Source organism: Hibiscus syriacus, unplaced genomic scaffold, assembly GCF_006381635.1.
Source record: "Hibiscus syriacus cultivar Baekdansim isolate YM2019G1 unplaced genomic scaffold, ASM638163v2 tig00111332_pilon, whole genome shotgun sequence".
Taxonomy (NCBI): Eukaryota; Viridiplantae; Streptophyta; class Magnoliopsida; order Malvales; family Malvaceae; genus Hibiscus; species Hibiscus syriacus.
In genome coordinates, this window is record NW_024063061.1 from 434,734 (window position 1) to 490,557 (window position 55,824).

General features: G+C 36.6%; 1 protein-coding gene and 3 pseudogenes across 1 annotated transcript; 1 reads left to right on the plus strand and 3 right to left on the minus strand.

The window, feature by feature from the left end:
* Nucleotides 1-8,986: 8,986 nt before the first annotated feature.
* LOC120158926 lies at nucleotides 8,987-9,837 on the minus strand (annotated as a pseudogene).
* Nucleotides 9,838-23,051: 13,214 nt separating this feature from the next.
* Nucleotides 23,052-24,706, minus strand: LOC120158921 (annotated as a pseudogene).
* Nucleotides 24,707-26,637: 1,931 nt separating this feature from the next.
* Nucleotides 26,638-34,431, minus strand: LOC120158922 (annotated as a pseudogene).
* Nucleotides 34,432-53,265: 18,834 nt separating this feature from the next.
* LOC120158900 (glucuronoxylan 4-O-methyltransferase 3-like) lies at nucleotides 53,266-54,192 on the plus strand. The gene has a single exon (XM_039169631.1). It carries the CDS (start codon nucleotides 53,296-53,298, stop codon nucleotides 54,190-54,192), a length of 897 nt encoding a protein of 298 aa, XP_039025562.1. The 5' UTR covers nucleotides 53,266-53,295.
* The last annotated feature ends 1,632 nt before the right edge of the window (nucleotides 54,193-55,824 follow it).

A 55,824-nucleotide genomic window follows, 5' to 3' on the forward strand; every position in this document is an offset into this window, starting at 1 on the left:
CTTACCTTTGCTCTTGGCTTCCACGTGAAGAAGAAGAAGAAAGGAGAAGAGAACTCTGGAGAATTCTCTCCCTTTCCACGTGTATATAATTCCATTTTTTTCCTTAAATGATCAAATGACCATTTTACCCTTTATTTCCTTTAATAATTACTAAATAACCTTCATCATATATATCCAATAATCATTGAACTACTTTATTCTTCTACTTTAGTCATCAAATTCTGAAACTTTACAATTTGGTCACTAACCCATAATTTGGGATGTTACATTTACGGTGGCCGGTGTCGAGGCTTAGGCGTTGAATGGTTTTCGACCGAGCCAATGAGAGAAGAGCTTTGGGTTTCTTAGTTGGAAAGAGGAAGAAGAGATAGAGGCTAGAGTTATTCTTTTAGCCAAATAAGCAGAAAAACATACATATATAGATTAAATTTTTGGATAAATTATCCTTAGGTACTCCCATTTTACCCGTATTTTATATTTCAGTCATTAGTTTTAAGGTTAAATTACATTTAAGGCCCCGTATATTTGATGTGTTTAGCGTTTTGGTCGCTTAAGGGTTTAGTTTATTTTTGGGGTAAATCACTCTAAAGTCCCTAGACTTTTAGCATATTTTTATATTTAAATCAGTAATTAGTGGGTTAATCACCTATAAACCATTCTATTTTAGGCGTGCTTTATGTTTTGGTCACCAGTGTTCTTTCTTTATTTTATTTCGATTTTTGCATGTTAATTTCTATTTTATTTCATGTTAGTCATTAATTAATTATGTTTTTAATTTATTTTTGAATATGATGCTATAGTTTTAATTTCTTTTATTTTGGTCATGGTTTAATTATAATTATAATTTTATTTTTATTATTATCCTTTATTTTTTTATATGTTTAATTTAATACTTTAATTATTATTTTATTTTTATTTTAGTCATATAAATATAAATATATATATATATTTAATTAAATAATAATATTTATTTATTTTTTTAATATTAAGAAATGGGCTGCCTTAAAGTAACTAGATGTCCTTTTCTGATCTTTTTAAATAAATAAATACCCTACTTATAAAAATATGTATATATTTACTTTAGTTTTATTCAAATTATTTTAATATGATTTTCTTATGAATAATTATCATATTTTATTAATATTTATTTATTTTTTAATATTAAGAAAGGGGTTGTCTTAAAGTAACTAGATGTTCTTTTCTGATATTTTTAAATAAATAAATACTTTACTTACAAAACAATATATATATATACTTTAATTATATTTTTCCTTAGAATTATACGATTGAATTTGAAATAACAGGATCATAAATTAAATTCATTTTCGAATTCTTAAATTTCTTTTATTAGACAATTTATAATCGAAGGGTACTAATTTTGGGCGTTATAGGGGTGCTAATTCTTCCCTAAACGTAACCAACCACGAATCCCTTTTTATTACTAAAAAGAATGAATTTTTGGTTAAATGCAGATCGGTTTATCTTTTAACTGATTTTTTTATAAAAGAACTCTCTTAAAAGGTGATTTTGAGGTATTCGACTTACCTAATACAAAAAGGTTGATGGCGACTCCAAAACATTTTATTAAAAACCATTTATTCATTCACATTACTCTTCCACCAATGAAATTTGTACCCGGGCGAAAATCGGTTACGACAGTTTGGCGACTCCGCTGGGGAAAGTTTCACTTGAAATAGCAATTTATCTCACTTGAGATTATTTTTCTTGAAACAAACTGTTTCTCGCTTGAGAAAGTTTCACTTGAAATAGCAATTTATCTCACTTGAGATTGTTTTTTTTAAAAAAAATTGTTTTTCGCTTGAGAAAATTTCACTCGAAATAGCAATTTATCTCACTTTAGATTGTTTTTCTTATTACGAACTCTTTCAGGAAATGTTTTAAGAAAAACAATTTCAAGTGAGATAAATTTCTATTTCGAGTGAAATTTTCTCAAGCGAGAAACAATTTGTTTTAAGAAAAACAATCTCAAGTGAGATAAATTGTTATTTCAAGTGAAACTTTCTCAAGCGATAAACAGTTTGTTTTAAGAAAAACAATCTCAATTGAGATAAATTGCTATTTCAAGTGAAACTTTCTCCAGCGAGAAAATCTTTGCTTTGAGAAAAATTACTTCGAGTGAGATAATTTGTTTTGTTTCGAGTGAAACTTGTATCAAGCGAGACAAATCTTTGCTTCGAAAATGTTTATTCTGAAGATGACTGCTCCTTCTTGCTGAGGAAGTCTTTTTTGACTTTTAATCTCATTCTTTTCTGAAAGATCTAAAAATATATTTGAATGCAACAATCCTGATGTCCTCATGAGAAGAAAAAATGTCTTTGAGAAAGACAAAATTTCGAGAGAAATTTTAAAGGTACCCTTACAAGAGGAAAAATTCAAATTTTTATAGCATAAGATGATGGACATTCGAGGAATTATGAGGCATTCTAGATAAACAAGTGGAAGTTGTTATCTATCACTGTAGTACTTTCTATTTTCAGCATCTTGTTTGAACATGTTTTTAGTTCCTTTCTCCGCCCTTTGTGTAATAAATAAATTTGTGTTGCTTTTAAGGTTATGAGCATTGAATCAATTTTGCAATCTTGCAGTTCTTTGAATATCAACTGGAATAAAAACTCTTTAAATGATTAGAGTTATAACCTTTGACAAAATATCAAGATTGAAAACTGGAAAAACAAGGACCCTGGACCTTACCTCAGAAGAAATATACCCAAACACTATCCTATTAAAAATGTGAGATAGCCTTCTACCATTACAAAATGGCTTGATATTTTTATATAGGAGCGTACAACATGGGCATTTGTGTATTATATTACAAAACCGACTAGAGTATTTTTCTATTGATGACGTTCGATGATGAACGTAACCTTCACAAATAAGTAAATCTAGTTTAAGTCGGTTGCTTGAGAATTGAACTCTAACGAAGAGATTTTTTGATTTCCACAAAAACTTGAACTCATCTAAAGAGGAAGAAGAAGTTCATAATCTGAAGAACTTATTCAACCTTTTGCTTGACTCTATCGCAGAAGAAGATATAGTAGCATCAACATTTCCAAAAGGAGTTCATAATAAGAAGAACTCATCTGAAGAGGAAGAAGAAGTTCATAATCTGAAGAACTTATTCAACCTTTTGCTTGACTCTATCATAAAATGAGATAAAACAACATCAACATTTCCAGAAGGAGTTCGTAATAGAATAACTCATCTGAAGAGGAAGAAGAAGTTCATAATATGAAGAACTTGTTCAACATTTTCCTTGACTCTATCGCAGAAGGAGACATATAAACATCAACATTGTCATTCTTAATCAAATCCATCGCATAATGAGGTGGATCGTTATCCCAGTGGAAGAGTTCATAATGAAAAGAATTCATCCAAAGTGAACGAAAAGTTCAAAATGAGAAGAACTTTTAGCTCAGAAGTTTGAACAATTTAAGCTAAAAATGGTTCTTTATATATTTGCTACATTCTTGTTCCACAATAACGATCAAAGAGGGGCAGTTGTAATCACCATTTTTACCTTAGCCTCCAACAGCTGCCAGCACTTCAACAACACTTGTCCCTCCACCATAGCAGCATTCCAGCAGCTTCCACCAACAACAGCTGGTCCTCCACATTTCAGCAGCTCTCCAGCAGCTTCCACTAAACCATATGTCCCTCCATGCGCACCAATAGCAGCCATACATGCAAAGAGAAAGAAAAAATCATATTTGATTCTTATTTTGTAAACTGGGCTATAAAAACCCCAGAACAATATGTAAATTTTTACAGAGGAATCAAGAGCAATACAAAGAAAATTAGAAAGAAAAAAATAGCAAAGGTTATTTTTACATTTGGTCTTTATTTTTCAGTTTGGTATTTTATATTTTATTTTATTTATTTCGAAATAAAAAAATCAGTAAGAAAAAAAAAACAGAAATATAAAGGAACAATTTTACTTTGTTCATAGTTCTTCATCGGAGTCTAGGTCGCCCGAGAAACATCAGTTGAAAAATCAGAGGAAAGCTTGAGATTTCCAGTCTCGTTTTTTGTAGTTTAATCCCAAATCAGGATTTAATTTTTTTAGGATAAATTTTAGGTTCGGGTTTTGTGTGGGGATGATCGGAAAAGTGTTTGGCCATCGATTTACAGTGGCCGGTGTCAAGGCTTAGGCGTTGAATGGCTTTCGGTCGAGCCAATGAGAGGAGAGCTTTGGGTTTCTTGGTTGAAAAGAGGAAGAAGAGATAGAGGCTAGAGTTATTCTTTTATCCAAATAGGCAGAAAAACATACATATATAGATTAGGTTTTTGGATAAATTATCCTTAGGTACTCTCATTTTACCCGTATTTTATATTTCAGTCATTAGTTTTAAGGTTAAATTACATTTAAGTCCCCGTATATTGGATGTGTTTTGCGTTTTGGTTGCTGAAGGGTTTAGTTTATTTTTTGGGGTAAATCACACTAAAGTCCCTAGACGTTTAGCGTGATTTTATATTTAAATCACTAATTAGTGGGTTAATAACCCATAAACCATTCTAGTTTAGGCGTGCTTTATGTTTTGGTCACCAGTGTTCTTTCTTTATTTTATTTTTTGCATGTTAATTTCTATTTTATTTCACGGTTTTGGTCATGGTTTAGATATATATATATATATATTTAATTAAATAATAATATTTATTTATTTTTTTAAATATTAAGAAAAGGGTTTTCTTAAAGTAACTAGATGTCCTTTTTTGATATTTTTAAATAAATAAATACCCTACTTATAAAAAATATGTATATATTTACTTTAGTTTTATTCAAATTATTTTAATATGATTTTCTTAGGAATAATTATCATATTTTATTATTATTTATTTATTTTTTAATATTAAGAAAGGGGTTGTCTTAAAGTAACTAAATATCATTTTCTGATATTTTTATATAAATAAATATTTTACTTACAAAACAATATATATATATATATTTACTTTAATTATATTTTTCCTTAGAATTATACAATTGAATTTGAAATAACAGGATCATAAATTAAATTTATATTCGAATTCTTAAATTTCTATTATTAGAGACAATTTATAATCGAAGGGTACCAGTTTTGGGCGTTATAGGGTGCTAATCATTCCCTAAATGTAACCGACCACGAATCCCTTTTTATTATTAAAAAGAATAAATTTTTTGTTAAACGCAGACCGGTTTATTTTTTAACTGATTTTTTATATAAAAAAAACTCTCTTAAAAGGTGATTTGAGGTATTCGACCTACCTAATCCAAAAAGGTCGATGGCGACTCCAAAATATTTTATTAAAAACCATTTATTCATTCATATTACTTTTCCGCCAATGAAATTCGTACCCGGACGAAAACCGATTATGAGATTAAGCTTGTTACTAATATCTCGAGCATCACATTAATTACTCGCTGTAGTGTACTGTTAAACATGCATCAGCCACTACAGCCAATGTTAATCCCTATTGCAACAAGTCTTTTCTTTTTACTATTATAACAACAAGGTTAACATGGACACTTAATACACTGGAAAATACAGGCACTTACATGTATCATTGCTCCTGGAAGATCACTTGTCCAATGGAGCCCAAGGCAACTGACTATCAAATCTACTGAACTTTAAATCAAGGAATCCAAGCAAATGTATGAAAGAAATTTTCAAAAATAACATATGAAGTAAAGTTTTCATGCTTACCTTTCTTTGATGGGCAGAAACTCCTCATCACCAACCACATACGATGTTTCTATATTTTCATCACTGGAATCGGGTTGAGAACTTCTGCACGCCTTTAACATATCATATGAGGTATCCATCATAATTACATTTTCAATTGCACCTGCAAATATCAGATTCATTATGATTTATAATGGTAACTAACCACAAAGGCTATCTTTGACTTGACCATTCAAATAAATCATACACCACCACCATCAGTAACATATATCTGCAAAAGTGCAGAAACAAAGGAAGACGATTCTTAAAATGAGTTACTAATAAATCACTGCAACCTGCAAGCATGTAGAGGAAATTTGATCAACAACTGAAATAAAGGATTAATCGTTGATAGGTCACTAATTTTTTTAATATTTATTTAATAAAAACAATTTAATTAGTAGTGTATATTGATGTGTTACAATTTTTTAATTAATACTTGATATCGGGACGAACACATGATTTTATGTTAGAGGGAAAGAATTTGAACTTACAGAATTTTAAGGGGTGAATAAAATTTGGGAGGCCGAAAACAGATTATCAATAAAATATAACTAGAAAAAATCTAAAATATATAATAATTAATTTTATATTTTTATAGAGGATAACCGCCACTAACCGCCCCGCCTAGGTCCATCCCAGCTTGATATTACACCGATAAACAGATTCATTAGACACAGAGCAGCGCGCGATATGAACAAGAACCACGAAGAGGTTGAACCGTTGAAGAAAGTAGCCAGTGATGATGTAACCCCTTAGACCCGGCCTATGCGTTTCGACTAAGTCTAGTGGATCACATTATGATTCTTTAAGACATTTTTCCGAAACCGTTATTCAAACAATGTAAAATCACATTATAAATGACATGAAATTATAATAAATCATACTATCAAAACCTAACTTGTAAATATAATACCAATAAGTAATAAATTAATTTAAAACATATCTTAAAAATCAAATCACGATAAACCGAATAGTAATAGTAAAAGTGTCATCATATTAAAATACCATACTTTAAAATAAGGTCCATGTTAACAAAATAAAGACAAACTTGCAAGGTAAAAACATTACAATCAAATATACTTCAAGAGATATGTTGATCCTCCAAGTGCTCAATCCAGGGTAACTAACCAACAGTATCTGAAAGGGGGAAAATATTTTCGAAAAGTGAGCTAGGCTCAGTGTGTCCCAATATTACCATAAAATCACTATAGGTACACTAAACAAATCATAGTCCAATAAGTCTCATAAAATTATACTGCAGTAAATCTCTTTAAAAGCGTTACCCTAAGGGAACATCTTAGGGCCTGAGAGCCTACCCAAGATAGATTTCGGGGCCGTGGGGCCTACCTAAGAACACATCTTAGGGCCGCAGGGCCTACCCGAGAATAATCTCAGGGCCGCAGAGCCTACCTAAGAGTCACATTAGGTCTGTAAAATTTTCCAGCTTGATCAGAGCTGTAATTTATAAATTCGTATTCCAAAAATTCAATTGCACCGTGTTATAAATTCCATAAATCCATAAACATGGTAATCATATACCATTTCAAAACAAATATCAGATAACAGTAATCCATAAATCATCACATTAAATCGGTGCATCAACAATACGGTAACCAAAGAATTCAGTGTACCACATATTAAAACAAATAAAACAGTTCAGTAATAAATAGGGAACACACCTCGATAATATGTTCAAATCGTGGATCTACTGATTGCTGGTTTCACCACGCTCTGCTACAGTTTTCGAACCTAATTTATAATATCACTATATTACTAATGGGTAACATAAATAAATCTCTAAAATCATAAAATTTACGAGTCTTACGAGTGAATACTGGTATACGTGGTTTAACTGATCTAGAAGAGTTGGGTCGAGCTATCGAACGATCCGGAGAGTCTCTTGTACCTTCAAACAATAATAATTAATCAGCCCCAAATCTTACTTAATTGTTCAAAGCTAGAATTCTTAAGTATATAAGCATTTTTCAGGTTTGACTATCATTTTGGGGTATTTCGAGTCTGAATTTGGCCAAACGGACTGCGGAATCGGAATCAGGACGTCGAAAAACATAAAGTATGACTTTTTGAAAATTCAGATTCTTGGTCAAAGTCAAAGTCAACCACTTTGACCGTAGATTTAGAGACCTTCGGATTCGAATTTGACAAAACAGACCACGTAAACGGATTCGGCACGTCGAAAACTATCAGGATAGGTATACTCGGAAAAGATTAACGGTCGTTTAATGCTCGGTCAAAGCCATTTTAAGTTTTGGTCAAAGAAAGTCAACGGTCAACGGTCAACGGTCAACGGTCGGGTCGGGTCAACGGTCGGGTCGGGTCGGGTCAACGGTCGGGTCGGGTCAGACCGGTCAAACCGATTCAGACCGGTCAAACCGGTTGAAACCGGTCAAACCGGTCAGAACCGGTTGAAAACCGGTCAAACCGGTTTCCAGCAGCCACTCGCCCTGCGGCGGCGCGTGAGGCGTCCTCCGGGGCCCTAAAAATCCCGGAAAAATTTCTAAAAATTATTTTGAGCGATTTCAAGATACTTACAACGATCGGTTCAAATTTTTGAACGGCGGAGAGCTCGATTTCAAATCGGCCGAATCTTTGACTGCACCACCTCCTCACGCGCCACCGTCTACGGCGGACAAGATTGACACCGGTGAACTCGGAACGGCACAAGGAACACGATGGTGCGGGAGGTGTCGTAAACAGAGCAACGATCAGCGGTGAATTTAAGATTTTCTCGGCGATAGAGCTAACAAAACCGCCGCTACTTTGACTGGAAATTCCCGACGTTTGGCCGCGTTTCGCTTCAATTAATTTGAAGGTTTTGCTCCTCGCTCGATGATGAACACAACGGTGGTTTCAAAACAACGATCGGAATTCGGACGGCGTCGGAATCGAGTTTGGAAGTTGTGTGCGTGAGGAAGGATTTGTGAAATTGATTTCTGTTTTTCAAAACAGAAATCACGCATATATCAATTGTCTGCCGACACTCCATGGTTAAATTCAGGGCTTGGTCCCTGAATTTTCTTTAACTTTAAAACAAGCTCCAAGTTTTAAAATCTTTCAATTCAGTCCCAAATTTTCACAATTAAACCCTCAAATTTTAATTAAATATTATTTTGAAAATCGGGTTGTTACAGATGAAGTGAAGAGAAAAGATCTGAAAACCAAGAAACTTCATAGAAATAGGGCTACTTATTTTATTGATTAAAAGCTGTAATATCTGGAAGCAGACCAGCTTATTTATACACAAGACTTGTTGCCACAATCAGTTGGAGTACCAGACTCTTATAGCTAAGATAACATAACAGTGCAGCATTACAACAGTTTATAACTGATTCTTAAAGACCCTAACTGTAATAACTACTACTAAACTGTAGCCCCAATGCTATGGAGAGAAAGAGAGCGCTCTACGATGAGAAAAAGGGTCCACCACCTAGCATGCTGACGAGCAAATTTAGACCCAATCTATCAAGATAATCCATTTTCTCTCTATCACTTCCCTGAACTAGAGGAGAGCTACCACCACCAGTACGAGGAGGAGAGCTAGAGGAGACTCCACAGCCATGATAACAGTGAAGATGAAGATCGAAATCGCACCGCTCGCACCTGTAGAAAAGTCCCACGATATGGTCACGGCACAAGTTGCAGTAATGGCGCGGCATGAAAGGAGTAAGCCTGAGAGGATGCGGGTGCAAAAAGAAAGACACTTCTTCAGGGCTGTCGGCACAGTCTCGATGGAGATCGAAATCGCACTGTTCACATCGATACCACGTGCCGGTAACTGGAGTGCCACAACCATCGCAGTGGAACCCTCTTCTGCCCGAAGAATACTCCGTCAACGGATGGCGATGCAAGAAATGTTTTATGGTTTCCTTTGGTTCGGGTGAGTTGGCACAGTGAAGATGGAGATCGAAGTCACACGGTTCGCATCGGTACCTTGTGCCTGAACCCCGGAGTCCGGCAACCGTCGCAGAGGAACCGTGTGCTGGCCCAAACTTCTTTTAATGGATGGCGGTGGATGAAATTTTGTATGGTTTTCTTTGGTAATGGAGCCATCTATCTCTCTGTGTATCTACGCAAGGGATTGTCTTTGTCTTGTTTTTTTGTTATTTGGTTCAATACATTGCCATTGCTTGATGCATAATATATAGTGAAACTGAACAGCAAAAATTTGCTTTGTGTGTTCAAGTTGTGACAACAGCTACCTGACGATTGATTAAACAGTAACGTATCTTTTAGGATTATATTCTTGATTAATTTAGGGCGAATATTTAATGTAATGTGATCATAAATTAGTGAATTAAATATTAAAATTATTAATATATCAATATTGTATTAAATTTACACATCACTAATAAATAATTATATATATAAATTTAATATTCGGAATTTTTAATAGGATATTATAAAGCATTACATATTCGGATTTTTTCAAATAGGATAACTACTTTGAATTGATTCACCTGTTTTCTATATTTTTAGAATTTTCCAAGAGATAAGAATACATGTTTTATTCCCCCTTCATGGGATTCCATTAGCAAAAGAATTTTCTTCAAAACATGCCATGTAGCGTGCGTTAATTGTTATTGTACTGTTGTGTCGAACCCAAAATGTTGTGGACCTAAATTACTATACCCAACCATTTATTTGCGAGAGGTTCATGAGATACAATGTAGTACACTCAAATATATTCGACAAAATATATAGGTGAAGAAAAATGGGATCATATCATATATGGTCAACAAGGTAGCCAAGTCGATTCAATGACGACAATGATAGAATCAAATACTATAAGTATTCCATCATTGTATTTCGAAGGTGGATCTCAAAGTGTGTTCAGTAAACATCCTCTTCAACAAACAAACAAAGATGTAGAATAAGATGACCAAGGCACGACCCCGACATACTCGACGAGCCCCGCGTCAGTATTGTAGACACTAATTTTCGTCCACATTATATATATATATATATATATATATATATAGTTTGCAAATGGTTTTTGAAAATACGTATATAATATGAAGTTTTCAAAACATTTTTGAAAAAATATATTATATAGTTTTTAAAACATTTTTAAAAATTATATAATATATAATTTTTTAAAACATTTTTGAAAATATATATAATATATAATTTTTGAAAAAATATTTTTAAAAACATATAATATAGTTTTAAAACATTTTTGAAAACTATATAACATATAGTTTAAAAACATTTTTTAAAATTTTATAATATATGATTTTAAAAAATATTTTTGAAATGTATATTATATATAGTTTTAAAACAATTTTTTAGTATATGTTATATAGTTTTTATTTATTATTTATTATTTATTCACCCGTTGTCATTTATTTATTTTATTATTATTTTTTGTTTTTGTTTTTTAGGTCCATCGTTTGGTCCAGCAAAGTCTAACAGTTGAGCCTGAACCAGCCCATACAGTTAGGGTTACACAGCAAGCATCGAGCGACATGGGGGGAAGAACGAGTCATGCGTAGCCAGGCGAAACAGTTGGCCGATAATCCCGGGACTGACCCCATCCCGGGACAACCGGCCTCACAACGGCCACAATCCCACTCATCTCGGAACGAACAGGCCACCGGTGGGGGTATAAATACCCCCACCAAGCCACTGCCAAAGAGGAACCCACGGCCAACAGTACACTACCAGAGAAACACAGTACATCGAACATCAATCACACCAAACAAAAACCACGGTACCAATGGGGGATAGGAATAAAAAACGTAGATCATTGAGAGATATCAACAGTACCAAAACACCCTCAACGGGGAACCATCGAGCCACACAACAGTATACCGAGAGAACAATACCAACCCCAACAACAAAACCAAACACAGAGAACACAAAAACATAAAAAAAGCAACCACAAACCAAACTAGAAAAAACAGAGGCATCTATATCAAACGACCGGAGTCGAACCAAAGCAAGAACAACGAGGCCAAACAACCTCGGACCCATAGTAACCAAAAAGCATAACGAAAAAACATTTTTTCAGATCGTCGGGAGTACGTCGCAAAGGAGGCGGCCGCCGGAAAAGTGAAAGGCCACCAAAGGTAACGTTTTTTGGGTGAGGATTTGTAAGGTTTTTGTGTTTGATTTTATTTTGTGTTTGAATCTGAGAGGAGAGAAAAGAAGGAGGAGATAACGGCTGAGGTTAGAAATGGGAGAGGGTTTTTACCGAGTTTGCAATAAGAGGGGTATTTAAAGCCCCCAAAACAATATCGTTTAAGGGATTTAGGGCATCTTTCGGTTCGACGTATGGGCTAATCGCAGCATGGGTCCCTTATTCCTTGTAATGTTAATTTTTAGCCATGGATTAAACTTTTCATTTCTTATATTTTGAGCTTCAATGTTTTAATTATTTTATTTTAGTCTGACTCTTATATGCTTTGTTATTTTCATTAGAGTTTGATTTTGGATATTACATTTTCTAGTATTCCATTTTAATAACCATCTCGTTTAGGTTTAATTATTATTCAGTCCTCAAACCTTTTTTTTACCATTCTATTTCATTTCTATTTTTTTAAAATTATTTTTTATTTTTATGTCTTTATTTCTTATTTTCTTCCTTACTTTTAATATTTTTATTCATTTTTCTCCTTAATTTATTTTTTTAATTCTATTTTTATGTTTTTAATCTAACATTTTCCCTTTCTCTTTAATATTTATTTTTATTTTATTTTATTTTATTTTATTTCATCTAACATATATTTTTTTGTAGTAATTTCAATCGATCAAAAGTAATTATTCAAATCGATGTTTTAAATTTAAATTTTAAATTTTCGCAACTAAGACAACCAGCAAATTAATTGGTACCGAAAGGGCGATTCAATGGTGATAATCCTTCCTTGACCGTAACCGACTCCCGAACCCGACACGTTTCTGGTACAACGCAAATCAAGTAAAATGGTGTCCGACCCACCCAAATTCGTTTTAAAATGGTCGGTGGCGACTCCTAACCCATTATTTCAAGTTGAAGCCCAATTTTGGGGCCCAACCGAAAGACGACCACGACAGCTTGGCGACTCCACTGGGGACAGGTAAGTGAGTCAGGCCGAAATTAATTTTTGGTTGTCTTTTTATGCGAAAATGGTAAATTTAAATTTAATTATTCGATTCCAATTATTTATCTTTGATTATTTTTCATATAAATAGTTGTACTGACGTTTTTAATGATTTTAGATTTTTCAAAATTGGCATCTCTAGCTCTATACCCGAGCTCCAAACCCTATTTAAGTGGGGGTGAAAGTGACGCCTTCGTGTGGATTTATTCACCGTGCGGGCCTAGCAAGTAGCATTCGAGATTCATATACCTTATGTCTTCTTGTGAATTTATTCACCGTGCGGGGCATAAGGGAATGTTTCCTCTCTACCTTTTTAGAACCTAAACCGAGAGAGTACAGGGAATTAGAGCCCTCCCCAAAATCTCATTCCAAACCCTAGGCTGCTTTGATTTTATTTCCTGTTTTACTTTCTGTTCAAAGCATGCGAACTAGACAAATATGCGGTTAGGATTTGTTTGAAATTAGCATGCAGGATAGAGATCATGTCCGGGTAGGAATTAAAGCATGTAGGGTAGATATCATGTGGGGTAGGATTTTTCATTTTTATTATTGTTTTGATTTACCTCACTAACTCTTTTTATTTTTTGTTCTCCTTTATTTTGTTTTCATCATTCGCATCATTTAAAACGAGGTGTTGATCCACCAAAAAACGTGTTTGTTAAACATGAATGATCTGTATTAATAGGCAAAAAGGGTTGTAATACAAGAGATAAAAATGCAGAGGACAGTCTACAAGGAGACTATGTGCCACATTTAATCCAGAAGACGTGGTGACCACAATTGAAGAGTATATCACTATACTGCATTATAAATGACTCAATGAACTGGGTCTACATCAAGCACAATGAAAGTCTATCTTTGAAGAACTGATTGGCAGAAGTTGCAGGGGCAAGATGAAGGCCACTGATCTTAGGAGTCACTTCAAAGATGACAATGGAAAAAACGATAGCTGAAATTGGAGACCATTGCTGGCAAATTCAAGAAACAGACAAATGGACTTCACATAGTTCCTATCAATTAAGGGCTCCAATGACGTATTCGTTGGGAACAAGCTCAACAAAAGATAAATGCCGGAGGTGCAGTCCTTCGAGACTTTTTTTTTGGGGCAAACAACTCGTCATTTGCACGGTTCATCCAGAGAAGCCAGAGCGGTTCGACAGGTAATTCAACTGGTGACGGATGAAGGCGGAAGACTAGTCAACATGTCAGAAGCTGTCAGAATATTTTTTGTCTCTTAAAAGATAAAACACTTTTGTCCCCAATAAGGATTATTTCTAATAACAGACACATTTTTGAATTAATGCCTCAAACATTGCATGCATTATACATCTAGACATATTTTGCATTTTGTTATTTTTTCTTTACATTTGCATTAACTAACATATGCGTATCTTATCAAAAGGGAACACATACTGGATACACCACCTCAAGTGTTGGACACACCCCATCCGCATAACACCCGTCTGAAAAAAGAAGAAGATGGAAGCAAGAATCGAGAAAATCGAGGAGAACATGGCCAAATTGCAGAAAGAGCTAGAAGACAAGATAAACTAGAGTAGTCGAAATACTCTGGAAACAATCACAAAGAACCAAGAGTCCTTGGTTGATCAGATCGTTGCCAAGTTAGCTGGCCTACAACAGACCAATGCGCCTGGGTCAGGTTCACCGAAAGGGGTAACTATACAACCTACCCCGCAAGTGCTTATCTCACCTGAAATCTTACCAGAACTTCGAGGGGACTCATCTGCTGCAAAAGCGAAGCCCTCGTCCTCTGTATTTAACCCTAAGAATAATAAGGGTTATTACCATATACTGAATTTGGACGAAGATGACAAAGCGAAGAAGATGGAGGAAAAAATCAAGCAGTTGGAGGAGCAAATGAATGTAGTTAAAGGAGACCATGACTACCATGAAATCGATGTCGCGGAACTCAGTCTAGTCCCATACTTGGTTATTCCTCCGAAATTTAAGTCCCCAGAGTTCGAGAAGTTTGACGGGAACAGTTGTCCATCTGCTCACATCACCATGTTCTGCCGAAAGATGACAGGATATGGAGGAAACGACCAACTCCTGATCCACTGCTTCCAGGAGAGTCTGTCGGGCTCAGTCATTCGGTGGTATAACTAGCTGAGCCGATCAAATATCAAGACCTGGAAGGACCTGGCCAAGTTCTTTCTGGAACAATACAAGCATGTTAATGACATAAGACCAGATCGAGTTATGCTACAAAGCATGGAAAAGAAGCATAACGAGAGTTTCAGGCAATACGCACAAAAATGGAGAGATTTGGCTGCACAAGTGCATCCACCTTTGGATGAAAAGGAAACCCGAAAACTCTTCGTACAGACCCTGAAGGCTCCATACTTCAGGCACCTGATTGCGATCGCATCAGGAATTTTTTCAGACTTGGTTATGGCCGGAGAAATAATTGAGTCGGCCATAAAGCAAGGCAAAATTAAGGATAAGGAGGCCAGTAGGAAACCTCCTATGCGAGAGCAGGATGGAGAGATTAACAATATCAACCATGATAGTAAAGGTGTTACGATCTCTAAACCGAAATCAACTGCAGCTGTACCGTCAGGTACTTCTAAACAATATTTCAGAGAACCCCAGAAGGAAAGGGAGCATTTTGACCCTATTCCCATGACCTATAAGGAGCTTTACCAACAACTTCTTGACACCCATGTAGTGTCACCATATCCGGTGGAAACCATGAAGCCCCCATACCCCAAGTGGTATGATGAGAATGCACATTATGAATATCACGGCGTTGTCCCAGGGCACACAATTGAGAACTGTTACGTATTCAAGAGAGTTGTAAAGAAGATGCGTAACCAGAACTGGATCGACTTCAACAACTTGGGGGCATCCAAGTGAGGAAGACCATTTCATCATTTGAGACATTTTGCTTGAATTTGTTTTTTCCTCTCAAGTTTGTGTAAGGACATTCGAATAAATTTATGTTACTTTAAAGATGTTAAGCAATAAATCACGTTTGCGAACTTGCAATTCTTTGAATATCATTTGAATTAAGAAACTTTGTAAATAGTTCAAAGTTACGGAGTAACATGATTTAAAACGATGACTTTGGCCTTACCCAGAATATACACTCAAACACCGTACCCTGCTCTTGAAATTTAACCTTTTTCCTTTCATAAGGTGGGGACAACATGGGACATCATTTGCATATGAAAATTACTATACTTTTTGTTTAATACGTTCAGTGATGATCATGATCTTTACAAATGAAATAGTCGAGTAGGTGGATCTAGTTTAGGTTAGTTGCTTGAAAATTGAACTCTAAAGATGAAATTTTTGCCTTTCAACAACACCTAGACTATAACAGGTTCTTCTTGACAATCTTAAGAAATTAAATCTGCAAAGCTGAGCTATTCTGCTAAGGCAATTGGTTATAGAGGTAACTTGAAAGCCCTGGCCTTATGAATAGGTTACGTTCAAACCATGACATTGCTCGAACACTTGGTAATTCGGTGTTTGCTCCACTGCTATTGTCCGGTCGAAGACTTTGTGAACTTGATAAAACTGATTATAATGTTAAGTTGCCCCTCTAAAGCAATTGGTTAAACGCCCCGGCTTTATGGATTCAACTAGCCAGATAACGGCAAATTAAATCAAATTTATCTAAGCAAGAAATTTTCGGTAATAATGGGCTAAGGGAGTTAAGGAACACATGTTATAGTCAACTACACAAGAGCACTCAAGAATTTCATTTTTAGACCGATATTTTTTGCACTGCCTTTGTTAGAGGAGCCTACAAAGCTTGAACAAATGGAAGATTTCAGAGGACCGAAATAAAAGGTCTAGTAATTTATCATGCTAGTTGCGTCATTTTGTCTGCACTCAATTGAAATGCCAAGGCATATTGTAATATTTTAAAAAAAATGACATTTTGGGTTACCGAAACCTTATAAAGGAGGCCAACCTAAAGCCAACTCATCCATTTGAACATTTGTCAAAGAGCTGTAACTCTGAAAGCATTAAAAGAGCTCTTGATTCCTTTGATATTCTTTGAAATCACGTTTACAATTTGATTCAATTACGAACAATATTTTTCAGCATTTTTATCATTTTCTCTCCCAAAACAAGAAAAAGGAAAAAAACGTTTTCAAACTGAACGGTCTCAGATATGAAATGTCTATAAAGCCAAAGCTCGAGAAGCAAATGGGGCACAATCGATTCCAAGGACCAGACTGGCAGACAAAGCACGAGACTCCATCCAAGAGATAACACATAATTCATTCATGTTGTATGCATCTTAGACATACTTATGTGCATCACATTCATCATTTTGGCATACATGATTTTTTGCAGCTTTTAGAATCAAGTTTCAACTTCAGGATGAAGGATACTCAATTCACAAGCATCTTTTAAGAACGATGGTGGTTGCTTAACTCAGCAGTGAGAAGCTACACCTCAACCAACTTGACATATCTACAAATCTCAGAATCAATTTCAGATAGGTTCGAGAACCAATTCAGATCAAATCCAGTTTAGCTCAACTCAACAAAGAGTAGCATGTTTCCAGTTAACACTTTCAAGCTAGATTTCAATTCCATGACGGAAGATATCCAGCGGACAGAATTTATCAGTGGACTTTCCCGTAAAGATGAGTCATCCAAAAAATCATATTACGTGGTTTAGACCCGCTCAGAGGAAGCACCTGAAGAACTATGACCGATTTAGACCTGTGAAGGGAAACCATTTTTTTAAGACAACATTTGTAGCATAACTTAAATCGAGAAGGGTTATCTGCCAACCAAAGATCCTCGAGTTCGATTACACTCAGCTTCGAGGGCATATCATTTATAGCATAACTCAAGGCTAAAAGGGTTATCTGTCACCAAAAGACCTTCAAGTTCGACTACGCTCGGCTCCAAGGCATATCATTTGCAGCATAACTTAAATCGAGAAGGGTTATCTGCCAACCAAAGACCTTCGAGTTCGACTACGCTCAGCTCCAAGGCACATCATTTGCAGCACAGCTTAAGTCGAGAAGGGCTATCTGCCAAAGACCCCCGAGTTCGATTACACTCAGCTTCGAGGGCACATCATTTACAGCATAACTCAAGGCTAGAAGGGTTATCTGTCACCAAAAGACCTTCGAGTTCGACTACGCTCAGCTCCAAGGCGCATCATTTGCAGCATAGCTTAAGTCGAGAAGGGCTATCTGCCAAAGACCCCCAAGTTCGATTACACTCAACTTTGAGGGCACATCATTTACAGCATAACTCAACTCTAGAAGGGTTATCTGTCACTAAAAGACCTTCGAGTTTGAGTATGCTCAGCTCCAAGGCATATCATTTGTAACATAACTTAAATCGAGAAATGTTATATGCCAACTAAAGACCTTCGAGTTCGACTACGCTCAGCTCCAAGGTGCATCATTTGCAGTATAGCTTAAGTCGATAAGGGATATCTGCCAAAGACCCTCAAGTTCGATTACACTCAGCTTCAAGGGCACAGCATTTACAGTATAACTCAAGGCTATAAGGGTTATCTTTCACCAAAGACCATCGAGTTCGACTACGCTCAGCTCCAAGGCACATTATTTGCAGTAAAGCTTAAGTCGAGAAGGGCTATCTGCCAAAGACCCTCAAGTTCGATTACACTCAGCTTCGAGGGCACATCATTTACAGCATAACTCAAGGCTAGAAGGGTTATCTGTCACCAAAGACCTTCGAGTTCGACTACGCTCAGCTCCAAGGCATATCATTTGCACCATAGCTTAAGTCGAGAAGGGCTATCTGCCAAAGACCCTCAAGTTCGATTACACTCAGCTTCAAGGGCACATCATTTACAGCATAACTCAAGGCTAGAAGGGATATCTGTCACCAAAAGACCTTCGAGTTCGACTACGCTCAACTCCAAGGCATATCATTTGCAGCATAACTTAAATCGAGAAGGATTATCTTCCAACTAAAGACCTTCGAGTTCGACTACGCTCTGCTCCAAAGCGTATTATTTGTAGCATAGCTTAAGTCGAGAAGGGCTATCTGCCAAAGACCCCAGAGTTCGATTACACTCAGCTTCGAGGGCACATCATTTATAACATAACTCATGGCTAGAAGGGTTATCTGTCACTAAAAGACCTTCGAGTTTGACTACGGTCAGCTCCAAGGCATATCATTTGCAGCATAACTTAAATTGAGAAGGGTTATCTGCCAACTAAAGACCTTCGAGTTCGACTACACTCAGCTTCAAGACGCATCATTTGCAGCATAACTTAAGTCGAGAAGGGCTATCTGCCAAAGACCCTCAAGTTTGATTACACTCAGCTTCGAGGGTACATCATTTACAGCATAACTCATGGCTAGAAGGGTTATCTGTCACCAAAGACCTTTGAGTTCAACTACGCTCAGCTCCAAGGCACATCATTTGCAGCAAAACTTAAGTCGAGAAGGGCTATCTGCCAAAGACCCTCAAGTTCAATTACACTCAGCTTCGAGGACACATCATTTACAACATAACTCAAGGCTAGAAGGGTTATCTGTCACCAAAGGCCTTCGAGTTCGACTACGCTCAGTTCCAAGGCATATCATTTGCACCATAGCTTAAGTCGAGAAGGGCTATCTGCCAAAGACCCTCAAGTTCGATTACACTCAGCTTCGAGGGCACATCATTTACAGAATAACTCAAGGCTAGAAGGGTTATCTGTCACCAAAAGACCTTCGAGTTCGACTACGCTCAGCTCCAAGGCATATAATTTGCTGCATAACTTAAATCGAGAAGGGTTATCTGCCAACCAAAGACCTTCGAGTTCGACTACGCTCAACTCCAAGGCACATCATTTGCAGCATAGCTTAAGTCGAGAAGGGCTATCTGCCAAAGACCCCCGAGTTCGATTACACTCAGCTTTGAGGGCACATTATTTACAGCATAACTCAAGGCTAGAAGGTTTATATGTCACCAAAAGACCTTCGAGTTCGACTACGCTCAGCTCTAAGGTATAGCATTTGCAGCATAGCTTAAGGCTAGAAGGACTATCTGCCAAAGACCTCCGAGTTCGACTATGCTCAGCTCCAAGGCACATCATTTACAGCATAGCCCAAGGCAAGAAGGGCTATCTATCAATAAAATTGTCGAGTTTGATTCCACTCAGCTCGATGGCACATCAATCGCACTACTGTTCGGTCGTAGTCGAGGTTTTCAAGTCGTGAAGAAGACCTGGGTTAGCCGTGCCTTAGTGACAAGGAACCGTTTTTAAGCAACATAGCTTAAGTCAAGAAAAGCTATCTGTCAACGAAGATTTCTGAGTTCGATTCCGATCCAATGTCTTTAAACCGAAAAGAAGACCGAAGTGGTCTACAATTTGGCAATAAGAAGTCACATTCTGATTCAAATTCCGAACTGCGACTTCAACTCCATATCATTTTAAGATGGACTCGACTTCGCGACGGAGGAGCCATCCAATTCGTTAGGGAATTATTCTTCAACTCCACCGAACAAAAATTTGTGTCTTTTTATATTTGTCCTATTTTTCGTTCCACGAAAAAGGACAAAAAGGGGTAGCTGTAGACACTAATTTTCGTCCACATTATATATATACATATATATATAGTTTGCAAATGGTTTTTGAAAATAAGTATATAATATGTAGTTTTCAAAACATTTTTGACAAAATATATTATATAGTTTTTAAAACATTTTTAAAAATTATATAATATATAATTTTTTAAAACATTTTTGAAAATATATATAATATATAATTTTTGAAAAAAAACATTTTTAAAAACATATAATATAGTTTTAAAACATTTTTGAAAACTATATAACATATAGTTTAAAAACATTTTTTTAAAATTTTATAATATATGATTTTAAAAAATATTTTTGAAATGTATATTATATATAGTTTTAAAACAATTTTTTTAGTATATGTTATATAGTTTTTATTCATTATTTTTATTCACCCGTTGTCATTTATTTATTTCATTATTATTTTTTGTTTTTTAGGTTCATCGTTTAGTCCAACAAAGTCCAACAGTTGAGCCTGAACCAGCCCATACAGTTAGGGTTACGTAGCAAGCATCGAGCGCCATGGGGGGAAGAACGAGTCATGCGTAGCCAGGCGAAACGGCCGGCCGATAATCCCGGGACTGGCCCATCCCGGGACAACCGGCCTCACAACGGCCACAATCCCACTCATCTCCACGGTACCAACGAGGGATATGAATAAAAAACGGGGATCATCGAGAGATATCAACAGTACCAAAACACCCTCAATGAGGAACCATCGAGAGATATCAACAGTACCAAAACACCCTCAACGGGGAACCATCGAGCCACACAACAGTATATCGAGAGAACAATACCAACCCCAACAGCAAAACCAAACACAGAGAACACAAAAATATCAAAAAAAGCAACCACAAACCAAACCAAAAAAACAGAGGCATCTATATCAAACGACCGGAGTCGAACCAAAGCAAGAACAACGAGGCCAAACAACCTCGGACCCATAGTAAACAAAAAGCAGAACGAAAAAACATTTTTTCAGACCATCGGGAGTACGTCGCGAAGGAGGCGGCCGTAGAAAAAGTGAAAGGCCACCAAAGGTAACGTTTTTTGGGTGAGGGTTTGTAAGGTTTTTGTGTTTGATTTTATTTTGTGTTTGAATCTGAGAGGAGAGAAAAGAAGGAGGAGAGAACGATTGAGGTTAGAAATGGGAGAGGGTTTTTACCGAGTTTGTAATAAGTGGGGTATTTAAAGCCCCCAAAACGACGTCGTTTAAGGGACTTAGGGCATCTCTCGGTTCGGCGTATAGGTTAATCGCAGCATGGGTCCCTCATTCCTTGTAATGTTGTTTTTTAGCCATGGATTAAACTTTTCATTTCTTATATTTTGAGCTTCAATGTTTTAATTATTTTATTTTAGTTTGACTCTTATATGCTTTGTTATTTTCATTAGAGTTTGACTTTGGATATTACATTTTCTAGTATTCCATTTTAGTCACCATCTCGTTTAGGTTTAATTATTATTCAGTCCTCAAACCTTTTTTTATCATTCTATTTCATTTCTATTTTTTTAAAATTATTTTTTATGTCTTTATTTCTTATTTTCTTCCTTACTTTTAATATTTTTATTCATTTTTCTCCTTAATTTATTTTTTTAATTCTATTTTTATGTTTTTATCTAACATTTTCCCTTTCTCTTTAATATTCATTTTTATTTTATTTTATTTTTTTTATTTTATTTCGTCTAACATATATTTTTTTGTAGTAATTTCAATCGATCAAAGGTAATTATTCAAATCGATGTTTTAAATTTAAATTTTAAATTTTCGCAACTAAGACAACCGACAAATTAATTGGTACCGAAAGGGCGGTTCAAGGGTGCTAATCCTTCCTTGACCGTAACCGACTCCCGAACCCAACATGTTTCTGGTACAACGCAGATCAGGTAAGATGGTGTCCGACCCTACCAAATTCGTTTTAAAATGGTCGGTGGCGACTCCTAACCCATTATTTCAAGTCGAAGCCCAATTCCGGGGCGCAACCAAAAGACGGCCACGACAAGTATCATTCGACCACTCCTCAACATCCTCAAGAACTACGAAAATATAAATAAATTTTAGGCTTAAGGGTCACCTTTGTCCCTGTAGTAAACTTAATTTATCATTTTCGCTACTATCGTATTTTTGCATTAATTTAGCCTTCAAAGTTGTTTAATTACATCATTCTATACTCTTCCCCTAACTTAAAACCCTAAATTAAAAGTTTATGTACTAAAATAAACCAAAATTGATAGTTTACACACTAATAGCGTAATTTACCCTATAAAATTTTAACTTGTTTGATAAAACCAATGCTTAGGTAGTTTTTGAGGCCCCTTTCTTCTTCGTGTACTCAATTGAAACGGGTTATTCTATAGTAAATGGGGTAATAGTAAGAATAACCCAAGAGTTTAGGGCGAATTCCCATCTAATAACGATTCAGCAATGATGTGGAGTTATATGGAATAGATGTATGCATATTTGACGAGGAATGTAGAATTAAATCAAAGGTAAACTATTACTCTTTTAGCTTTTTTTTAAAAAAGGAATTTATTATTACATAGTTTCACAAAAACAGAAAAGATTTATAATATATCAACTTCAAAAGACATCAACAACTCTGGGGTTTTTAAACTCCACAATCATAGTTCTACTAAAATAAGGAAGGGAAGAACAAATAACAATAAAAGAGGGGCAAGGCATTTGTGGGAACAACCATTAATTTGGCATTGGTTGTATGCTGATGGGGAGGCCCTCCTCGGGAATGGGAGAAGGGATGTAGGAGATCTTCTCTTGGGGGTTGATTTTGGCCCATTTGAAACTGGTGATGAGGTTGTGTATGAATGTCAGGATTTCGAGTCTCGCATACTCTTTTCCTGGACACATCCGAGGACCTCCCCCGAATGGCACAAACGTGTAGGGCGCTGGACCATTTCCTTCGAATCTTGATGGATCGAATCTCTCAGGATCCGGGAAGTATTTGGGATTCTTGTTTGTTGTATGCACCGTCCAAAACGCCTGAACCAGTTACACATCAACATCAACCATAATGAATGATGCCTACTCCCTAGTATATATATGAGAAATATGGGGGGACTTACCTTCCATCCCTTTGGAATGGTATAACCAGCGTAAGTAAAGTCGTTAATGGCCTCTCTGAAAGAACCATTAGCTGGTGGAGCCAACCTCATTACTTCGCATGCCACGCACCACGTCTACTTCATCTTCTGTATATCTTCCCATCTCAATGACCCTCCCTCTTTGCTTCTCAATACCTCCATTTGCTCTGCACCACTTCATCATTCAATTCAATCCCCCACCCAAAATTAATATTAATATTAAAATCCAAATCAAAAAGTACGTACCTTCAAGGACCCTGTTATAAACCTCGGGATGATCCGAGAGATAGCTAACGATGAAGGTGATTGCAGTGCTTGTTGTGTCATGGCTGGCTATAAAGAACCCCACGATCTTGTTGCCGATCTCAACCTCCGTCATTCCATCCATCAGCATGCAATCAACCAAGTCCGATGCCACTGTTTTTCGTTTCTCTAATATCTCGTTTTTCTTCTTGGTAATGAGGGCCAATAGCTGTTGCCGAATTTGCCTCCCGGCTTTCACTGCGCGATTGAAAGTCGTTCCTGGAAGATCAATGGGCACCGATATGAGACCGGCAGTGGCAAGAGCGAAGGGCTTGGCAAAGTTTTCGATCTCATCGGGATCGGTGACGCTCATGAAAAGACGACAAGCGAGTGCGAATGTGTACTTCTTTGAGAGTGGGAAAACTTGGACTCCATTGTAGGGTGACCAGTGTTGATTGAGATGCTCTTTCGCCATTTCATCCATCACTGGTATGTAATGTTGCAGGGACTCTGGCTTGAGGAAAGGAGGCAGATAGGCCCGAAGTTTGGTGGATTCTTCTTTAGAAGAATTAAAGAAGAATTCTCAACACTGGCTGGATCCATCAAAGCTTTCTTGATGGAATCGGGCCACCACGAAGTCACATATTTGTTTTGGCCGGAGAAAAGGAACTTGTTACCGGCAGCGCCGCAAAAGATGGCCATGTCTTCTCCGAGCAACGATGTGCGGAACACATCGGGTGAATATTTGGTAGTTCTATCCGTTATGAATTTCTCGGGAGTCCCCCATCTTGAAGCCAACACGTAATCCAAGGTTTCACCAATGTACGGAAGACCCTTTCTTCTGGGAGGAAGGTTACGGGTGGCACCTCCGTCGCTGGATTTGTATTTGTAAAGCAAGTAAATGAAAACGACCGACACGTATAGAACTACCAAGTGGACCAAGTACGGCATCAAAGAATCAATGCCGTCCATGGGTGCAAGCTTCATCCTGCTATGATGATGTACAAACTCTTAATGTATATTTATAGTCGTCATAATCAGCTGCCGATGGAAGGGATAACCGGAGCCTAAATTTTAGTGTCTTGCATTTATCCCTCTTTTTGTCTTGGACGATAATAAGTTTATCCAACTCTGTCAAAGTTTGGAATCTCCTTGGTTTTCCAGATACTATTCCCATCAAGGATGCTTATTTTTTTTTCTTGAATGCCATTACCCAAACTACTAAAATAGGTCTAAACATACGTGTAAATGACATTTTTGGCCTTCTAAGTTTAAAAAAGTCATTTTAATTTTGTAACTTTTTTCATTTCTTTTATCCTTAAAATTTTTATTACATTTTTTTGTCAAAATGAACTAGGTAACATGAAAATTAACAAAATTTTAAATGCTTTTGTTTTTTTTTTACAAATTTTCATAATTTTCAAAATCATAAATTTTCAATCATAATAATTTTGCCACTTTTGACCATTTTCTCAACCAAAATAAAAGTAGCACGGTTAAATTGTACCCTTCCAGAGATTAGTGACAAATTCGACCCATAATCCTACAAGAAAGGTAAACGCGGGCCTTATTCCTGTTCCTTTCATAAATTTTGAGAGCCCTGCCAGGTTTTCTTCTTGGTCTTTTATTAGATCTGTAAATGAACTGAACGTTCAGCGAACCGTTCATGAACCGTGAGGAGGAAAGTTCGTTTATGTTCGTTTATTTATTAAATGAAAGAACATGAATAAGATTTTACGTTCGTTTAATTAAATGAACGAACATGAACAAATGGCTCGTTCGTTCATTTACGTTCGTGAACGTTCGATTATATGTTCGTTTATGTTCGTTCATTTATGTTCGAACAGAGGGCAAGTTGAATATGTTACGAAGATTATTGAAGTTGTTTAGATTTCAAGAAGATTGTTTTGTTGAACAAATTAACTTTAAGACTTTATTATGTTCATATAGCTTATTTATGATTTATGTATGTTTTTTTTCGTATTCGAACAAATTAACTCTAAAGTTCCAGGTTATATTAATGAATTTTAAGTTGTTATTCTTGTTGTTTACTTTTTTTTACATTCATTTTTTGTGTTCGAGTAAGTTTGTTTTTTGTGTTTGTGTTGTTCGTTTATGTTCATTTATCATGTCCGTTTATGTTCGTTCGTTTGTGTTTGTTTATGTTCGTTTATATTTTAAATGAATGAACATAAACGAACATGAACAAGCTATATTCCTTAATGAACGAACATGAACAAAAAAAAATTTGTTCGTTTATGTTTGTGTTCATTTATGTTCGTTTATTTATTAAATGAACGAACATGAACATACTTCCGTTCGTGTGCGTTAAGTTCGTTTACAGTCTATCTCTTATCCTAGTTGAAGCACCCATTTCAAAGCAAGGAGAAACAAAGTAAATAACATTGCTAAACCTTATCCCTGAAAAAGAAAGCACATTGCTAAACCTACGATAAAGAAAGTAGGATAAGTACTGGATTAAAATATAGGTTGTGGAAGATCATACCTAAAAACTGGCAAATAACTGGGTCAAACATATGGAACTCACCCCGAATCCCGGCAAACACAGCTCCATAGGAGGAACCTGGGAAGGCTAATAGCCAATAAGTTAAGGAAGGTGATTCGAGGCAGAGAAACTGAAACTTAAAGCTACAGCCTCTGCCAGTATAAAACATATGCAGCTTAATTGAAAATTGTGGTCAGCTTCCATTGCCAATTTTATTCTTGCCACACGAGATTGAAGCATAAAAAAGTTCAATCCAGAGATGGCAAATTTCGAAATCTTACAACCGACTTGATTAAACCATTAAGCCCGAAAAGGAACACTATTCAAGAACTAGTAGAAAACGGCATTCAAGTTTGCAGCCATGCATTCATAACTGCAATAAATATAAAACTTAAAACATCAAAACTAACAAAAAAGAGAATTAGCAGGCTATAGTTTAACCGGTGATCAGTGTACCAGCGCCCTCATCAGTCATAATCTCATGAACTTGAGCAAGGGATCGAATACAACAATTCACTGTTGGAATCATCCCACCACCCACCTTCCCTTCCTCAATCATTTTCTTCACTCCCTATATATCAATCTCCTTCACCAGGCTTCCAGGGTCCTCTCGATTTCTCAGAATCCCTGCCACGTATGTCAACAGGTTCAGTTTCTCTGCTCCCAATGCCGCCGCCACCTCACCAGCAACCGTGTCTGCATTGATGTTGTAAGACTGCCCGAATTCATCGGTGACGCCAGACAGAATAGTGATTATCCTGTAGGCTAGCTCCGACAGACGATTCACAAGAGAAAATTCGCCCAAAAACCAGAGAAAAAAAGTCTCTAGGGTTTAATAAAATATTATAAAATCAATAATTGTCAAAAGCAGTCCACAAGCCGGACTGTTATAGCTAAAAAAATCGTCTTTATTCGAATTTTGCCAAAAATAGCAAAAATCGTATTTATTCGAATTTTGCCAAAAATAGCAAAATCCCGAAAATCACTCTAAATTGAAATTCGAAATAAAATAAGCAATCTCCCAAAAATCCGGTCTAAATCGGATTTAAATTGACTTCCTAATTAACAATCGAAATATTACCATAAATAGTAAAAAATAACTAAATCTAGTGATTCGGAGGGGAAAACGGCAGAATTTGAGGTTGAAAAAAAGGCCACATGGAGCGTAGCTCAATGTGGAGAGCGTGCGCGTCGAAAAGAGCTTTCCGGATTGGGGTCTTATGCGCGATTCTGACACCTGTAGCCAAAGTTATGGCCAAAAGACTGAAACATACTCAAAACGACCCCAATAAGGAACATGTCACAATCAATTCCCGCCTTGCGCTGATCTGCCAACTCATGGTATCTCAGCGCCATCAACGTGCAATCTGACAGCTCAGCATCATCTGTCTCAGATCCCCCTGCATCAGTCGCCCCGGGTTGGAAAGAACTCGTCCTCGAGTTCAGAGTAGTGTCATCAGGATCCACAAAACAATGACTCAGGTGCTTCACATTAAAGACATCAGAAGTCTTCAAGTGACTGGGAAGTCGCAACCTGTAAGCATTATCATGATCTTCTGCACGACCTCACAAGGTCCAATCTTCCGATCCTTAAGCTTATTATACTCACCAACAGGAAAACGATCACGAGTTAATACAGCCCAAACAAAATCACCAACATCAAAAAGTACCTGACGACGATGATTGTCGACCCGAGTCTTGTACTTGGTATTGCTCTCATGAATGGTCTGTTTCACTGCTCATGGATACCCGAAGATACTTTGCCATCTCATCTGCTTTAGGACTGAAACGTCCTATACGTGGAATAGGGGCTAAGTCCAACACCCCGGATGGGTTCTGACCATAGACAATCTCAAATGGGCTTAAACCTGTGGTTCTGTTTTTTGATCGTTGTAGGCAAATTCTGCCTGAGGCAATGCCAAATCCCACTGCTTCGGCTTCGTTCCTGCCAAACACCTTAAAAGGTTTCCCAAACTTCGGTTCACCACCTCAGTCTGGCCATCCGTCTGGGGGTGGTAGGCGCTACTGAAATTCAACTGCGTTCCCAGTTTCCCCCACAGGCTCTTCCAGAAATGACTGATGAACTTAGTATCACGATCTGAAGTGATGGATCGAGGAACACCATGTAAACGCACAATCTCCTTGAAATAGAGATGGGCAATCCGGTCAGCATCCATAGTCTTTCTGCAAGCTACAAAATGAGCCATCTTGGAAAACCTGTCAACCCACAACAAAGATAGAATCAGAGGCCCTTTGGGTGCGGGGTAAGCCTAGTACAAAATCCATGCTGACATCGAACCAAGGAGCTTCAGGAACAGGTAAGGGAGTGTACAATCCCGCATTGGTGAGAACTCCCTTAGATCGCTGGCACACATAACAACGGTCCACATAATGGGCCACATCACTAGTCAACTTGGGCCAATAAAATTCAGAAGAGATAAGGGCCAATGTCTTATCTCGGCCAAAGTGTCCCTCATTATGGAGTTCACTTATAATTTGCTGCCTCAATGAACAATCTGGAATGCACAATTGTAATCCACGAAACAGATACCCATTATGCAAAACAAAATCATGACGGTGACCCTCAGTTACCTCCTGAAATATCCTTCCAAAGGAAGGATCAGCTGCATACATATCTGTGAACGTCTCAAATCCTGCAACTTTAGTACTCATGGTGGTGAGAAGTAAGGTACGACGCTCAGGGCATCTGCGACGCGGTTCAAACTCCCTGCTTGGTGCCTCAGCGTAAAAGTGAATTCTTGCAAGTATGCTACCCACTTGGCATGACGTCTACTCAGCTTGTGTTGGCCATTGATGTACTTCAAGGCCTCATGATCGGTAAACAGAATAAACTCCTTCTGTACTAGTAGTGACGCCAATGCTTCAGGGACTGAACTATGGCATAGAACTCCAGATCATAAGTGGAATAATTTTTCTTTGATCCCGATAGCTTCTCACTGAAAAAAGCAACCGGACGACCTGCCTGACTCAGAACACCACCAATGCCAACGCCAGATGCATCACAATTTACCTCGAACACTTTGTCAAAATCTGGAAGTGCCAAAACTGGAGCCTCGGTCATCTTCTGCTTGACCAGTTGAAAACTGGCCTCTGCCTCCTCAGACCACTGGAAATCACGCCCCTTGAGGCACTCTGTGATAGGGGCGATCAGAGTACTGAAATTTCTAATGAATCGACGGTAAAAAGACGCCAAGCCATGGAAACTTCGGATGTCATGTAATGTTCTTGGTCTGGGCCACTCCAAGACTGCATCTATTTTTGACTGATCTGCATGAACACCATCAGTAGACACAACAAAACCAAGAAAAGTCAGAAGTAGTGAAGAAAGAACACTTCTTTTGATTGACAAACAAGCACTCCGTTTTCAGCATCTCAAAACAGCACGGAGGTGATCGAAGTGTGAAGTCCATGTCGGACTATAAACGAGGATATCATCGAAGTAAACTACAACAAATTTCCCCATAAAAGGCCGCAAGACCTGATGCATAAATCTCATGAATGTACTGGGCGCATGGATAACCCAAAAGGCATGACCATCCACTCATACAACCCTTGTGGCGTTTTAAACGCCGTCTTCCACTCATCTCCAGGCCTTATTCTGATTTGGTGGTAGCCGCTCTTAAGGTCAATTTTTGAGAAGATCTTAGAACCAGATAGCTGATCCAACATATCATCTAGACGGGGAATTGGAAACCGGTACTTCACTGTAATTCTGTTGATCGCTCGGCTGTCAACACACATACGCCAAGAACCATCTTTCTTTGGCACTAACAGAGCAGGGACTGCACATGGGCTCATACTCTCTCGGATATAGCCCCTCTCCAACAACTCTTCCACCTGTCGCTGCAACTCTTCGGCCTCCTTGGGACTGAGGCGATATGCTGGTCGATTTGGCAAACTTGACCCAGGAACAAGGTCAATTTGATGCTGAATATCCCTCATAGGTGGTAGTCCAGGAGGAAGATCCTCTGGCATCAAGTTAGAGAATTCTGCTAGCAACCGCTGCACCTCTACTGGTAAATCTGTATCCACGTCTACTGCATTGTTCTCGCAAGGTAGCAAGGCATAGACCACGTCGCCATGCTCAATCTCATCTAAAAACCTGGACATAGAAAGCAGATTAGTATTATGGGTTACTGGGGTAGGAGTAAGTCCTTCCCGCCGGGTGCCAACACAATCTTTTTCCCTTGATGCTAAGGGAATATGTATTCTTCCGTCCATCATGAATGACACTGCGATCATACTGCCAAGGTCGACCCAACAATATATGACACGCATCCATAGACACAACATCACACCAGGCATTATCAAAATATTTTCTACCAATTGAAAAAGACACCAGGCATCGCCTATCAACTGTTACCTCACTGTCTTTATTTAGCCATGACAACTTGTAGGCTTAGGATGACGGTCCGTCTTCAACTGCAATTTCTGGACAACCTCCTCGGACACTACATTCTCACAACTGCCGCTGTCAATGATCATTTTGCAGACTTTATCTGCAACTGTGCAAGTCGTGTGGAAAATATTGGTTCTCAACCAATCGTCCCCTGAATCGCCCTTGGGGGTAAGTAGACTCTTGCGAACGACCAGAGTCTCATGACCATCTCCATATAGCACATCATCAGTCTCATCATCGTCATACACGGGTTCGCCAATCTCTCATTCTCGTCTTCCACGTTTTCCTCAATCAACAAATTTTTGCCCTTTTGACTAGCAGGCTTCCTGCAATCAGTCGCCCTATGCCCTTGTTCACCACAACGAAAACATCTAATAGTAGGGTTAGAATTACCCTGCGGTGGCTGCTGAGCAGGACGGGACTCTTGAGGGCGAACTGGTCGACTGTTGTGATCGCTCCTGATCACTGGTCTCCTGTTTTGCTGTTTTTCAACAGCAAGTGCACGCTGGTATGCTTCCGAAACACTCCACAATGAATGAAGGCTGAGGACATCTTGCAAGGGCTGGCGTAAACCCCCAAATATCGCGCCACCATCTGCTCCTCCGTCTCAGATAAATCATTCCGGGCGACCAATTGGTAAAACTCCTCCGTGTATCATCGACTGATCGCGCGCCCTGCCTCAACGCATGAAGTCGCTGAAATAAGGTTTGCGTGTAGCCGAAGGAAGGAAGTGGCCCTTCATCTTCTTTTTCATCTTCTCCCAATCAGTGATCTTGGCTTTGCCCTGTCTTTCTCGTGAACGTCGTAACTGTTCCCACCACGCAGATGCTCTGCCCTTGAGTTTGATGGCGATCAGTTTCACTTTCACACGATCGGGGACTTCCTTATATTCAAAAATACGCTCCACTTCATTAATCCAATCCACGAATCCCTCGGCCTGTAATGTACCAGAAAACTCAGGGAGATCGACCCGAAAACCGAGGTCTCCATGACGCTCCTCCCGACCACGGTGCTCCCGGAATCCTGCGCCCCGGAATCCTGCGCGATTGTGATATGGGTTTTCGAAAGTGGAATTTGTATCGTGATCAGAGGCCTCACGATCCTCTAAATCCTGCGCCGCTAGGCGCTGGGTTAATTCTGCGACTTGCCTCTGCAAATCCGCAATCATCACATCCTGAACGCTGCGATCACGGCGTTGGGCTTCCTCATTCGGAACCTGCTCACGACGACCACGACCACGACCTCCAGCCATTGAAACTGGTGAAATTTCCCAAGAAGATGTTGAAGCTCTGATACCAACTGACGCCAGACAGAATAGTGATTATCCTGTAGGCTAGCTCCGACAGACGATTCACAAGAGAAAATTCGCCCAAAAACCAGAGAAAAAAAGTCTCTAGGGTTTAATAAAATATTATAAAATCAATAATTGTCAAAAGCAGTCCACAAGCCGGACTGTTATAGCTAAAAAAATCGTCTTTATTCGAATTTTGCCAAAAATAGCAAAAATCGTATTTATTCGAATTTTGCCAAAAATAGCAAAATCCCGAAAATCACTCTAAATTGAAATTCGAAATAAAATAAGCAATCTCCCAAAAATCCGGTCTAAATCGGATTTAAATTGACTTCCTAATTAACAATCGAAATATTACCATAAATAGTAAAAAATAACTAAATCTAGTGATTCGGAGGGGAAAACGGCAGAATTTGAGGTTGAAAAAAAGGCCACATGGAGCGTAGCTCAATGTGGAGAGCGTGCGCGTCGAAAAGAGCTTTCCGGATTGGGGTCTTATGCGCGATTCTGACACCTGTAGCCAAAGTTATGGCCAAAAGACTGAAACATACTCAAAACGACCCCAATAAGGAACATGTCACAATCAATTCCCGCCTTTGCGCTGATCTGCCAACTCATGGTATCTCAGCGCCATCAACGTGCAATCTGACAGCTCAGCATCATCTGTCTCAGATCCCCCTGCATCAATCGGCCGCAACAGAAGCAATCATCGGGATGCTTCCGTTGTCCACGAGCGTTTGGAGGACTGTGTGGTCCAATCTCGCAACCTCCCCCACAAACCCCAACTGCGCGGCGTTTTCGCTGAGTCAGGCAGTTAAAATGCGGCCGTCCATACCAGAAAGACCGACGGCGGTGTCTCCAGCGAAGTTTATACGGGATACCAGGTCTTTGTTAAATTTTCCAACAAGAAGCATGAAAACAACTTCCATCGTCCTGACGTCGGTGACACGAAGTGTCAGGAAATCAGGCTAAGTAACACGGAAATATACGAATAGTAAAGAAAAAAAAACACAAAATTTAAGAAGATTCGGCAAGATACTTACCTCTTTGAGGAGTCATGAACGGTTGTTTTTTTATTATTAGTAATAATAATTTACAATTAAATTAAAATTACATAATATAAAAATAACCGCGGTACAATTATTAAAATAACCTGGCACATAATATAAACCAATTAAACTCGTATAAATCAGGTATACGCAGGCCTACTTTCAATATAGGCTGCTGAACAACATACCCATTTTGCCACATATATAATCTTATGAAATCGGTGTGATATACACCATGGTTTTTTCCCAACATTTTGACATAATGCATTTGCCATTACACCTAATTAGCCTTAATTATTGCAACGAAACTTTAACTATAAACTCTATGAAAAAATCAATATCATAGCGGTAAAAAAGTTTCTCAAAATAAATATATAAAAAGACCGAAAGGAACCGAAAGGAATTAAAGTTTAAAATTATATTTGAATTAATCGATAAATAGATAAAATATCACTAAATAAACAAAAAAGAAATCGAAACAGAACTACCGCTCGTCCTACACTACCCATTGCGCATACTCTATTTAGACAAGGCAACTCCCCAATTATGGAATAACAACTCTCATAGGTTCTTTTAGTAGCCAAGCTTAAGCCTTTATCAATTCTTGTGTCATATTAATTTTATTTTTTTGCCGACAAGATTTTGTGGGCGGATTTTCAGGGATAAAACATGTTTTAACCCTTTCCTTTTCTACATTTGTTGCATGTTGTAACATCATTTGCTCCGTTCGCTTTGTTTACTTCGCTCAATTTCGTTTCAGCATCTGTCTTCCAACTTATATATAAGCCATACCTAACAAATAGCTCATCGCAGAACTAAGATGGGATGTTGGGCTGATTGAGAAGGACGTTGATTTCAGGACTACCGCCGTGGACAAGGACGGGACGGAGGCCAACGCAGGCGAGAAGGACAAGATCCCTGACAACAGAAGCCTTGAGCTCGGTAAATTTCATGGCGGCACCGTCGTATTTGACGACAATGGTCTTTCCCCTAAATTTTTGGATATAGTGGAGTGACTCAAAGTATTGGAATATTGCAGAATTGTTTCAAGAAGTAAAGAAAGAGTTCTTTATTTCTTTGTTTTGAATACAAGAAGTCTGCCTAACACAGTATACGCTACTGTTTTTATACACAACCTTACTAGTATAGGTAACCATCTAACTGACTAATAAACTCATAACAACCTATCTTCTAGAATATCTTCTATAACTTCTCTACACCTGGACATGCATGAGCTGCATGCACATGCATGGCATTACACAAGCACACTCTTCATTCACGTCAGCTTACATTATTCTCTCAACACAGAGGATTTTTGACTCGAAGTTGATGATCGTAATTGCTAAGAGTGGGATTAGGCGGATCATTGAGAACGACGGAGGAGGCTGAAGAAGAGCTTACATTAAGACAAAGACGGCGAGAATGAGGGATTAATGAGGTCTTGGAGAAATTGAGATTGAGGTTTAGCATTTTTTTCATTTGTCATTTGATCTTATTTGAATTAAAAAAACTAATTTAATATCTTTCTCGATTTTGACATAATGAAATTCGAGACATGAATATTTAATGTCAAATAGTTGAGAATTATTTTATGAACATCTATTATCTTATATTTATTTCAGATCTAATAAAAAATTAACTTGATTCAATGTATGACTCGATTTTTTTTAATAAAATTCACATTAGAATCAACACATATATGTATAATTCATATGTTTATTAGATAAAAAATGAGTTTTTTTTATTAAGCTAAGGTGATTACAAAGTAGTATTTGTTCTAAATACTCTCAATCATTTGACAATGAACGCTCTGTAACCCTCTCAGACCGATGTGGATAGCTCGATCCGATCTGGAGTGTCACATTTGGGCCACCGGAGCGACCCCTCACCGTAAAAATAGCGGAAATTTTAAAACTTTTCTTAAAACATGTAAACTCATAAAATCATTTATGACTACAAAAATAAAATTTATCAGTATTCGAAATAAAACAGATTTTCAGACTCGTATATAAAGCAAAATACAATTACATGCACCCTAATCACATGTATTATACTCTGCAAGCAACGCCGGAAGAACTCCCTTACTGATGTTGATAGCTGTACTGGTACAATCTTTTAACCTGCAATGGTGAGTAATAGAGTGAGCTTCAAAAAGCTCAGTAATACAGAACTACCAGATGATGCTACAGGACATGCATATAAATGGGAAGTCATAATTTCCTTATTGAATCAAACGTATACCAATTGCGGAATAATCTAGGTTTCCATTAGTAGTTCATCGAGTAGAAGCCATGAATCTCAGTTCATAAGAAACCTTTCATACAATCACGTTTTCACGAGGTCGAATAGGATGTCTAGTGTGTTCTATCAGTACGATAAAATCATAATAGGTACACTAATCAAATGATAGTTCAGTAAATCTCATAAAATCATAATGAAGTTTAACTTTTGAAACTCGTAGTTTAAACCATTCTCTTGTACACCAGCCACAGTTCCTAGAACTGCGTCCATAGGGCTTACCTTAAGCATATAGCGAAAAGGAAGCCAACCTAAGGATAGGCTTTGGGGACTGTATCCTTAAGTCTGTAAGACCGTAGGGCTTACCCTAAGTACACAAAAAAATAGAGCCAACCTAATGGAGCATCTTGGGGCTCGTGAGCCTACCCAAGAGTCACATTAGGTCTGTAAGGTTTATCAGCTCGATCAGAGTTATACTCTGTAATTCAATCCATCCAAAATCAGTATTTTAAAAATACAATTTATGCAGTAAGCATAAATTCCATAAATCCATAATCATCGTTATCATATATCAGTCATAGTCTATAAATCATCACCAGTAAATCGGTGTATCAATAAGTAGTTAATCATAGATTTCAGTGTACCATATTTCAAAACAGATAAAACAATTAAATATTACTTAGGGAACACACTAGAGAATCCAAGTGTTTTCAGAGGCCATTGTAATTATCAGTATGGATAACATGAAATTTATGAAATTTGATCTGATTCCAGGAACAAGGTCATATTGAAGAGAATCGATTAATAACTAATCTAATCAGACATTTAAGGTTGATATTTTCGAATCCCTCTATGATTCATATATCTCAGGAAAGTGTTCAAGTATGACCAGAGTAATTTGAGCTGATAAAGTATAAACGAATATTCAGGGCACTTACCATCCATGTCAATCGATCGGACAATCAACAACTCCTAAAACTGATGTATTTCAACTGGTCAATTCATTGCCCTTCCAGGGTATTCACACTTTAATACCAACAATTCTTGTTTATAAATCATCTTCAAAATGATCACTGAATACATCTAAAGGAAGCAAAAGAGAATCCAAATAATCTTTATTTCTATCCACATGGAAACAATATCACGAATTGTCAACGTATTTAATTCTTGGTTCATAACCCATAGTAATCATACATCATGCAATATCATTGGAGTTCTCAGACTCATTCAATCACTTACTAAATTCTCAGTCATTAAAGTTACTCGGTTCATTTAGTAATCAAATCAATATCTCAGTTACTTCAGAGTATTTTCCGAGTAATTCAGATGCTTATGCGTTTCAGATACATGTTGTACTTCCACTTATTTCTCTTTGGTCATTTACTAAAATCATTATTTTGTGTTCGTGGTTGATTTATCTCACGAATATGCACTTCTTAATATCGAATGCGCTCTAACGTTGAGCTGAGCTGAGTACTTCCATAATTATCATAAATCCCAATTTGAGAAGACGAACAAACATTCAAGTGGTATTTATGTCATTCATGTACTGACATAGCATTAACGTTGGTCGACCGACTTAAACTATGTTCCATAACTTTTAAAAAAAACAATGCAACATCCATGTTTATTTGGATTCCTTAATGAATCCAATTCATTTACTTATCCTTGGTCATAAGGGTATTTTGGACATTTTTATGCTCAATGTTCTTCCATTCATTTCAAAGCTTGAGGATATCCATTCATTCCTGACTTTGTGATATTCTTTAATCATTTCCATTACAGGGGGTATTTTGGTCATCTTATAGATTTAGTGTATTTCAATCATTTCCTTTCATTCTGTCTTATTATTTAATTCAAACTTATCATTTATTCCAGACCTTTCAAACAATTCAGACAAAAGGGCGCCCTCGATAATTTATTCTTCAGGTATTTACTCACATCTCAGAGATTTCCAGGTTAAAAGTCTTTTCAGACATTACTAACGAATTATTAGGAATTTTCCATACAAAAGTAGGATCGCAACCATTAAATAAGTAATTTATCGGTTTAATTACAAATTCTCAGGTTACCTGCTCGCTCAGAGTCAACTTGGACTATTTTTACCTCTCAAGGGTATTTTCGTAATTTCGTAACAAGATAATTTCTATATTATCTCTTAACGAAAATAATATAATCTGGAAATCCTATAATTAATTATTTTCCCGAACCTTCTCTGATCTTGAAATGATTACTTAACAGAATTTTAGTATCTTGCATAAACCCTCTTGGGGTTAAAAACCGGTTATCCAAAATTTCCAAGTAAAACTAACATTTCTTATGCACATCAATATATTTATCAGATCAATATGTATTTTCAGATTTATTAATCAACTTCCAGGGACAATTCTTGTCATTTTCCAATATAAGGGTAATTTCATAATTTTACCTAATCGAAATATTCTGATAATTTCCCATCCAAGCACCTTTAACATGTAACCTTTGATGATATAAAATATAAGTTACAAATCCAGGGCTGATTTCTTTATCACTAATCACAAACTTGTAATTTAATTCTAATAATTCCTCAATCTCTTATATTAGTCATTCAATCCGTATTAAGTTACAGAATTTCTACCACATTCATATCGAGTGAATAAATTATTCAACTCCACAAAAGTGACCAACATTATCTTATTCATGCATTTACCAATATCAACATGTTCTATAAAGCGTAAAGAGGTAGTAAAGTATTACCTCGATTTTCGTGCAATACTGATCGACCATTAAATTCCATTCGAACGCCCTAGATCATGATATCATCTTCCAATATTTCCTCGGATCCATATCAACAGAAATTACATAAAAAACGGAGCTTAATTCTGAAAAACGGATCGAATTGGATGATAAATCAGTGAAAAACATCTTACCGGGTTCGAATTTGGCGAAACGAACTTCGGATTCAGAACGTTCGAAAGTATAAAATATAACTTTTCGAAAATTTGGAATTTTCGGTCAAAATCAAAGTCAACGGATGACCGAATCGTCATGAATCGACGAAAAACCAACGGAAATCGAATTATCACCGATGATACTTCCGACGAAATTAACGACGAACGGCGACGATTCACGACAAAAGATTTGAGGGGTTTTGTTCCTCGTTCGACAACGAACACGATGGTGGTTTCGGTTCATCGATTGGAGGTCGGACGGCGAGTAAATCGGAGTTGAAATGAGGGTTGTTGGAAAAGGGAAAACTGGAAAATATGAGAACCTGCGCACGGGAGGGGATTTATAATTCAATTCGTAATAAAAATGTGTAAACCATGAGTTTAGCCACTGAATTTCCTGCACTTCTTAAAACGGTCTGCCAACTTTGAAATTTTATAATTTAATCCCCAATTTCTTTCAAAAATACCAGTTAAATTCACCACTTTATAATTTCCTAAATTTAGCCCCTAAATTGAGGTGTTACATGCTCAATCACCGTGCTGCAATTGTTAGTGCTCGAACTCATATCTACTAGGAACAACAACGATTCCTTTAAGCACTGAGATGAGTTGATTCATACTATGACTAGTTAATTTTTAAAAGATAACTCTATTGAAAAATATAAAATAAAAGTATTATTATAATTATCTTTAAAAATATGATATATAATTATATTATTGTTTAAGATAAGGTTAAGTCAAGATAAAATTCTAAACATCAATTAATTCGACCTGAGTCAATTTTATTCTTTAAAAAATTGTATCTAAACCTATAGTTGTTTAAAAAATAATAATTTACCAAATTTGATTGAATCAAAATTCATTAAATTTGGGTATCATGCTTATTCATATATGTTCCCTCTTATACCTGATTTGATTTTCTCACTTTTCATACAACACACAATCAACTCACATGGTGAGTTCCAATGTAATTTAAAAATATTTTACTCGTTGCTTAACGTTAAAGTAATGACTATATATTTAAAATTCAAAAGGAACTTGTCACGCACACAAGATGAGTTTCATTTAAAAAAATCAAATTTAAAATTTTTGATACAATTATATTATTTACTTTTGAAATATAATAAATAATTCGGCCTTGTAGGGGCCATAAATTTGGATCCATTTAAAAATAATTTTCAGATAAATTCACCATGTGAGTGTGACAAATTTATAGAACAATATAACATTTATCGTAAATTATAGAATAAACATAAAATTGATCTATTAGGACAAATAAATAATCCGCTTAGATTATTTACCCAATTTTACTTATTGATGTCTTTCGCGACAATCTAATTTTAAAGGTTTGATTTTGTATTTTCTTTCTATAATATAAATTATTGAATGTTGTTCGGTTAGTTTGTTTGCGTAATTTTGTTTTTATAATATAATTAAAGGTGTGTTTGGTTCACGGAATGTAAGATTACTGATGGAAATAAGATTATCGACATGAATAAGATTACTGAGAATGTTGCATTTTTGTGTTTGGTTCGTTTAGCAGAAATGTAAGATTACAGTGTTTGGTTAAATGAATAAAAGATTATTAGAATGTATATTTTACCAAATTGTCCTTATTATATATTTATTTTTTAACAAGTTGAATTATACTATAATTATTCTATAATTAATTTATATAGTTTCTTTAAAAAATTTAAATTCATAAAATTTATATAATTTTTTTTACAAAATTGAAAAGATAAATAGGTTAATTGAAAGTGTAAATTTTTATTTTAACCCCTAAACTTCATTAAAATTCTAATTATGATTTTTTTTTGTAAATCTAAAATAGTTTAAGGATAAATTTACAATTTAACCTTCCTAGAATTTTTTTATTCAACGACAGAAGAATGATATTTTTGAAGAAAAAAATTAAGGGCATTTTAGTTCAAAACGTCTGGAATGTAATAATACCTAAGGGAAGGGGGAATCACATTCCCGATAATAAACCCCCAAAATACTACTTTTGGAAATAAATGATTACCGGGGGTTGGGAATGTTTGCAAAATGGGGGAATGATATTTCATTCCCCCGGGTAATCAAAGATTACCTGAACCAAACGCCCCCTAAGAGTAAACTACACAAGTGATCACTAAACTATAAACCATTTTTTATTTTGAGTATTGACATTTCAATTTGATCAATCAAACCACTGCATGTTAATTTTTAGAGAAAATAACCTCAGTGACCGAAAATGCCTTATAATATACGATTTTAACCAACTTTTTTTGGATTTGCCAAGATGAACAACAAATTCGCGACGCGGACTCTAATTTTGCAATCCAGTTTCCAATTTCGCATTGCGAATCTGTAAATCGCAACGCGAATTTGTAAATCGCAACACGAATTTGTAAATCACAACACAGAAGTTAAATTCGCAACGCGAAACACAATATTAATTTCACAACACAAATGTAAACAGTATTATCGCAAATCATAACCTAAAACCCTAAATCACAACTCAGTCTCATCTCCATCTTTCACTCTCTACGGCGACATCCGTCCCCATCTCCGACGAAATCCGTCCCCATCTCCGGCGAAATCCGTCTATCTCCATCTCTCAGAGCAACCCTCACAACCATTCACGGTCAGAAATGGAAAATCAACCACCGAGGGTTAGTTTTTTAATCTCTTATTTTTATTTTGAACTTTTTGTATTATTATTAGATTTTTCTTATATTGATGATAAATTTACTGGTAATTTCAATATATAATTTTAATCATTTCACTGAGATTACTTAGTAAATTCATTCGGTGCTGCCAATACTGCTAAACTGTTTAGTCTTTAATCCTGTGAAGTTAGTATTTATCTTTGTTTTGTCTTTTTGTTGAAGAAATGCAATTCATTCAAGTTTCAATTTGCAGAAGAATAGTTTTTGAAACTTAAATTCGCAACACGAAAATGAAAATCGCAACACCAAAATCGCAACGCAAAAATGGCAACGCGATTTTAGTATCGCGTTGCGATTTTCATTTTCGTGTTGCGAATTTAAGTTTTAGAAACTACTCTTATTCTGCAAATTGAAACTTGAATGAATTGCATTACTTCAACAAAAAGACAAAACAAAGACAAATACTAACTTCACAGTGTTGCTAATTTAAGTTTCAAGAATAAACTACTACTCTTTATGTTGTCCTTGAACCTGCACTAAACCTATATGTTGTCCTTTTAAATGTTTATATAAGTTCTTACTTCTGGAATGTTATTTGATGCATTTTGTGAACTATGATGGAATAATGACATCATGTGAATATCGTGCTAGTTTGAAACATATTTGGCTTTGTTTTCACTGTTTAATATCATGTCTGTTTATAGTGTATAATTTGTAGTTTTTGGTATATCTAACTTGGTATGTTTTTTTTTGTAGAAATTTTTTTCGGTTGCATTGACCTTAAGGAATAAATTAAGCATAGCCACTAAAATTACATCGACGCTTACACCTCTACAAAGAAAATTGTTTGAGGATACTTGCTTCGGGCCATGGCTGAAAGTACAACATACGGGTGGAGATGCTATGTTGACACATTTGTTTCTTCAGACCATGACTAACGATCTACCCAAGAGGATACAACGTGGTGATGAAGAGATATGGTTTCATTTTCCTTCGGCACAGGCGTATACTTGTTTTGGGCGGGAGGAGTTTTGCTTAATCATTGGTCTACGCTTCGGACACGATGAAGTAACCCGGTACGCTAGTCATATCTCTCGCCCATCATGGTTATCTCGGGTTTTTCCTGAGCTGGCAAAGTCGAAGCCGAGTTTACACGTCGACGACTTGAAGAGATTATTTGTTAAAGATGGTTTTACTCGGATGGATGACCTTGATGTTGTCCGAGTATGCCATTTATTACTTTTGCATGCCAGTTTTTTAGGCAAAGAGGGCAGACAACCTATCTTTGAGGACCTAATATTATTGGTATAGGACCTAAATGCATGGAACCTATTTCTGTGGGGTTCATATCTATGGAAAGCTACCTGGAAGAAGTTATCGTCTACCTTTGAGGACCTAAAAAGTTTGCGGGGCGATGGTTCTAAATACACTTTGACAGGCTTTACTTGGGCCTTTAAGGTAAGAATTTCTATATAATGTTTCCAAAATTATAATTAATTATTTAACAATTACTAATGTTTGTGTATTATATTGTTTTGTAGATTTGGATATTTGAGGCTTTCCCCAGCATGCAGACATATGTAATAAAAAGATCAAATGATATTCCTAGGGTTATTACCTGGAAGAGGATCCGCATGTTGGATTGGGAAGAGTTACTCCCATATACGACGATGAATGATGTAAGTTAACACACAAATAATACCATATATAAACAAGTTATTACTAGTACAAGTTTAACTTTGTTTGAGCTTTTATATTGTTAGGAGGCCAACTATCCATTACAGAGGTTGACACCCACAGAGGCTGAGCTTGCCACTGATTGGTGGCAAGCTAGTAAACGGTTTTTTGATGGGACGGATGATGAGCACCCCCCACTTCGAGAGCCATCACCTGATCGGGACGATTCTATAGCTCGACACCCGGAGCCATCACCTGATCGAGCCTCTTCTCCACCTCCACCATCACCTATTCCATCACATCATCGAGCCTCTTCTCCACCATCACCTCAAGATAGACGACCGGCAAAGAGGCCACGACATTTATCTCATTATTCTCCACCTCCACGGGATGAGTTAGGGGAGTTACGTGATGAGGTCGGTACTTTACGTGAAGATAATGGTGCATGGCGTGATGAGGTTCGGTCTTTACTTGGTGAGGTGGATTTTTTATGTGATGACAATGGTGCACTACGTGGTGAGGTATCTACTTTACGTGATGAGGTTGCCTCTCTACGCGAGATTGTTTTATCGTTGCAGAATGAGGTTCATACTCTACACAATGAGGTAAATTTGTTTAATACTATACTAAAAATGCAAATAACCTTTTTTCGGCATTATTTATTTATTTATTTACTAATTTATGCATTAATTTATTTTCAACGGCCCGATAAGGTAGATGTTTTACGTCGGGTTTTTCTTGTACGACGGGGTTCACGCATCAGACGTCGTACACATGCCATTACATCTCCGTTCACCCCACTAGTGCCAAGACTCCGTAAGAAGAAGCTCGATGCACCTATCATCATTAAAGAGGCGCCTCCTATCGTTCAAGAGGCCCCTTTCATCATCGAAGAAGCCCCTCCCACCGTTCAAGAGGCCCCTGTCATCGTTCAAGAGGTCCCACCCGCCGTTCAAGAGCCCGATTCATATGGCGTCATATGTCGACATATTGATAAACCCCCTCCCCTACCCGATATGATGGATGCAAGTTGGCTTTCGTATGTGTTACCAGCCAGTACCATTCCTCAGCAGGAGAGGGAAACACTACCGAACACAATTATGGATAATACCCTTTGGGCTAAAGCTGCAGTTGATTTTTATCTACATGAGCGGAGCAAGGGGTGTTATTCTGACCTATGCTAACTCGACGATGTTATTCATTTGTTTCTTGATCGGTCTTGGTGGGGTATTTTATTAGGGGTTGAAGATAATGGCTATCTCGAAGGGGTGATAAGTCTTATATTCTTCTTATATTGCATTTTGATTAATGTTTTTAAATTACTAATAAATTCACTAATATATGTATTTTTTTTATAAAACAATATATTGATGCATGAGTGTCACGTCTTATAATAATAAGGAAATTAAGGAAAATAAGAAATACTCGATGGACTATTATGCCGACGTCTTTTCACGTAGCTCACTTGAAGGATCCGAGAGATGCTTCATATACGTTGGGTAATGGAATAGCTAAACTTTATCTTGCGTGGTGGGAGGTCGATAAGGTTAGTATTTATTTTTTGAATATTTTAAAGGTTTTCATAAATTTTATTTGATGTGCGCAATTATTTATGATTGCAGGTGTTTATCCCTGTTTTAGAACGTTGTCATTGGCTTATCGTCGAGCTTTAGCTCCCATCCCTGAAGACAATGATATATGACAGCATGTTGAATTACATACCATTGTCTGATTTGAGAGATATTATTTGTAAGGGATGGAGCACTCATTTGGCGAAATACTTGGACGCGATTGATTATTGGACTAATTCTGGAAACAAGAAGCCAAAAAAGTTCAAAGTTACAATGATCAGAGACGATACCGCGCCACAACAAACAGAGGGAGCCAGAGGGGATTGTGGTCCTCTTGTATGCATGTGCTTGGAGCGTTTGACAACAGGAAGTAAGCACCTTCTACCTCCCACAGATAGAGATAGAGGTGCAGTAGGCTTATGGTTTCGGCATCTTATGGCTCGAGCGATATATGCGAGACGTTGCCTACCTGCATCCGCGTGTTGAAAGTTTGCATAAACAATTGGTAAGTTTGAGCAAGTGTTGTGAACATATATACTCTTTGTTGGTTTGAAAATGTTTGGTTAAGTACCTAGAATTCAATAATTTGCTGTTTGTTGGTTTTAGATGTGTAGAAAGTGTTGTTTGAGCAAATGTTTGGTTTCTGCAGGTTATTCCTGACGTGAGCTGCGTGAAATTGATATATTTGTGCATAAACAACAGTCTGGTGTACACTTTTTTTGCTTGTTTAACTAAATTTTACATTGAAAGTTGATTTGTTTAATTGATGAGGAAATAAGAATTATTTTTTGCTTGTTTAATTGATTTGTAAAAGTTGATTTGTTTAATTTGATGTATAAATAAGAATTATTTTTTGCTTGTTTAATTGATTTGTAAAAGTTGATTTTTTGTTTTAAATTCAATCTGTATTATGTTGAAGGCAAAAAAGGCCTGTTGAAGGTAAATTCGCAACGCGAAATAAGCATTGCGATAATCAAATTCGCAACGTGAAAGTCAAATTTGCGTTGCGATATTTGGTTTGCGATTTCGCGTTGCGAATTTGACTTTCGCGTTGATCGCAACATACAACATCAAGTTATATACAACATCAAACACATTCCAAGCTATAAATACAAGCTAAGGACACTTGAAGAAGCAAGAGAACAATTATCCAAGCAATCAAACACAAGAGAAAATCCCAACATGATAACAACTGAACAGATCATAGCAATGTTCAAACTCAAGTTACTAATGAATGTCTAACTGAAAATGTATGCATTCACACATAAAATACACATAATACAATGTTTGCATTTAAAAATCACCTAAGTTAATAAGTCCCAAAAGGTGAACTCGGTTGTGATTGGGATTTTGATTTTGATTGCGATTTTGATTTCCTTTTGCTTGGTACCATATGAGCTTTGGATTTTGATGAGAATCCATTTTTTGGTAGAGGAAAAGATGATTGTGATGGCACTGGTGATCCACATGTCGATATCCAAACATGATCAACATTAGATGATTTCATTCTACAAATTGTAAATTAATTTACTAAACAAACGAGCTATAAACTATATATCATCACTAACTTAGAGAAGAACATACCTTTATTAAGTTGATAGTTGATAATTTGGGAGAGAAATCATTGAAAAATTATATAGAAATAAAATTATGTAAAAAAAATACCTTCCGAATATTATCCATTTCATCCAGCTCATGAAGATAGGATAACCGTTAACCGAAACAGTCTGAGAGAAACATAGCTGATGTAGAAGCAGCTGCATATTTAAAATCTCGAAGGCGATCTATTTGGTTCTCAAACATTTAAAGCATTGAAAGCATTTCGGACTTATGATTTGGGTAGTACTCGGAAGCATTTCGGACTTATTATTATTTTTTTGTTATTATTACAAGTTGTAGCCCTCAATTATCGGGATTTTTAGTTGCTATTTGTTGCATTTCTCGTATACCACCCAGATCATACTCTCGAAATGTTTCTGACGCTTTAACTATTTGAGAACCAAATGCATCACCATTGAGATTTTAAATCTGCAGTTGCTTCTACATTAAGTATGTTTAGCTAAGACAGTTTTGGTTTAGGGTTAAACTACCTCAGTGAGCTGACTGAAATGGATAATATCTGAAAGGCATTCTTCGGATATCCAATCTTCCTGCTTGTTAACCAAAAATTACGATGGTCGGGATTTCCCTCGCGTTTAAAGTTGAAAAAAACTATGGAAATTAGGAATAATCAATGATAACATGCATATTGGCTAAGTTATTCCATTGAGTAAGTTGTTGTTTGGATGGAACAAAGGCTTGGGCTAGTATTTATAGTGGAGCCGAAATTTATATTGAAATTCAAACTCTAATTGAAATTTAAATTCAAACTCCAATTACATATGAAATGAATTTGAAATGCAGTGTTAAATTGAACATGGAAATTGCATAATTGATTCATACTGTTCAAGTAACATACTTTATGAACCATCAAGCTAAAAGACAATATTGATTGAGTTTAAAGCTGAGTTGTGAGTTAATGGGGTTGTCACACTTGTCACATGATTGGAATAAAGTACTCATATGGAAGAGATAGATTGTTTTGTTATGCATAGCCCATCTCATCTAAATGAAAATATACATACAATATAATCAAACCAAAACATACATACACAACAAATTTATACATAACAATGTTCAAATAATATACCCACAAGAAATTAATCCGATGAAAAAGGGTTATTTCTAACGAAGTCCAGAACATTATTTTCCAAATAATGTACCCATAACAATGTTCAAATAATGTACCCACAACAATGTTTAATTGATTTGTTGTGTAATTTTCAATCTGCATTATGTTGAAGGTAAAAAAGACCTATTGAAGGTAAACTTTCGCAACGCGAAAGGTAAATTCGTAACGCGAAATAAGAGTTGCGATAGTCAAATTCGCAACGCGAAAGTCAAATTCTCGTTGCGATTTTCGATTTGCGGTTTTCGGTTTGCGATTTCGCTTTGCGAATTTGACTTTCGCGTTGATCGCAACATACAACATCAAGTTATATACAACATAATTGAAAAATTATATAGAAATAAAATTATGTAAAAAAAATTAGAGATGGAGAATGATGTCGTTGGATATAGGAACGGATGTCGCCGGAGAGAGTGATAGATGGAGATGGAATGAGTTGCGATTTAGGGATTTAGGTTATGAGTTGTTGCTGCTGTGTTGTTATATACCCAAAACATTTGCGTTGCGAAACTAAAACCTGTTGCGAAATTAAATTTGTGTCGCGAATTTGAAATTCAGTTGCGAATTTGAAATTCCGCGTTGTGAATTTGACTTTTGTGTTGCGAATTTGACTATCGCGTTGCGAATTTGACTTCTGTGTTGCGATTTATAAATTCGCGTTGCGATTTACAGATTCGCGTTGCGAATTTGGAAAATCGTATCGAATTTGGAAAATCGCAATGCGATTTACATATTCGCATTGCGATTGCGAATTTGTTGGTCATTTTGGCAAATCCAAAAAAAGTTGGTTAAAATAATATATTACAAGGCATTTCCCATCACTGAGGTTATTTTCTCTAATTTTTAATGGAGGTGGTAACATGGTAGTTAATAAATTGACATAATTATATATTTGGTTGTTAATCTTTACACATACTATCAATTTAGTCATTGTTTTTAATTCAATTAAATAAATTTAACCCTCTAATATAGAGGTACCACGTAGATTATGAACTTCAAAACGAAATAGATGGCTTAGCTTAGTGGCAAAGGCATGCCCAGAGGCCCCTTGTGTTCCTGGTTTGGATCCCCCAATCTCTCTTCTATTCTAATATTTTTTCCCCTTACACAAGTGGTGACACAACATCTTCTAATGGAATATATAAATATTAAAGATCAAATATATAATTATGTCACTTTTATTAACTATCACGTCACTATCTTTCTTCATCTTTCCTTTTCTGTTTTAGATCTTTATCCTCTTGTTATTCTCAGATTTAATCTGTGTTTCCTTTTCCATTACCCTTACATTGAGTTTGTTTATTTCTAATCTAGTTTTGTTTTTGTTTTTAAATTCTTACCAGACTAGATAACTTCTTTAAGACATATATTTGTATGTGTTTTTTATCAGCTTAATCTGTTCTCTTTTTTTTTTCAGATCTGGAAACCATTGCAGGTTTCGTTTCAAATCTGTTTCTAGACGGTTAATTCGTTGAATTTTCATTTCATTTTTGGCTTTTAGGCTATGCTCTTTATATGATTTGTTTCTGGTTTTTAAGTAATTCTCTCTTCATTATTATTCTTTCCTGTTAGAGGTAAGGAAGTGGAACCTAAAAAAAAAAAATTAAACTTCTATAGAATTTTGTTATTTACTTGAAAAATAGTTTTGCTTTGAGTAAGATCTACTAGATCTATATTTTTGTACTTTTCTTTTGAGTAGGATTTATTGGATCTGTATTTTTTCATTGTCCTAGACTCCTAGTATCTTATATTTCTAGCGTTTTATTTGGTGCATCTTTTTTTTTTCTTTGGATTCTTTTTTCATAGTTCCTCATAGCTTCGGCTATAGATGATTACTTGAGGTCATGTCATTCTTTTAGATCCCATAGGACGTATAGTGGGAGGGCTCGACAGAGTGGTGTCAAGGACACTAGACTTAGAGTTTGTTCGTTGAATGTAGGCACATTAAATGCTAGGCTGCTGGAGCTGACCGACGTACTTAGTAATAGGAAAATAGATTTTGCATGTATTCAGGAGACTAGGTGGAAAGGGGCTCGCGCTAGACAGTGAAATGGGTACAAGTTGTGGTATTCAGGTATAGATAACGCTAGAAATGGGGTGGGTATCTTGGTATCCTCTAAGCTCAAGGAAAATGTAGTTGAAGTTTGTAGATACAGAGATAGAATCATGATGATTAAGGTTGTTATAGAAGCGGAAGTGGTAAATGTCCTTTCAGTGTATGCCCCACACGTTGGCCTAGGGGAGGGGGAAAAACGTTGCTTTTGGGATCAGTTAGATGATGTACTTAGGAGCATTCTGGAGGACCAAAGAGTTTTCATAGGGAGATACTTCAATGGTCATATAGGTAGTGCAACCGACGGGTATGACGGTGTTCATGGGGGTTTCGGTTATGGTAGCAGGAACGATGAGGGGCGTACGTTGCTTGATTTTGCTACTGCTCACGATTTGGTGATCACTAACTCCTTATTTAATAAGAGAGATGCGAACTTGATTACGTTTCATAGCGGGGGACATTGTACCCAAATCGACTACATCTTGGTTAGAAATCGGGAACGATGGGCTTGCATTGACTGTAAGGTGTTCCCTGAAGAGGCATGTGCATCACAACACAAATTGTTGGTTTTGGTGTTCCGCGTACCCAACGGGCGGAACACTCATAGGAGGGCTAAACTGGGTAAACCTAGGATCCTCTGAAAGAACTTACATGGAGCGACAACTGATGACTTTAGGAGTAAGCTTTTGTCTACTACAGGTTTTGAATCTACAAACTCAAATAACGCAGATATGTTATGGAAACATATGGAAAATTCCATCAGAGAGGTGGGCAAAAACACCCTTGGGTTGTCGACGGGGAAGGCCAAAGAACATAAAGAATCGTAGTGGTGGAACGACGAAGTCCAAACTAAGGTGAAGACAAAACAAACTTGCTTCAAGGAGTTTCTACAATGCAATGATGATGAAGAAAGGTCGAGAGCTAAACAAATATATCAGGAGGCAAAGCGGGAAGCCAAGAAAATGGTAGCTAAAGCAAAGGATAAGGCATATGAGGTAATGTACAAGAGATTAGACACCAAGGAAGGACAAAATGGCATCTTCAGACTTGCAAAATCTAGGGAGATTAGGAAAAAGGATCTAGGTAACATTAGGTTTATTAAGGACAACAATGGTGTTCTTTTAACGAAAGATCATGATATTAAGAGGGTTTGGGGTAGTTACTTCTTTGGCTTATTTAATGAAGGTACCTCTCCATATAGAGATAGTATCGTTGATAGGTCAGCCGACCATCATACTACGGCCAATGACTGCCCTACAAGTAGGATTGGGTTTGAGGAAGTCAAAATGGCTCTTAGAAAGATGGGAAGGGAGAAAGCTGTCGGTCCTGATTAAATTCCTATCACTGTGTGGTTAGCCCTAGGAGAAGAGGGAGTTAAGTGGTTGACTAACATCTTTAATATTATTTTAGAGACTGCCAAGATGCCAAAGGAGTGGAGAGAGTCTACGGTGATATCAATTTATAAAAATAAAGGAGATCCCCAACGTTGCGGTAACTACAGAGGTATTAAACTACTCAGCCATACCATGAAGCTATGGGAAAGGGTGATAGAGGCTAGGTTGAGACAAGTTACTAGGGTTTCGAAAAACCAATTTGGCTTTATGCCAAGCAGGTCTACCACTGAGGTGATTCATCTACTTCGAAGGCTTATGGAGAAATATAGGGAAAAGTCGAGAGATCTTCACATGGCGTTCATTGACCTTGAGAAGGCTTATGATAGCGTTCCTCGCGATACGATCTGGAAGACTTTGGAAACGAGACGGATCCCAACTGCTTATATCCGGGCGATTCGTGATATGTACTGTAGATCTACTACTTACGTCAGGACTACAATTGGCGACACCGAGGCATTCCCGGTGGAAATCGGACTCCACCAGGGGTCGGCTCTTAGCCCTTACATCTTCGCCTTGATTATGGACGACATCTATTGTACGACACCAGACGGTGTACCTTGGTGTATGCTTTTCGCTGACGACATTGTCCTAGTTGCTGAAACAAAATCTGAGTTGAATAGTAGACTGGCTACCTGGAAGACTGCTTTGGAAGAAAAAGGTTTAAGGATCAATATTGAAAAGACAGAGTATTTATGTTCAAACTTCAATGGGAACCAAAACGATGAAGATGTAGAAGTATGCATAGAAGGACACGTTCTTCCCTCAAAGGATTGTTTCAAGTACTTAGGGTCTATGATACATAAAGATGGGGGTGTAGATGATGACGTTACACACCGTATAAAGGCGGGATGGCTAAAGTGGAGGGCCGCTACTGGAGTTTTGTGTGACAAGAAGGTTCCTCTAAAACTTAAGGGAAAATTTTATAGAATGGCAATAAGACCAGCGCTGTTGTATGGATCAGAATGTTGGGCAACCAAGAAGGATCACGTAAGGAGGATAGAGGCCGCATAAATGAGAATGCTTCGATGGACATGTGGTAGGACTCTGTGGGATATGACGACAAACTCTGTTATTAGGATGTCCTTGGGGGTGGTGTCTGTTTCCGAAAAATTGAGGGAGGGAAGACTACGGTGGTTTGGGCATGTCCTTAGGCGACTACCGTCGGATGCGGTCAGGAGGGTAGAGTCGATTACAGTCGACGGTGCCAGAAGGAAAGGACGACCAAGGCGGAAGTAGGAAGACTGCTTGAGATCTGATTTGATGGATTTAGGCCTTACCGAAGACATGACCTATGATAGGAAATTATGGAGGCTTGTGACTAGGGTAGTCGAGTAGTGTGGGTCACATCTATAGGGTGTATCATCTCTGTCTTCTTTTAATGCATTTGTAGTAATTTCCATGACTTTTACTTCTTATACTTTTCTGTTATTGGTATTTATGAAAGATTAGAACTGGGCTTGCTATCGTTGACTTCTGTGTATCATTCTCGTCATGTTTCCTCTGTTAAATTTAGCTAGGTCTTATGTTTCTGTCTATATCCAGAGATTCTTTCGCAAGGATTATTTTGTAGGGATTACTCCCCATTACAGAAGCACATATGATATTAATGACTGCATATGAATACTATTTAGCTATGTATTTATGTAATTATTTATACATGCATTGAATTTTATCTATATTTTTAATTTTCTGACTGTCGGAAGTATACCACGGAAGCTATTCTCAACCTGGAGTTGGGGGCAGCCTACTACCCTACCTCCCCCTTACCCCATACATATGAGAATTGAGTTTTATTGTTGTTGTTGTTGTTGTAGAGTATTAAAAATATCTTTAATTTTTTATTTAAAATTTGTATTTTTTATATTTCGATCTGTATCTGTCTAAACTCTTATTTGAAAGAGTGTTAATTTATTTTAACATATGACTTTAAATATTATAATTAATTTGAAAACGACTTATTTTTCTCAACAAAGAAAAGTTATTTTTAATTGTACCCGACGACAACAAGAGCCTCAGTAAATTTCCTATCAACATCACAGGCCCCCAAATTCCCATCAATCATCATGACCAACCTCCTTTACTTTTACTCTAAATGTATTTTTAGTTCACGGAATGTAAGATTATCAGTGAGAATAAAAGATTATCTGATAATAGGATTACTGGGAATGTTCTATTTTGTGTTTGGTTGATTTAGCAGGAATGTAAGATTACCGTATTTGGTTAAAGGAATAAAAGATTATTGGAATGTATATTTGACCAAATTGCCCTTATTATATATTTGTATAATATTATAAATTGTAAAATATTTATATATTTTCTTTAAAAAATTAAATTCATAATATTTATATTTTTTTTTACAAAATTAAAAATATAAAAAAAGTTTCATGAAAGGGTAGAATTTTTTTAACCTCTGAACTTCATATAAAATTTTAATTATAGATTTTTTGTAAATATAAAATAATTTAAGGATCAATTTGTAATTTAACCTTCATAGAATTTTTATTATTCAATGACAGAAGAATGATATTTTTGAAAAAAAAATAAAAATTTAAGGGCATTTTAGTCCAAAATGCCGGTAATATTACAATATCTAAGGGAATGGAGGTAATGACATTCCCGGTAATATACCCCAAAAAATCTACTATTGATAATAAAACATTACCGAGAATGAGATTCCTGACCAACCAAACATGTGAATGTGGGATTCCCATCCCAATGAGAATCACACAATCCTTGAACCAAACAACCCCTAAGATCTAAATTGAAATTGTATGTACCCATATTATTGTAGTAATTTTCTATTTATATATGCTCTCCATATTACTTTATGCGATGTGTTTATAATAAATGTATAATTAAAACAATTAACTGTTATAGTTAATAGAGATTATAATTGAGTATTTTAATTATTGTGTTGTATTTAATTTGTTAATAATGCATATAGGCCTATGCACAGTTTATCTGTCAAGTTAATAAACAACGCGAATGAAAGATAAGAAATACACAGAGAATACTATATTGTAGCACCCACCAAACTCACTTTTCTATTCCACTGCGAAGAGGAAAAAGGAATCGAGTTGAAGGCAACAACAATGAGGCCGTCCAACTCCAAATCTCAATCTCCATTCAACACCAAGCTCATCCTCATATGTGCTTCCGTTCTCCTCTTCGTCTTCCTCGTCATCACGACAAGCTCTTCATTTTCCAAACCACAACCCTCGCCGCTTTCGGAGTCCCACATCGCAAACGCAACAAATTCAGTCGACGAGCCGCCGGTGGCCTGCCCATCTCTTCCCTTGACCCCGACGACATGCACCAAAACCCCACCATCTCTAGCCAACGCCCTCATCCACTACGCCACGACAAACATCACCCCGCAACAGACATTCAAGGAAATCTCGGTCTCGTCCAGGGTTCTGGAGAAGAAATCGCCTTGCAACTTCTTGGTGTTCGGGTTGGGCCACGACAGTCTGATGTGGACATCTCTGAACCACGGCGGTCGCACCGTTTTCCTCGAAGAAGACAAGGCGTGGATCGAGCAGATCAAGGGGGAACTCCCGAGTCTGGAATCACACCACGTGGAATACGCGACCAAAGTCCGGGAAGCGGATGGCCTGATGGAGAGGGGAATGAAGGAGGAATGCAAAGTGGTGGGTGACCCTAGATTCTCCAAGTGCGAGCTTGCTCTCAAAGGGTTCCCGAATGAGATTTACGAGGTGGAATGGGATGTGATAATGGTGGATGCCCCCACCGGGTTCCACAATGAAGCTCCCGTGAGAATGAACGCCATCTATGCGGCTGGTTTGATGGCTAGGAACGGAGAAGAACGGGAGACTGATGTGTTCGTGCACGACGTGGACAGGGTGGTGGAGGATAACGTCTCCAAAGCTTTTCTTTGTGAAGGATACCTGAGGGAACAGCAAGGAAGGCTCAGGCATTTCAACATTCCTAGTCACAAGGCTCGCTCTACCAGACCCTTCTGCCCTTGACAAATTTTCATTTGAATTGCTACTGTGCCCGGTTCTATTTTATTTGTCTTCTTAGTAATATTATATTTCTTTTTCTTGAGCATTCAAATCTAGTATTCCTTTTCCCTAAGCTAAATTATTTCAATTAAATCCTTATTTCAAACCAAGAGCCAAAATTAAACCTGGCGAAAGGTAACTCTCATCTCAAGGGTTGTTTGTTTACTTCAGAATGATTAAGCGCTAAATAATTTAAATATTGAATGATTCAGAGGTTCTGTATGAATTAGCTCTGAATGTGACATGTTGTTTGATAATGGCTCTGAATCATTCAGAATGTACTTTTGTGTTGAATCATTCAGCACTGTTTTGTTGAATCATTCAGAGGTGCGAAACAAACGCGCTGAATGCTGAACGATTCAACATTCAGCGCTGAATGATTCCATTAAGAGGCAAACAAACAGCCCCTTAGTTGAGAAATCATTGTCTCGTTTTTAATTTATTTTATTGAGGGAGAAAGAATTAATAAAATAAATAATAAATGTTTTTAACGTATAAATAATAAATGTTGAGTTAAATTTAATATATACTATTAAATATAAATTTGATAAAACTAACACAAGCGACATGTCTAATCTAGTGTCTAAACGTTGAGTTAATTCGTTATGACGGATCTAGAAATTTAAAAATAGAAGTTTAAAATTTTAATATTCATTTTTTAAAAATAATGAGTATGTAAAATTTTCTTTTTTCTATTTTTTTTAATATATGAAACTAAATTTCACATTTTAATGAGACATGCTTGACCCTTAGAGAGTTTAGTGCATCCACCCTGCTAATTCGATTCCCAGGCATCCTGTCTTCTCTACTTATATTCCAAAATATAAAAAATAATAACCAATTCAAGACTTGAATATTCTCTTACCAAAATAAAAAAATATATAAAAAAGATGAAAGGATCAATAAATGAATAATAAATACTAAATTTACATATAATCTAGAATTTCTAACTGTACTTAGAATTGTATAATATCGAATTGTAATTTATTATAATTTATTGGAAAAATCATTTTTTTCTTCAAATTCAAAAACATTTGTATCCCTTTATGCATAGATCATCGTTTCAAATTGAAAAATGGAGTTCAAATTATTTTTCCAACACGAACATTTTTCTAAAAAAAAACATTTTATTTTAAATAATTTTATGTATGTAGTAAATATTAATAGAAAGAGCACCATATTACATCTGAACTTCAAATGGTTTGGCCTCAACTATGTTAATGGTGTCAAGTCGATGTTTAAATGAATCATGAAATATTATAATTCATAAAAATAATTGTTTTAATTTATTTAGGAGTAATTCGTGGATCATAAAATCTCCTCTTTTTGAGTATAACGGAAAAAAAATTAAATAGATGAATTAAGTCTATTCTTCGAATAAATATTTCATACACACAATATTTTCTTTAATCGATACACTAAGGATTATACTTATATGATTTCTTATTTTTTTTAGATAGACTAAAAAATCTCAGTTTTTTTTTCTATTTTTTCTGTTCTATATATATTCTTCTAATTTTATGTTGACAAGCTTGGTAATTGTCAAATAATTAATCATTTTTCTCAGATAATTATGTTAAGAACGTAATATAGAGA

What these genes read in the sequence shown, in the direction of transcription:
- LOC120158900 (XM_039169631.1), top strand. Translation starts at nt 53,296, where the DNA reads ATGAGGCCGTCCAACTCCAAATCTCAATCTCCATTCAACACCAAGCTC.